This window comes from Tamandua tetradactyla, chromosome 2 (genome assembly GCF_023851605.1).
Source record: "Tamandua tetradactyla isolate mTamTet1 chromosome 2, mTamTet1.pri, whole genome shotgun sequence".
Classification (NCBI taxonomy): domain Eukaryota; kingdom Metazoa; phylum Chordata; class Mammalia; order Pilosa; family Myrmecophagidae; genus Tamandua; species Tamandua tetradactyla.
This window is the reverse complement of record NC_135328.1, coordinates 75,327,742-75,399,830: the sequence shown is the minus strand read 5'-3', so window position 1 is coordinate 75,399,830 and position 72,089 is coordinate 75,327,742. Positions and strand designations below refer to the sequence as shown.

The window sequence follows — 72,089 nt, the reverse complement described above, 5'->3', positions numbered from 1 at the left end:
TAGAGATGGATTCTCTGGAAGTATCTCCTCACGGCCAGTGTGAGGTCCTTCATTCCCAGGAGAGATCCTTCTTCTCCCATCTCCTGCAGCAAACAGGTCTCAAGGTCCTCCAGCTGGCGGTGAAGTCCTGAGAGGAGTTGTTCCAGGAGGGTCGTGTTCCAAACAGCAGAGGAGGCCTCTGTGTAGAAGAAGTTGAAGATCTGCTGGAGCATCTCATGGAGGACAGACAGGGCCTGGGCCTTCTGGACCCGGCTGGCCTCCACCATCTCCTGGGGGAATCTGAAGTCAGTCCTGTCCTTCAGGCAGGAGAGAAGGGAGATCTTCCCCATTTGTCCCAACACTGTGAGGGTCTCCTGCCATCCCATGTCCAGGCTCTGAGGCAGGTCACAGCTGAAGGAGCTGATGGGGCTGGAGAAGATCATCACCAACACCAGCAGTGAAGGGACTGAAAAAGCCATTGGTGAGTTCCAAGGAGACCCTCTTCTGGTTGAGATGGGGGACCGTGAGCTTCGAACCAGGTTCTCTGAGCACCTTCTTCCATACGTGCCACTTAAATATTGAAGACAAGCATTTTCATTTTCTGAATTTCCCCCAGATCTTGCTATTCCCCATTTTGGAATTTTCCATCTCCTCAGGGGCCTGAGAAGATATATCAGTTGAGTTCTTTCTGTATTCTTACGTTAAGAACTCAGTTTACACATTTAAAATCTTAGAATTCCCAATCCAGTGGGATACTTATAATCAGTTAATACCAATTTTTAATTGTTAGAGCTGTCTGGATCCTTTGTTCCATATGTTAAGAGCAACTTTAAAAAAATCATTTCTCGGCTTCTTTTTAAATCTGCTTCCCCACCCCCTCAGATATCCTTCATGGAAGTGTCGCTATACTCATCAGGTTTGAAAGGTATGTCCTTTATGTGCATAAATCTACTTCTGTTTTCTGTCATACCCTCAATACCAGGCACATGGTAATCTAAAACAAAAGTGCTCCATTGACTTCCTTCAACACACAGGAGCTTTCACCTGTTTCATGTTGGCATAGTTCAAAGAAGGTTGTCTCTCAGAACAAAAAGGAACTTGGTTCATATTTATCATCATTTTCTAGCTGGAATATATTTGCCCCCAATTTAAGTTGATAAGGAAAGCATACAAAGTGGAATTAAATGCGTGTGCATGTTTTTGTGTTTAAGTGTGCTTTTAGGCACAGCTGTATGGTCTGATAAGATGGGGAGAGTTGTATGATTTGATTGGATAATAGTTTCTAGTTTCAAAGACATATATTCAAGTGCATCATGATTATTATTTTTTTCAAAGCATCCTCTCATCTCATCTGTATTTCCACAAATTTCCTCTCATCTCATCTGTATTTTCACCTTTGCTATTTAGTTTAGTGTCCTTACAACACCTACAAACTTGTAGAATCATGCCTTGTAAGTGAGGAACATGTCAGCATACTTTTCCTAGAATCCTTTAGACAATCCTGTTTTTTGTGATGGTGGTTGTGGGGAGTGGAATGGTTGTGCATATGAGCCTACATTTCCTAGCTTCCCAAGTTCCTTCTGTTAATTCAAGCATCACCATATAGTTTGGAATGTATGTGAATGGCTCAGGATGGTCAGTAGTGACACACTCTTTTTTTTTTCAGGTGTACAACAACTCTCATATCTTCTTCTCTTTATAAGGGGAATAGTTTCTGCAAGAATTAAATCCATATACATTAAATGGTTTTATGATATGCAGTTTGCCAAATTTGGTTTTCTTTATTCTACTTAATTCAGATAAGTACTGAACCGCCCATGTTTGTAATGAGCCCAGACTATACCAAGATGCCCTCAAAATGAGTTATGTCTTACTATCATCAAAACATGCAAGCAGTTAGAATGTGTGCACTGGGATTTTTGTTGCTTTGTGGCAGAGACGTCCAGCTCAGTTCATTACTTTAGATTTATCAAAATGGATCACTAAGTGATCCAATTATTTTTTTACATTTTATGCATAATTTAAAAATTGTTCCCTCTTCTTTGGTATTTGACATTGCACTGATTAAATGTTTTCCTAATGTCCCTGTAATGTTTCTAATTTCACTTTGAGGTTTGTTGCAAAAAAGGGAAGAGAAAATGTAATAAACAAAAGGTAACTTATTCTCAGCATGATTTTCATGGCATCAGAATATTTGGCTCAATTTTAATATTCCTAGAAAGTAAAAGTAAGCAGTCATTGAAAAGTGGCACACATAGGCAAAAGGAAAATAAATGGTGAAAATTAAAAAGAGGAAGTGACATTTCTCAAAAACAACAATAATGACACAGCTAATGTCACCACCACAAGTCAGAGGTGTTACACAGAATGACAGGTTTCAGTGCAGCAGGTGGATGAGACTGTTGAAGCCGCAGGTGGCTCCAGAAGGAGGACACCTGGACTTTTAAAAAAGGCTGTTGCTTAAAAGACTAGTTTTTAACTTTAAAGTTCAGGGAATCTTTTTTCTTACTTAATTTCTTCCCAGTTCTTTTATCTCTCTTTTCATCCCCCTCCTCCTCCATCTGTCTCTCTCTGTGTGTTTTATTTTTCCACTAACCATAATATGCTCCAACTCCATGGATTTAGACAATCAACTGACATTAAACCGAGGGTGGCTTGTAACCTGAATGGCCATTCAAATAATTACAAGATATTTTACCTATCTCAGGAGCAAATAGATGTTATTTATTTGGAAGGGGTGTTACTTCCATACACATGTTCAAGTTCACACAAAGATGAAATTGGAACTAAATTGTGGGTTTTGTTTTGTTTTGTTTTGAGCTGAGAATTAAAGAAATGGAGGCATATCATCTTAGGGAAAGATTCATTTAGCTTCCATAGTTGACTGGGTTGCTTATCTCCATTACAGGAGTGGCTAACAGGTCCTGTGCTTACTTTTTCCTGATGTTACAAGTTCATCACAACAACCATCTTCAGGGCATCCTGACATAATGGGAACGATGGTCATTCCTGTGTAACAGGAGTGAGGTGGCAAAGGTCTCACAGCCAGGACACACTAGAGCTGTGACTTGAACCCGGGCTGCCTAGCCCCACAACCATGAGAGGCAAAGTCTCTTCTGAATCAGACATTTTCCCTGACATATGTAATATCAAACAAGTTCCTACCATCTGTTTCCCATTTGGTCCTATTCATGGGAAGCATCACTGGCTCTTTCCAGATAGACCAGAATCCATATGCATTGAATACAGGTCGTTTCACACCTATTAATTTCCAGTCTTGTCTTTCAAATAAATGATGTTAGTTCTTGGGTTCAACTGGATCTCTGAAACTCCCCTTTCCCACATGAGCTATTTTTGAAATTAATCAGAAGGTTAAAGTATCCATCTAAATTAGAATTTACTACTTTTCTTTTTAGAAGCCTCCATATTTCCATCAGAGTTCTTTAATGCTATGTTACGCACTCTTTGGAATATTTACTGCTTTTTGTACGTGCTGTGGGGCAGAGACTCCTCTGTCTGCTCCTGTGACAGACACTGCTCTAGAATCTAGGGACAGTGTTACTGCCCTCAGGGAGCTTACAGTCCAGTGAGAGGTCAGAAGTCAATCAACTACTTTGGTTGATGACTTCATTACCAGCGTGCAGAGAGCAGCTAAAGGCTTAAGGCTAAAGAGTTAAGGTGGAGGGAGGAGTCTTTTAGGGTTAAGCTATCATTTATATAACTTTTTGGTCACCTCAGTACCCTCTTTGAGTTTTTTATTTCTCCATTTGTAAAATATAAGTGACAATGATGATTATATCAAAGGGAAACTGTGAAGATTCGATGAAATTATGTTTGTGCATCACTTAGCTTAGAGCCTCTATATAATAAAATATGGCCATTAATATTAATATTATTTTAAAATTCTTTACAGATGCAATGAGGTGATACCATGAAAACCTTTGGGTAACATTACATTCCCTATAGTCTCCGTTCTCTGACATTGCCTAGAATTTTCTCCCAAGGAATGACCAAGAAGGTGTGAATAAATATGTTTTAGAGCTGTTGCAGATACTACATGGCACTTCTGCTTTGGGGTCTTCCATCTGGTACTCATGTTGATAGATGTTCTTTTTTTAATTGAATTCAGAAACACCAAAAAACCTTAGGAAGGAAACTAAAGGAGTAAAATGGAAAAACCCAGAAAATGAAAGCTTTTGTGCTATGACTTCCAAGTGTCCCCAGAACGTGCTAAGTCGAGGCTCCCTGTCCAGGCAGCTCTGCAGAGTTTTAGGCTCTGTACTGATGGCTCTGCTGAGGCTCTGCCCCTTCCCCACCTGTTGTCTGGCCTGTGTCGGGCCTGGAAGCTGTGGCCATCGGGAACCTTCACACTGGTGAGTCAGATGGAGAGAAGCTCCCTCCTGTCATGTCTGAAGGACAGGCATGATTCCGATGTCCTCAGATACTCATGAACGGGAACCAGTTTGAGAAGAAGGTGCCACTAATGTCCAGCTTGAGTTACTCCAGCAAATCTTCAACCTCTTCATCACAAGTGGTTCTTTTCTGGCCTGGGATGAGACCCTGCTGGACACATTCCTCTTTGGATCTCATCAGCACCTGATGACCTGGAGAAACATTTGGAGCAGGAAATGAAGGAAGATCAGACTCCCCTGGGAAGTGAGAGCTCTAGACTGACTGTGAGGAGGCACTTCCAGGAATCACAGTGTATCTGAAAGAGGAGCAACACAGTTCCTGCATTTGGGAGGTGGTTTGATTGAAATAAGAAGGTGGTTTCTCTTCAGTAACAAGCTCAAAAGAAACCTTCAGAAATAATGAATATGTTGATTCTCAAAACAGTTCATCTGGTCGACTGATTTGCTCTTTCCAAGACTAAGACTGCAATCTCCATCACTGTTTTTATGCCAGATTAAAAATAAATCATCACAAATATTATGGAGTCATAAAGTCCATAGCTTGGGCTCTTCATCATGGAGCTCTTCTTTCTATAGCTAAGTTATGTTTGGGGCAATAAAATTCAATACCTACTCAAATTGCCCATAATAATATGACTGGTGCTAGGTATTCTCACTTCCTCTTCATTCACGTACTGGGTTTATTTTTTGAGAAAATGCTTTGGATTATCTTTATATTAAGAAAGTGTGCGAAGCAAGAAAATAGTTTTCTTCAAATGGCATTTATTTCGCATAACTAAAGAATTTACAATACAGTCTTGTACAAAATACAATATTAAACAAATGTTAATGGACAATAAATACTTACATAATGTGAACAACATAAATATATCAATTTACACATTACAATGAAAATTATGAAGCTTTTTTATTTATAGCAAATGAAAGATGCATTCTCTGTTCTAAATGGCTTATGACTCCATAAAATCTGACATGATTTATTTTATTTTGCTTTTTGATCACAGAAATTAGTAATAAGACATCAAGTTTATTGACACTTTCAGCTTAGTGAAAATACAACTAACACAGCTCATAGAGTAAGAATAAAAATTCCATCTAGACCCTGCTTCATTTCAAATTTCCTGGATACAGACTTTATGTATTCTGTATTATGTCCTCTCTCCAAAGCTTCTACATGTCCTTGATGTCAATTAACTTGAACAGGATTCAAGAAACTGCGTGTCCATTCAATTTGGCAGGTTATTATAGTGATGTGACTTTCAGAAACATTCTTAAGCACAAGAAATAGTACTGCCTGCAGTGAGAGTCTTTGATAATCAAATAAAAGAAAAGCATTAAATATATTCTTATAACTAGGAAGGAAAAAAAATATGTACTTTTATCAGTGGACTGCTTTTAATATCAAGAAAACTTGGGGTTTTCTTTTTATAAGATTAACTTTTTTTGCATGGGCAGGTACCAGGAATCGAACCCAGGTCTCAGCCATAGCAGGCAAGCACTCTGCTTGTGGCCCACCTCAAGATGAACTTTTAATTGATACTCAGGTCATTTTGTTGTATTAAAAATCAGAGAAAAAGAAAACTTATTCAACTTAAATGGAATTTAGGGAAAAACTGCAGGATGAGTAATATGGACTAATAGCTGCACTTTTTTTGGCTAACATTAAAAAAATGCCAATTAAACTTTTTCAGTCAAATTTTATTTAAAAAAAAGCAGCAGATGAACATTACAACCCAAGAATCTTGACTAAGAAACATTGTCTCTTGACTATGAAGCACATCTGAGTATGGAATGTAAAAGGTTTTCCCAAAAAACATCAAATGTATCATCTCCAAATACCCAAATAATAAATCATTTCTGTAGATTTTTATTGAGTTGAATTATAAACAAAGATATGAAGATTTATTACTGTGGAAAACAAATCTGTAATACAGTAGTATGTATCCTGGGTATTAAGTATAACAAATTGAATCAAGTTAAGAAGTTGAAAATTTAATAAATTTTTAAATAATATTCTTATTCATAAACAACATACAAACACAAACATTCTTTACATACAAACATTCCATATATGATGTACAATCAATGGCTAACAATATCATCACTTTGTTCTATATTCATCACCATGATCATTTTTCAGGAACACCTGCATAACTCCAGAAAAAAGAAATAAAAAGAAATAAAACTCATACATACAATATTCCTCTCCCCTTCCTCTCACTGACCACTAGTATGTCCAACTGACCAATGTATTTGAACCTTTGCTCCCCCTATTATTTGTTTTTTATTCATATTTTTTACTCATCTGTCCATACTGTAGATAAAGGGAACATCAGACACAAGGTTTTCATAATCACATAGTAACATTACAAAAACTATCATTATACAATCATCTTCAAGAAACATGGCTACTGGAACACAGCTCTACAGTTTCAGGCACTTCCCTCTAGCCTCTCCTTTATACCTTAAACTATAAAGCTGATATCTATATACTGCGTAAGAATAACCTCCAGGATAACCTCTTGACTCTGTTTGAAATCTCTCAAACAGAGATTATTTTGTCTCATTTCTCTCTTCCCCCTTTCAGTCAAGAAGTTTTTCTCAATCCCTTGATGCTGAGTCCCAGCTCATTCTAGGATTTCTGGCCCACACTGCCAGGGAGGGTTACACCCATGGAAGTCATGTCCCTTGTAGAAAGGGAAGCACAGTGAGTTTGCTTGCCAGGTTGGTTGAGAGAGAGGCCACATCTCAGCAACAAAAGAGGTTCTCTGGGTGTGACTCTTAGGCTCAATTTTAAGTAGGCTTAGTCTATCCTTTGTAGGGATAAGTTTCATAGGGACAAACCCCAAGACTGAGGGCTTGCCTTATTGATTTGGTTGTCCCTGCTCCTTATGAGAATATCAGGAATTCTCCAAATGGGGAAGTTGAATTTTCCCCCTTTCTCGCCATTCCTCCAAGGGGACTTTGCAAATACTTCTTTAATTTAATAACTTTTTTGAGTGTAAAAGTCTACAAGCCACTTGACCCAAGAGCAATTGACATGTGTAACTTCTTCAATGAAACCAGATATTATGTTAAAATTCCATTTTTTAGAAGCCAGAAAAAATTATAATTCGAACACTCAGAGACCAAATAAAATTTTAAAAACTACTGTAGAAAAACATTAAAACTGTTTTCAAAGCACCATTTGTTTTCCAGATCAATTTCATCATCACAAGGGGAAAAAAAAGCATCCATGATTATCACAGATGAAAATAAAATAAATGTCATAGGAATCAGTTATTTTCCCCAATGAAGCAAAAAATCTATGCAGAAATTTGAAACTGTACTATAGCAAATTATACTTCCCAAAGTTCTGATTTAATTTTCTTTAAACCGTTTAATATCATTTTTTAAATTATTATAAAAATGTTGTTTACATGATTTTGAATCAGGTTCCAAATGTTTTATGTTTATTTTTGTATCAATATCAATATTAATATACTGGCTACTGGTCCTATTTAGAAAAAAAATCTTGGAACTCTCTTCATCATGATAGCACATTCAGCAGAAATTACTGATGTGCAAGCAAACCATAAAAAGTGCAGCTCTCCAGAAAGTACAGTTTCTTGGTTGTTTCATTGTCTGAATTTTCTTTACAATGATTCTTGATGAGAGACTCTCTCAGTCTTGTAAACATCAGTGTGCGCAGTCTCACTAGTATGTATTTCTCGGCCTTGGACAGGAAGGCTGGTTCACAGCTAGGGAAAAGCTAGAGGAGACTTAAGTTTTAATAGCTGATAAACCTTACATTCCACAGAGCAGGAAAGCACTTTTCCATTTTTGCTATAAAAGAATGTGGCAGAAATGTATGCTGAGGTAGCCCAGTCAATCCGCGTTTTTTTGTTTGTTTGTTTGTTTGTTTGTGTTTTGTAAACTGGGTCTCAGGATATTTCTGGAAGGGTGATATTTCGAAGAAATCGCATCTGGGACAGGCTTCTGTTGCACCCCCAATGCTTACCTCCTCCGGCGCTTTCCCCAGGCACTGACGCGTGTCCGCATGCTGCAGGCTGAACTTCACTGGGTCGCACTCCCACAGGTGACTGCTTTTAGGGGGTGGCATTGGAGCATCGTGCCGGACCATTAAGTTTGGAAACATCCAAGCAAAGGTCATCTGTTCTAACTTCTTGGTTGGCAGTATGAGAAAAAACCTGATAATCTCCTTCAGTCCATTTCTCTCTAGGGAACAGGATACCAGTGAAAAGTGAGCTTCCAGAGGAATCCACCCTAGGCCATGTCAGAACCCGCCGTGGACTCCACAGTATCATCACTGATCACATCAGCGACTGGACATGCGCCTGGTTTCCTGTCATGTTTGATCCTGGCTAAGAGAGGCTCCAGCCATGCCACTATCTGTTCACAAGACAATCTAAGAAGGTGACCTTCAGACACAGCAGAGCCTTTTAATCTAGTTCTGATCAACCCAGAACTTTGTTCTATTCAAATTACATGAACTGGTACTTTTAATTTCCTCACAGAACTCTCTAGAGGTCTTTTCAAAAAGTCTCTTTCACTGGCATCATCCACCAGAACAATATCTTCCAACATATGTCTCGGTGAGCAATTTATGGACAGCAATATGGACAGTTCGCAGAAGTGTGCGCCAAGCCTCACTGTGGAAAACAATCATCACACTTGTAAGAAGATTATCCCGATAAACCTTTGTTTACACCCTTCCAACCGCACATGTAGTGAAGCTCTGTTGAGGCCAATCATCTCACTCGCCAGTAAGTTGAACTGACTGATTTCAAACATCTCTTTCATATTTCCTTGATCGTCTTTAGGAATGACGGCTGACTTCCCCATTTCTCCAGGACCTTCATGCGCTTTTGTACCGCCGCTAGAACATCTCCAGCAGGAAATCCTCTTTCCCTTTCTCATCACATTTGTTGCATTCACTGAAGTAAACCAGCAGAAACAAATCCAAGAGCACCCAAATCAAGGAGGTGGCCAAGACTACCTTGAAATGTGCAAATTTTCTCACGGCACTTTAAGGCAGATGCAAAACTAAAACATATATATGTACATATCTAAATATACAAATGTCATGAAAATCATTGCAATCCAGTTTTATCAGAAAATACGTCCACAGCCTGGGTCAGTGCGTGGCGGCGGCGAGGGTGCTGGGCCCGCAGGGGCAGGGGCGGCAGGTCCCGCGGGCGCCCCCCTCCGGCCGCCTTCCGCCCCACAGCCTCCTCACCCACTGGCGGCGGCTCCTCCCGCGCGCAAAGGGGCCGACGCGGGACCCGCCCACGCCACCGCGCCAGGCCTCCGCGGGCTCGGCGCGCTCCTCGGGGCCGCAGCGCACGTCGCCGCCACCGCGTCAGCGCGGGGTCGAGCCGCAGGGCCGCCGGCGTCGTCAGCTGGGCGCCTGGGGCGAGGCGCAGCTCCCGTTCGTAGCGGCTGTGAGACCTTTGTCACCTCGCTCCCGTTACGCGGACGTGACCGTCGTTCCCGCTGCCCTGGGGTGTCCTGATGAAGGTTGTGCGATGGACTAAGAACGACACCGGGAGCAAAGTCCGCACAAAGCCTGTCAGCCACTCCCGGCGCGGAGCAAACCACCCAGCCGGCTGCGAGGCTAGATGGATGCGTCCCGAGGTCACGGGCCTCCACGCCTTTATTCTCAGTCCAATAAAACACAAGTTTTGTCACTCATTTCCTCTCTGCGTGAATTTGAATATGTGGATGGAAGCAATGTCCTGTCTAAACGTAACATCTGCTCGCTCCCGAGACACCTGACCTCTCTCACTCTTTAAATGGCCGTTCAGTGTGCAGCCAGTCTAGGCTGAGAATCAGTTGTTGTGACTAATCCGTGGGTTTGGGGCATCTCTGTGGTCAGTGGAAAAATAAAGCCTAGAGACAGACAGAGACAGAGAGAGAGAGGGAAGGAGAGGGAGAGGGTGTGGAGGGGAAGATGGAGGAGACCAGTCAGTGTACAAGCCTCTGAATATCGTCCTGTGACTAACTCTGTAGAGTTGGATCATCTTTGTGGCCAGTGGAAAAATAGAGAGAGGGAGAGAGAGAGAGAGCAACAAAGATGGAGGGGGGAGGGGGTCGATGATGTAGAGAGGGAAAGGAACTGGGAAGAAAGTAAGAAAAACAACTCCCTGATCTTTCAAAGCTGAAAACTAGCGTTTTAAGGAAAAGTATCTTTTAAGATCCAGCTGCCCTCTTTCTGGATCCATCTCTGGTTTCAACACTCTCTTTCCCCTGCTACGTTGAAACCTGTCATTGTGTATAGCACCCCAAAATTGTGGTGGTGTCATTAGCTGTGTCTTTTTTTCTTTTCAGGAGGGAAGGTATCACTTTCTCTTTTTGAGTCAGCAGCATTTACTTTCCTTTTGTCTATGTGTGTTACCTTTCCATGACTGTGTACTTTCACTTTCTAGGCATCTGAAAAGTTATACAAATCTTCTGATGTCACGAAAATCATGCAGAGAACAAGTTTGGTTTATTTTGTTTTTTCATTACATTTTCTCTTCCCTCTTTGTGAAAACGTCAAACTGAGGTTTGTCGGGTCATTAGGAAAACTTTTACTCAGTGCTAAATAATCTCCCAAAGAAGAAGGAGCAATTTTTAAATTATGTAAAATATGTGAAAGAATAAATGCATCACTTCCTCATTATTTTGATGCAGCTAGAATAATGGACTGGGCTGGACAGCGTCTCTGCCAGGAAGCAATAAAGAAATCCAGTGTACACATTCTAACCGCCTGAACAACTCAACATTATTAATCGCTGCACTTTACTCATTTTGAGGACAGGTTAATCATCTTTGTATAGTTTGGGCTCAGTGCAATGACGGGCAATTCAGTACTTATCTCAATTAAGTAAATAAAGAAAACCAAATTTGAAAAACGCATATCATTAAGCTGTTTAAGGTATATGGATTTAATTTAATTATAAAATTAATTTAATTTAATTTAATTCTGATGGTAAACTCTTCCCCTTAGGAAGACAGGAGGCTATCAAACTTAGCGTACACCTGAAAAAAGAGTATGTCACTACGGAAAACTTTGAGCCATTCATATACAGACCAAACTATATAATGATGCCTGAATTAAGATGAGGAAAATTGGGAGATTAAATAATATAGGCGCATATGCACAACAATTCCACTCCCAACCTACCATCACAAAATATAGGATTCTCTCAAGTGTTCTAGGAAAGGTACACTTGACATGTTTCTTACCTTCAAAGAATGATTCTGAGAAGTTTGTGGGGGTTATAAGAAGTCTAAACTAAATACTACCAGTCCAGGCTGTGAGGACAGGGTGTACATTAATGGAAATACAGGTGAGGTGAGGGGATTATTTGGAGAGATATAATAGTGCACTTAAATATAATATATCTCTTTAGAATTAGAAACAATTATCCAACCAACTCATATAACTCTCTCCATCCAACCAAACCGAACAAGTGTGCATACACACACAAACACACACACAAACACATTCACACACATCTAATTCCACTTTCCGTGGTTCCATTATCCTCTGAAAGTCAGGACAAAGATACCCCAATAGAAAATAGGGATAAGGACGAACCAAGTCCTCTTCTTGATCTGAGAGCTACAACCTTGCATCAACCACACCAGCATGAACAAGGTGACAGCTCCTATGGGTTGAGGAAGTCTCTACAGCCCATTTGTTTAGGGAGATACCAAATGCCTGATTGAGGATATGACGGAAAACACAAGTGGATCTATGCACATAAAGGACGTATCTTTCATACCTGATTAGTACATCAGAACTTCCATAAAGGATATTTAGAGGGTGAGGAAGAAGATTTTACAAGAAACCTGTGACTGAAATTCAAGGTTGTACTTAACATGTGGAACACAGGAACAAGACAGTTCTATCAGTTAGAAATTGATGTTTATTAAAGTGTAAGCATCTCTTTGGATTGGGAATTCTAATATTTTCATGGGGAAGCTGAACTCTCAATGTAAGAAAACAGAAAGAATTACAACTGATACTCTTCTCAGGCCTCTGAGGAGACGGGAAAGTCCAAAATGGGGAATAGAAAGGTCTGGGTGAAATTCAGAAAATGAAAATGCTTGTCTTCAGTATTTAAATGGCACACATGGAAGAAGGTCCTCAGAGAACCTGGTTCGAAGCTCACGGTTCCCCATCTCAACCAGAAGAGGGTCTCCTTGGAACTCACCAATGGCTTTTTCAGTCCCTTCACTGATGGTGTTGGTGATGATCTTCTCCAGCCCCATCAGCTCCTTCAGCTGTGACCTGCCTCAGAGCCTGGACGTGGGAAAGCAGGAGACCCTCACAGTGTTGGGACAAATGGGGAAGATCTCCGTTCTGTCCTGCCTGAAGGACAGGACTGACTTCAGATTCCCCCAGGAGATGGTGGAGGCCAGCCGGGTCCAGAAGGCCCAGGCCCTGTCTGTCGTCCACGAGATGCTCCAGCAGATCTTCAACCTCTTCCACACTGAGGCCTCCTCTGCTGTTTGGAACACGACCCTCCTGGAACAGCTCCTCTCAGGACTTCACCGCCAGCTGGAGGACCTTGAGACCTGTTTGCTGCAGGAGATGGGAGGAGAACAATCTCTCCTGGGAATGAAGGACCTCACACTGGCCGTGAGGAGATACTTCCAGAGAATCCATCTCTATCTGCAAGAGAAGAAAAACAGTAGCTGTGCCTGGGAGGTTGTCAGAGTGGAAATCAGGAGATGGCTTCTCTTCACTCATGTCTTTACAAGAAAATTCAGGAATTAGAAAGGAAACTGATTCCCAGAGATCAATGTCCAAGCTCAGACTTATGCTCCAGTCATTTCAAAGGCTATATTTATTGTTTCAGCTATAAAATAATAGGGTTCAAATTTAGCAATTTTTAACAATATTATTAAGCATATGCAAAACTAAACTTTCTCAGAAACTCAACCTGTATCTAATGACCTGTGTGAGCTTTATGTCATAAAATATTTATTTATGTAAGCATTTCAAGAAATTTGTTATTTTTTTACGGTTTTTGTATTTATATGTTCTATTTGAAATAAATATATTCATCTTTGCTTTATAATGAATACTTTACTTATTCTTTGGAAGTTTTATAAATTCTTATTAAATTTGTTTTAAGACATTTTCATTCTTTAAAACAAAAAAGAACGTTCTCTGAGGTGCTAATTCTGCAAACTAAACAGGAAATTAAGCAGTGCAGTGGACTCATCCATTCATTATTCATTCATTCATTCAATGACCTTTGAGAGAGAACCTTGAGTGAGGACTTTAATAATCAAAGGACATGGACATAAAAAAGTATGTATAAAATTCCTTACATTTGGGTTCTGGGCTACACAGGAAAAGCAAACATGCCTGAGCAGTGAGTATTGTGGCAAGAGCAAAACATTGGCTCCTGTGGAAATTCCAATGGGATCTAACAGGTTCAAACAAAATATCTGGGGATGTGTCTTTTCCCAATCCTTTACATGACATCTTTGTACATTATTGTCAAAATGGTCACGAAGAATCTAGGTAGAGCAGCCTTAGCCATTCAGGTGTAAAGAGTTTTCTTTGATATTCTAGAACAATTCCTGCTACAGACTCAGCTTTCTTGACTTGTCCATCCTTGGAACTCAGGACTGCAGATGCAGGCCACCTCTTTCCCACATGGCTAATATTCCCTTCATGGAAGAAAGATTTATTACCAGAGCAATGCAGAAGTGAAAGCACAAAGACAAAACCAATCGATGGTGAATGCATTACAATTGTTATTTGTCTGTCATATTCAAAGATTCTCATTCCCAAATACTTTTAACAATATAATGCAATTATGTCATAACCAACCAAAAGGACCCTGGTCTTTTTACTGAGAGGGGGATAACATGAGCCTCATTTGGTCTCTAAATCCAGGGCCTAGCCCAGGATTTCTTAAGGATTTTCACACACTTTGTAAATTCTGACACCATCAGGTAAAGAAAACTAGAACCACCTTCCACTTCCTAATATTCCAAAGCAAATGGAAAACAGGATAAGTGTAATGAGCCTTCACGTTTAGAAAAAGAAAGACTGATAACCACCCAAACAGGGATTTTAAGCTAGCAAATCTGTCAGCTTGCTTCACAAGGTTGGAAAAATTTATCTGCATTTTCTAATATTGGGCTTGAATTGAATAGAAGATAGCAACACAATGAATAACCTTGGATTGGTTCCTTCTTCTACATGAACTGTCCTTTTCAGATTGCATGTAAAATTTTTCTTTAATAAAAAGTGTAACATTTTATTATGTTGGCCTTATACAGTTTGAGCCCTTCTGATTGCTGTGAAGAAATAGGTTCAAACGTTGAAAGCATCACCCAGTACAAGGTAGAACTCACAGGCAGAGAGTGAGGCACACGCTGTCTCCATTCTCCTCTTCCTGTGGGCAGCAAGGACAGGTCACAGCTGGAGCAAAGTAAATCATTTCATTGGGAAGAAATCCACCCCACTCTACTATTATTCTGTTTTGAGTGACCTAATCAATCACATTAGAAATGACTTTTGTGTTCATGAGATAAAACTAGTTACTGGTGTAAAACATCTTGTGGCTGCATGTCACTTTCTTAAGGAAATTGTACACAGTGGTTAGAACACTTAGAGTCCCACTGGGCAGTCCCACTTCACAGACTTCCCACCAGATCTTGTCCTGCTGGTCTCTGCTCATCTATACTCAGATCTCTTTTCAAATATGAGAAATGATCTTTCACTCTATCTTAATTATTGATTATTTTGCCACTATCCTTATTTATTCCTCAAGAGTACCTACACTCTTCTTAGGAACTCTATTGCTTTCCATAACACCTTTTCTATCATCTTTTTCACTCTTTTTTAATTGCAATCCTTCATTTTCAAAAGTTTGTCAAGTTTGTCTTTCATATAAGGACATCATTTCTGATCTGTCATTTCTGCTCTTTTTCTCTTATATTTAGGCTCTAATCCTGTTGTTACATTCTTACTTTCATTGCTCTCTTCACTTCTTAGATCTCTACTCTTACTGCATTCTATTTTCAACTTATGAAATATCTGTATATGAAAGTAAATGGAAGCCTCACCATGCCCTGGCATGCTTTGGATTAATAAGTTAATCCTTATATTGTCTTCCTTCCGTGAGCAAACACACCCTGATTCATAATGCAATTTTATCTAAAGAGGAGAGCACGATAACTTGAAAATTTCAGCTGTGAAGGCCACGATACAGAGAAGAATGGGTAAACAATTGAGATTTGTAAAGGCAGAAGTCTTGCACATGCAGTGTTTCTAATGTAAAGTAGAATTGTAGGCAGCTTTAAGGCAAATTCTATTGCTTCAGGGGAAAGCATATCACTGAGAACGTCATCTGGGACCTCTGTGTGTGTGTGTGTGTGTGTGTGTGTGTGTGTGTTTGAGTCAATATTTGCACTCTGCATTGATGGTGACTGTGTGCTATGTGGTTGACTCAGTATGGCCGCTTACCCCCAGCCATCAGCTAAGCAACACTGCATGATCCAAAAGATCACATATTCAGCATCTAACACAGGAGTTGAGAGTCTAGAAGGAGACTTGAAATGCCAAAACTCACCCTGGACTGTCGTAATAAAATTTTTCCTTTGCTCACATCTCCACCTTCAGTCGTCATCTAGTTTTGTTATTTTTCTATATTCAATAATTCCAATTTGGGGAGAAATTCTCCTGGTAATTACTTTTTTGGGTGGACTGTATGGGGACCAAGGAGTGAGGAACTTAGGTTAAGACCAACCCCTGTGGCTAAGGAGCAAGATTCCAATTATGTGTGGTGAGAGTGGGTCCCATAGTAGAGATTTGAAGGAGACAATTTCCCAGAGGAAATTATTAAGTATATTTTCTGCTATCAAAGCATCATATATTTCTAAAATTAACCTTCTTAGTCATGATGAATTAGTCTACTAATATAATTTTGAATTATGTCACACTGGAAAGGCTACGGACTTGGGGAAATATCGTTTGGCTTTAAATGATAGTAGGCCAACTTACCAGCATCTGCAGCTTTTAAATCTTGCATATAGTAGATGCTAAATAAATGATAGTTATTATTATTTACCAGCAGGCAGTAAAGAATAAGTTGTCGTAGTCTAAAATGTGATGATTTTTATTAATGATTTATAAATGTTTTAACGAGGCTCTATTTCCTGATTTAACTTACAATGACGCGGAGTCCAAAACACAAATTTATTCTATAAATAAGTTTTCCCAATTCTTTTATACTTCTCATTTTTCTATATTATTTTAAGAAAATATCTATTGGACTGAATTTTCAATAATGCATTGTTTTTGTTCACATTTTTATATATTTCTAGAAATTATTAATGACTTTTATTTGCATTTGCATTTGAGTTCAGAATTTACTTATGAATTACATTTGTTTCCTTATATATTGACACTGTTTTTAAAATTTAACACTTTTTCATTGAATCTTATAACTATTACTCATCAAGAACTCATTGATAGTAATATTGTGACCTGTACGTCTTTCCTTCATCGTCTTCCTCTATCTCTGCAAATCATTTCCTTTAATTTTTTATTTTTTGTATTATTTGATTTTAGGCATTTGTCTCTACTGAGAACAATTACGGATTTTTAAAAAATGAATCAAGAGTTTTCCTTTTAATAGGGATGCTGTATTGGCTAGGGTTCTCTAAGAAACCCACTCAGCAGGAGATATCTGCAGATATAAAATTTATAAATGAGTTTCTCAAAATAATGGAAATGCAGAACCCAAGGTCTGCAGGGCAGGCCACAACCTGGTAGCTTCAGTGCAGGTCTGCAACGAACTCTCAGGAGAGGCTGGCGGGACAACCGTGGGGATGTAAGGTGCCAAGGTCTGCAGGGCAGGCCGTGAAGCTGGCGGCTCCCATTGAAGGTCTGGACGACTCCACAGGAGAGGCTGGCCGGCTGAGCCAGGAAGAGCGACTGCCTCTTCTGCAACCTCTTTCAAAGCGTTCCGGTGATGAGATTGAGCATCACTCGATATATATCAGACAATATGTTCTAAAATCAACTGAATTTATCTTTCTAATTTTAACTAAAAATTTCACCAATTTTAACTCATTCCATGGCTCACTCCTAGTTCCTTCTAGGACTATTACTTTTAGTCAGCCTGGTAAGTGTGGACAGCTGACATGATGTGAGTAGATGTACCTGGGAATTTAGGTTCATATATAAACAGGTGAGATGATTGAAAAAGCTAGTGGTTAGAAATTGATTCTGCTGTATTATTTTGCTCACAAAGTGATATTCATTTTGAATGTTCTTAGGATGACAGCAATTTGATGCAGTGTCCTATATTAGTGCCATATTCTTAGGAATGGTCAGAAATCTTGTGGTCAATAAGGCAGTGGTCTACTAGGATTAAATGATTTTCATATTAAAATGAAGCATACGAATGTAACACAATGTGACTGACGTGCTGGCCTAGTTTGTAAGCTGGCTCTGAATAGAGTTCCACTGTGGGATGCAAAATTTTTGGATTGATGGTAAGGCTGTTGCCATCATTACCACAACTTCTGTATGCTTTTCAGACTTCACATTTAAAACTGTAATGAGGTACATTCACACTTAAGGAAAGAACTGAAAGTTCTTCTTTTTTTGTTTGTTTTGTTCTTATTTGTAATATTTTTTATTTGTTTTTATTTATAATATTTATAATATTATTTATAATATTTTTATTATAAACAATGAACAATCATACAAACATTCTTGAGGTAAAAGTATTTTTGACATGGAATACAATCAGTGCTTCACAATATTGTCACATAGTTCTGTATTCATCACCATAATCAATATTTAAACATTTTTTGCATCTCTCCAGTAAAAGAAAAGAGAAAAAAGAAAAAACTCATACATGCCATACCCCTTACCACTTCCTTTCACTGCCCTCTAGTATTTCAATCTATTTGATTTATTTTAACCTTTGTTCCCCTTATTATTTGTTTATTTCTTAACCATATTTTTACTCATCTGTCCACACCATAGATAAAAGGAGCATCAGACACAAGATTTTCATAATCATGCAGTCACATTGAGAAAGCTCTGTAATTACACAATGTTCTTCAAGAAACATGACTACTGAAACATGACTCTACAGTTTCAGGTACTTCCCTCTAGCCACTCTAATATTCCATAAACTAAAAACAGGATACCGCTTTCCAGACGCACCAAAGACCCTACCGTGAGTCCTCCCTGCGTCGGCGCAGGCGGGAGGGATCCATCTTATTTATGAAATGCAGTTAACACATCAGCTAGACCTGTTTCCAGAATGCAGAGTAACACTTCTCTTATTTAAAGTTGTAAAAAATGCTGGAGACTTGAGAAAAAAGGCCATGGAAGGCACCATTGATGGCTCATTAATAAATCCTACAGTGATTGTGGATCCATTCCAGATATTTGTGGCAGCAAACAAAGCAGTTCATCTCTACAAACTGGGAAAAATGAAGACAAGAACTCTATCTACTGAAATTATTTTCAACCTTTCCCCAAATAACAATATTTTCGAGGCTTTGAAAAAATTTGGTATCTCAGCAAATGATACTTCAATTTTAATTGTTTATGTTGAAGAGGGAGAAATACAAATAAATCAAGAATATTTAATATCTCAGGTAGATGGTCATCAGATTTCTCTGAAAAATCTTCCTGAAATAACAAATATTACAGAAGTCAAAAAGATATATAAACTCTCCTCACAAGAAGAAAGTATTGGGACAGTATTGGATGGTATCATTTGTAGAATGTCAACAAAAGATGTTTTGTGAAATGTGAGAAATATTAACAAAATTTCAATATTAAAAAAACATTGATTTTCAAAAAAAAAAAAAAAACAGGATACCTATATAATACATAAGAATAACTTCCAGGATAACCTCTCAACTCTGTTTGATTTCTCAGCCACTGACACTTTATTTTGTCTCATTTCTCTCTTCCCCCTTTTGGTCAAGACGGTTTTCTCAATCCCTTGATGCTGAGTCACAGCTCATTCTAGGATTTCTGTCTCACATTGTTAGAGAAGTTTTACTCCTGGGATTCATGTCCCACGTAGAGAGGGGGAGGGCAGTGAGTTTGCTTGCTGTGTGGCTGAGAGAGAGAAAGATCACATCTGAGCAATAAAAGAGGTTCTCTGGGGGTGCCTCTTAGGCCTAATTTTAAGTTGGCTTAACCTATCCTTTGTGGGGATAAGTTTCATAGAGACAAACCCCAAGATAGAGGGCTCAGCCTATTGATTTGGTTGTCCCCATGAAAGGTCTACTTGAGCGCCATGTGGTCTATCCCTTTCTCTTGGCTCACCAGGACCTTTAACCAAAAGGCACATGAATTGGCTAGGTCTGAGTATAGAGTTTAGGGACAGAGCATATTTCATCCATCTATCACTGTAAGCCTTTAATGGCATTTTTCTTTTGGTGACTTGTAAGTTGCTTTAGTGACTTGCTAGAAAGAGATATACCAGAACTAGAATCACTTTTAAAAAGGAGAATTAAATGTTACAAGTATGTATTTCTGAGCAAGTGAAAGTGCCCAAAATAAGGCACCAACAAGAGGTGACCTTCACTCAAGGAAGGCCAGGGGTCTGGCACACATACATCAGCTGTGTGGCCACATGGCTGGCATCTGCTGGTGCCTTGCTCCTGTGCTCTGTTGCTTTCATTGCTGTTCCTATGGGGGTTCCTCACTTTTCTTGCTGTGCTGGTTTTCAACTCTTGGCTTCCCTTGGCCCTCTCCAGGTTCTGGCTTGCTTAACTTCTGATGGAGATGTCTGATGGGCTCCAAGCATCTCCAAACATCTGTGTCTCTCTTCTCCAAGTGTTGGTGTCTGTGTCAGCTCTGCTCTGAAGTTTCCGTAGGCTCTGTCAATTCTGAGATTTCTACAACGTGTTTCTTCTTTTAAAGAAGAAAGTAAATTAATCCAGACCCTAATGGAGTGGGTGGAGTCACATCTCCCTTTAATCAGAGGTCACTTCTACAATTGAGCGTGTCACATCTTCCTGGGTATAATCTTATCAAATTTCCAGACTGTGGTGTTGAATCAGGATAAAAAACAGCTGCCCTCACCAGACAGGATCAGGATTAAAACATGGCTTTTCAGGGCTACATAATCCTTTCAAACAGGTACATCTCCAACCCCAAACTGGATCAAGCTAAACAATGAGAACACAGGATTTTAGGCAACATTCCTTTTCTGTGCTCCATTTACCCCCCGATCTGGAGTCTTCCTTTGCGTGGTGAAACATCCCTTAGCTAAGATGTATAATCCTGGAGTTTTACTGGCATCTGCTAGATGTGGGTATAACCTGGTCTTCCAGCCGGGCATATTGAGTTCCCTGCCATGCAGCAAACTGTGAAGAGTGCAGGACATTAAAATAGGAAACAGAAAGACCATTTTGAGGTCCTCTCCATTAAAAAAATAATAATACACAAAATATAAATAAGAAAGAAATTCCCATTATAAAAGTGAAATTCATGATTGCAAATCACCATCATCTTCTTATTCTAAAGCTTACCTTATGAACCTGGATTAAATCAAGCTCAGACACAGATAATACAAGGTCACATAGAAAACTAAACAGAATAAGGTAGTACTTGCTTTAGCTGTATTTATAAAAGCAAAAATTGCTCCTGACATTTGTCATTTACTGACACAGTTCAAATTAATGTTAAATAAGGGCCCACATTTGTTTGTGAAGGTGATTTCCTCAGATTCTTGGGAATGGAAGTAGAGACCAGTGACATCCATGAAAATGGCAGAGTAAAAACACCAGAAAAATTTTCTCTCTATAAATGGAAAAAAAAAACCTGGAGAAAATTGCCAAAATTGACTTTCTCAGAAATCTGGAAATTAACCAAAGTCTTACAAAAACCTGGGAACATTTAATTCAAGTAAAGTAGCTGAATCTTAGTAAAGAAGAGCAAGTGTTGCAGCATTTAACTTTCCCTAGTCCTCTCCTGAACACACAAGCACAGTAGGAGACTTGAAGAGTAACAGACTGCATCCCAGGTACTGGAGGCAGCAGAATGGAGCTGGAATGCCTTCACACCTTCTTTCCCAATGATGGTCATTATTTGGCCTGTCAGTGCAAAGAGCTCACTGGAAAGGGGTATCTATATTTTATGTGTATCAGAGCTCGCCCAATGCTGAAATTCTCCCTGGAGAGCATTTCTCAAAAACATTTACAGGCAAAAGTTTTAATATATTGGCTACCTGAGGCAATGGGTAAGGAGAACAGTAGGGCCAAACAATAGGTGAGCCTAAAATCTTAGAAGAAAAAAGAGAGGAAGAAGATGACCAAAGGGCTTTGAAAAGCTTGGTCATATTCCTGGGAATCTAGAAGTGCCTGCACAGTTTTTGAGCTGTGCATATGCTCAGGGAAAACCTGAAAATGACCTCATCTCCCACTCTGGCTATTCTTAAGGCTGGGCGTAATCAGCAGGTGAAGACTAAGGCAAAGTTGTGAGCTTCCTGGTTGAGTATTGAGGGTGTGTCTCAACATGCACACACATGAGAGAAAGAAATACTCAGAAAGCTAGAATAGAAGGAAACTTCTCCAACACAATAAAGGGTATTTATAAAAAACAAAAACAAAGGTGAACCTATAAAAACCACTGTTAATATCATCCTTGATGGTGAAAGACTGAACAACTTTACTTTAAGACCAGGAGCAAGGCCAGGATCCACTCCTTCTCCATTGCTATTTAACAGTGGACTCGAAGTCCTAGCCAGAACAACTAGGGAAGAAATAAAAATGAAGACTTCCAACTTGACGAGAAGAAGTAAAACTATCTCCAAGTGCAGATGACATGATTATATGTATGTATATATATAGATATAGATATAGATATAGATATGTACAAAAATCTGATTAGAAGTAATCAGCATTCAAATTCAGCAAAGTGCCAGGATACAAGATAAACATGCAAAAACCTATTGTATTTCTATATGCCACTTATGAACACTTTGAAAATGGAATTAAGAAAGCAATTCCACTCACAATAGCATCTAAAAGAATATAATATTTTGGAATAAATTTAATCAACGAGGTGCAAGAACTGTATACATGAAACTATAAAACCCCGTTGAAAGAAATGAAAGAACCCTAAATAAATGGAAAGATATCCCATGTTCATGGATGGGAAGACTTAATATTGTTCAGAGCTCAGTACAACCCAAAGTGATCTAGACATTGAACGCAACCCCTATCAAAATCCCAATGGACTCTTTTGTAGAAATGGAAAAGTTAATCATAAAATTCATATGGAATTGCAAGTGATCACCAAAAATAATAAAGCTTGAAAAAGAAAACAAAGTTGAAGGACTCACATTTTCTGATTTCAGAACTTCTTAATAGCAACAGTAATAAAAAACATGATAATAGCATAAGGAGACATTTATATCAGTGGAACAGAAAAGTTGCTAAACAACTCAACAACAAAAGGATAAACAACACAATAAAAATGGGCAAAGAACTTGAATAGACATTTATCCAAAAAAGGTATACAAGTGGTCAAACAGTACACATAAAGATGCTCAACATCAGGAATCATTAGTGAAATGCAAATCAAAATTACAATGAGATACTTCTCCATACCCACCAAGTTGGCCATAAAATAATAAAATGGACAGAAAGTTACAGTGTTGACTATGATATGGAGGCATTAGAACACTTCTACAACACAGATGGAAATGTAAAATGTGTTGGCCATGGTGGAAAACATTTTGTCATTTCCTCAATAAGTAAAATGAGAATTAACAGATGAACCAGCAACTGCATTCCTGGGCATAGATCACATAGAATTGTGCCTAGGTATTTGAGAAAACCTTGAACATGATTGTTCATAGAAGCACTACTCAAAACAGTAGATACAACACTGATGTCCATCAAAAGATGAATGCATAAATAAAATGTTGTCTATCCGTGTAATGGAATATCATTCAACCATGAAAAAGGATGAAGTAAGGAAAGATGATTCAATGTGGATGAACATTGAATACATTATGCTAGGTGAGAGAATTCAGTCAATAAAAGGCTGCATACAGTGTGATTCCATTTATATGAAATACCCAAAATAGGCAAATATAAGTAGACAGATGTCAGATTAGTGGTGTTAGGATCAGGAAGTAACTGCTTATTGGAAATGGGGTTTCTCGTTCAGGTGATGAAAATACTCTAAAACTGGATAATGGTGATGGCCACACAACATTGGGATGTACCAAATGTCACTAATGGCAAATTTTCTGTTTTGCATTTTTTAAGCACACATATATAAAATCAATTAAAAATAAAACATAAAAAAAATCAACAGTTGTCATATTCACACTGTCTTCCTTTCCCTCTAATCATACAGTCAGTCTTCCATTCCCAGCCTCTTTATGTTGGGGGTGACCACGTGGATGAATGTTGGTCAGTTATTTGCGGGTGGAAGTGATGTTTGCCCTGTAGAGCCCTGGTCAGATGATCTACCCAGCACTGCAGTCACATTGGAGAGAATGTTGAGGATGGAAAAGCCATAAACTAGAAATAAACAGGTTTCCTGTATACATATACAAAACTTGAAAAGAAGAAATGTTAATTGGAAAGAATTTGTCATAAGAGATATCAAGACAAACAAACAAAGGATAAGATATAGAAGGAATGCAGTTGCTGGTTCATGTGTTAATTCTTGTTGTATTTATTGAGGAAATGACAAAATGGTTTCTGCCGTGGCCAACACATTTTACATTTCCATCAGCATTGTAGAAGTGTTCTAATGCCTCCATATCATAGTAAACACTTTGTAATTTTCTGTCCATTTTATTATTTTATGGCCATCCTGGTGGGTATGGAGAAGTATCTCATTGTAATTTTGATTTGCATTTCACTAATGATTCCTGATGTTGAGCATCTTTATGTGTGCTGGTTGACCACTTGTATGCCTTTTTGGAGAAATGTCTATTCAAGTTCTTTGCCCATTTTTATTGTGTTGTTTATCCTTTTGTTGTTGAGTTGTTTAGCAGCTTTCTGTTCCACTGATATAAATGTCCCTCCTTATGCTGTTATCATGCTTTTTATTACTGTTGCTTTTAAGAAGTTCTGAAATCAGAAAACATGAGTCCTCCAACTTTGTTTTCTTTTTCAAGCTTTATTATTTTTGGTGATCACTTGCAATTCCATATGAATTCTAGGATTTACTTTTCCATTTCTACAAAAGAGTCCATAGGATTTTGATAGGGGTTGCTTTTAATGTCTAGATCACTTTGGGTTGTATTGAGCTCTGAACAGTGTTAAGTCTTTCCATCTGTGACCATGGGATGTCTTTCTGTTCTAGTTTGCTAGCTGCTGGAATGCAATATACTGGAAATGGAATGGCTTTTAAAAAAGGGAATTTAATAAGTTGCTAGTTCACAGTTCCAAGGCCAAGAAAATGTCCCAATTAAAACAAGTATATAGAAATGTCCAATTTAAGGCATCCGGGTAAAGATACCTTGGTTCAAGAAGGCCAAAGACGTTCAACTTTTCTCTCTCAGCTGGAAGGGCACTTGGCAAACATGGCAGGGTCTGCTGGCTTTCACGTGGCTCTACCAAAAACAGACTCTCTCCAAAATGTTTCCTCTTTTAAAGGATTCCAGCAAGCAACTCCACCTTCAGTGGGTGGAGACACCTCCATGGAAATCATCTAATCAAAGTTACCACCCACAATTAGGTGGGTCACATCTTCATGGAAACAATCAAAATGCTCCCACCCAGCAATATTGAATGAGGATCAAAGGGCATGGCTTTTCTGGGATCCACCACAGATTCAGACCAGCACACTTTCCATTTATTTAGGGTTCTTTCATTTCTTTCCACAGTGTTTTATAGTTTCCAGTGTAGAGATCTTGCACCTCATTGGTAAAATTTGTTTCAAAATATTATATTATTTTAGATGCTATTGTGAGTGGAATTGCTTTCTGAATTTCATTTTAAAAGTGTTCATTAGTAGCATATAGAAATACAATAGATTTTTGTGGGTTTATCTTGTTTCCTGGCACTTTGCTGAATTTGATTACTGATTACTTCTAATCAGGTTTTTGTACATATTTTTACGACTATATATATATATTCATATATATATCATATATATAAACTGGAAAAGCAGTTTCCCAGCACATAGCATGGGATCTAATACATTTAAGGTATGGAGGCTCAGACACCAGCATTAATGGGTGTCTTTCTCAGATTCTCATCTTAGTAGAATGCCACAACTCTCAGCACATTATTGATGACATCTGACTTCCAACTTCATTGTTGGCTCCAGGAGTGGATTGGATTTTGGATTCTATTGCTGATGAGAGGCTTATAGAAAAGAGGCCAACGGGAGTCTTCCGACATACTTAATTATGCATGAGTCTGATATTTCCCCATGTTTGCATGTGGGAGAAAATCAGAGAGCATTCATTCTTGAATGCACCAACACTGACCTGAAGTATCTAGGAGATATTTTTGGAGGAGAATTACTTTAACAGATGGGACTCCCTACTAATAGTTCCTGGGTGACATCAGAGCAAAGGTGAGCTCATTTGTACTCACAGGTTGGGGTCAGTTAAGTCACCCTCATCACATTTTCATGCACTGTGATAGATTATTAAATAGAAAATTAGGTAAAAAAAATAATTATAGTATCATTGTTTCTTTAGATTGTATTCTTAAAACAATCCTGGTAGGTACATTTTTTTCTTCCGGAAAAGATGGTGGCTTAGTAAGACGTGCGGGTCTTAGTTCCTCCTCCAGAACAGCTACTAGAGAAGTAGAAATGATACAGAAGAGCTCCCGGAGCCACAACAGAGACCAAGAAGACAGTGTACCCCATTCTGGAAAGGCTGGCTGGCTGGGAGAACTCGCTCCGGTGAGATCGCCGAGGGGCGCGGGCTTCCCCGGGCCAGGGCGACAGGCGGCCGGAGTCCCTCCCTCCCTCCTTCCTGGGCCGGCTGGGAGAATTGGACAGACGGTCCCCTCAAGCCGTGGCGGCTGGCACCCCCACCCCCACGCGCGGCCCCCCGGACCAGCTGGGAGAATTGGATTGGAGATCCCCAAGCCTCGGAGAATGGCAACCGGGGTCGCTTCCAAACAAGTGGCTTCCCGGTCCGGCTGGGAATGGTGGATAGGCACTCCCCCAAGCCGCTTCGGCTGGCGACCTCCCCCTACAGCGAGAGTTTTCCAAAGCTAAAGGACCCACAGCATCTTTTACTGGTGGGACCCGCAGACAGATGAGCGCCACGCGCACCACCTACTGGGCAGGATAAGAAAAACAAAGCCCAGAGATTTCACAGAAAAAGCTTTCAACCTGCGGGGTCTTACACCCAGGGAAATCTGATTAAATGCCCAGACGCCAGCAGAAGATAATGGATCACGCTCAGAAAATTGAAAATTTGGCCCAGTCAAAGGAACAAACCAAGAGTTCAAATGAGATACAGGAGCTGAGACAACTAATGCTGAATATACGAACAGAAATGGAAAACCTCTTCAAAAACCAAATTGATAAATTGAGGGAAGACATGAAGAAGACATGGGCTGAACAAAAAGAAGAAATAGAAAAACTGAAAAAACAAATCACAGAACTTATGGAAGTGAAGGATAAAGTAGAAAAGATGGAAAAAACAATGGATACCTACAATGGTAGATTTAAAGAGGTAGAAGCTAGAATTAGTGAATTGGAGGATGGAACATCTGAAATCCAAAAAGAAACAGAAACTATAGGGAAAAGAATGGAAAAATTTGGACAGGGGATCAGGGAACTTAATGACAATATGAAGCGCACAAATATACATGTTGTGGGTGTCCCAGAAGGAGAAGAGAAGGGAAAAGGAAGAGAAAAACTAATGGAAGAAATTATCACTGAAAATTTCCCAACTCTTATGAAAGATCTAAAATTACAGATCCAAGAAGTGCAGCGCACCCCAAAGAGAATAGACCCAAATAGATGTTCTCCAAGACATTTTCTAGTTAGAATGTCAGAGGTTAAAGAGAAAGAGAGGATCTTGAAAGCAGCAAGAGAAAAACAATCTGTCGCATACAAGGGAAACCCAATAAGACTATGTGTAGATTTCTCAGCAGAAACCATGGAAGCTAGAAGACAGTGGTATGATATATTTAAATTACTAAAAGAGAAAAACTGCCAACCAAGACTCCTATATCCAGCAAAATTGTCCTTCAAAAATGAGGGAGAAATTAAAACATTCTCAGACAAAAAGTCACTGAAAGAATTTGTGACCAAGAGACCAGCTCTGCAAGAAATACTAAAGGGAGCAGTAGAGTCAGATACGAAAAGACAGAAGAGAGAGGAATGGAGAAGAGTGTAGAAAGAAGGAAAATCAGATATGATATATATAATACAAAAGGCAACATGGTAGAGGATAATATTATCCAAACAGTAATAACACTAAATGTTAATGGACTGAATTCCCCAATCAAAAGACATAGAATGGCAGAATGGATTAAAAAACAGGATCCTTCTATATGCTGTCTACAGGAAACATATCTTAGACCCAAAGATAAACATAGGTTGAAAGTGAAAGGTTGGGAAAAGATATTTCATGCAAATAACAACCAGAAAAGAGCAGGAGTAGCTTAACTAATATCCAAAATATTAGACTTCAAATGTAAAACAGTTTAAAGAGACAAAGAAGGACACTATCTACTAATAAAAGGAACAATTAAACAAGAAGACATAACAATCATAAATATTTATGCACTGAACCAGAATGCCCCAAAATACGTGAGGAATACACTGCAATTACTGAAAAGGGAAATAGACACATCTACCATAATAGTTGGAGACTTCAATTCACCATTCTCATCAATGCACAGAACATCTAGACAGAGGATCAATAAAGAAATAAAGAATCTGAATATTACTATAAATGAGATAGACTTAACAGACATTTATAGGACATTACATCCCACAACAGCAGGATACACCTTTTTCTCAAGTGCTCATGGATCATTCTCAAAAATAGACCATATGCTGGGGTACAAAGCAAGTCTTAACAAATTTAAAAAGATTGAAATCATACACAACACTTTCTCGGATCATAAAGGAATGAAGTTGGAAATCAATAATAGACGGAGTGCCAGAAAATTCACAAATACGTGGAGGCTCAACAACACACTGTTAAACAACGAGTGGGTCAAGGAAGAAATTGCAAGAGAAATTAGTAAATCTCTCGAGTCGAATGAAAATGAAAACACAACATATCAAAACCTATGGGATGCAGCAAAGGCAGTGCTAAAAGGGAAATTTATTGCCCTGAATGCCTATATCAGAAAAGAAGAAAAGGCAAAAATGCAGGAATTAACTGTCCACTTGGAAGAACTGGAGAAAGAACAGCAAACTAACCCCAAAGCAAGCAAAAGGAAAGAAATAACAAAGATTAGAGCAGAACAAAATGAATTTGAAAACATGAAAACAATAGAGAAAATCAATAAGACCAGAAGTTGGTTCTATGAGAAAATCAATAAGATTGATGGGCCCTTAGCAAGATTGACAAAAAGAAGAAGAGAGAGGATGCAAATAAATAAGATCAGAAATGGAAGAGGAGACATAACCACTGACCTCACAGAAATAAAGGAGGTAATAACAGGATACTATGAACAACTTTACGCTAATAAATACAACAATGTAGATGAAATGGAAAAGTTCCTAGAAAGGCATGAACAACCAACTTTGACTCAAGGAGAAATAGATGACCTCAACAAACCAATCACAAGTAAAGAAATTGAATCAGCCATTCAAAAGCTTCCTAAAAAGAAAAGTCCAGGACCAGACGGCTTCACATGTGAATTCTACCAAACATTCCAGAAAGAATTAGTACCAACACTGCTCAAACTCTTCAAAAAAATTGAAGTGGAGGAAAAGCTACCTAATTCATTCTATGAAGCCAACATCACTCTCATACCAAAACCAGGCAAAGATATTACAAAAAAAAAAAACTACAGACCAATCTCTCTAATGAATATAGATGCAAAAATCCTCAACAAAATTCTAGCAAATCGAATCCAGAAACACATTAAAAGAATTATACATCATGACCAAGTAGGATTCATCCCAGGTATGCAAGGATGGTTCAACATAAGAAAATCAATTAATGTAATACACCATGTCAACAAATCAAATCAGAAAAATCACATGATCATCTCAATTGATGCAGAGAAGGCATTTGACAAGATTCAACATCCTTTCCTGTTGAAAACACTTCAAAAGATAGGAATACAAGGGAACTTCCTTAAAATGATAGAGGGAATATATGAAAAACCCACAGCTAATATCATCCTCAATGGGGAAAAATTGAAAACTTTCCCCCTAAGATCAGGAGCAAGGCAAGGATGTCCATTATCACCACTATTATTCAACATCGTGTTGGAGGTTCTAGCCAGAGCAATTAGACAAGAAAAAGAAATACAAGGCATCAAAATTGGAAAGGAAGAAGTAAAACTATCACTGTTTGCAGACGATATGATACTGTATGTCGAAAACTCGGAAAAATCCACAACAAAACTACTAGAGCTAATAAATGAGTACAGCAAAGTAGCAGGTTACAAGATCAACATTCAAAAATCTGTAGCATTTCTATACACTAGTAATGAACAAGCTGAGGGGGAAATCAAGAAATGAATCCCATTTACAATTGCAACTAAAAGAATAAAATACCTAGGAATAAATTTAACTAAAGAGACAAAAAACCTATATAAAGAAAACTATAAAAAACTGTTAAAAGAAATCACAGAAGACCTAAATAGATGGAAGAGCATACCGTGTTCATGGATTGGAAGACTAAATATAGTTAAGATATCAATCCTACCTAAATTGATTTGCAGATTCAATGCAATACCAATCAAAATCCCAACAACTTACTTTTCAGAAATAGAAAAACCAATAAGCAAATTTATCTGGAAGTGTATGGTGCCCCAAATTGCTAAAAGTATCTTGAGGAAAAAAACTAAGCTGGAGGTCTCACGCTGCCAGACTTTAAGGCATATTATGAAGCCACAGTGGTCAAAACAGCATGGTATTGGCATAAAGATAGATATATCGACCAATGGAATCGAATAGAGTGCTCAGATATAGACCCTTTCATCTATGGACATTTGATCTTTGATAAGGCAGTCAAACCAACTCACCTGGGACAGAACAGTCTCTTCAATAAATGGTGCCTAGAGAACTGTATATCCATATGCAAAAGAATGAAAGAGGACCTGTATCTCACACCCTATACAAAAGTTAACTCAAAATGGATCAAAGATCTAAACATTAAGTCTAAGACCATAAAACAGTTAGAGAAAAATGTAGGGAGATATCTTATGAAACTTACAATTGGAGGCAGTTTTATGGACCTTAACCCTAAAGCAAGAGCACTGAAGAAAGAAAGAAATAAATGGGAGATCCTCAAAATTAAACACTTTTGTGCATCAAAGAACTTCATCAAGAAAGTAGAAAGACAGCCTACACAATGGGAGACAATATTTGGAAACGACATATCAGATAAAGGTGTAGTATCCAGAATTTATAGAGATTGTCCAACTCAACAACAAAAAGACAGCCAACCCAATTACAAAATGGGAAAAATACTTGAACAGATACTTCTCAGAAGAGGAAATACAAATGGCCAAAAGGCACATGAAGAGATGCTCAATGTCCCTGGCCATTAGAGAAATGCAAATCAAAACCACAATGAGATATCATCTCACACCCACCAGAATGGCCATTATCAACAAAACAGAAAATGACAAGTGCTGGAGAGGATGCAGAGAAAGAGGCACACTTATTCACTGTTTGAGGCGGTTCCTCAAAAAGCTGAATATAGAATTGCCATACGACCCAGCAATACCATTGCTGGGAATCTACTCAAAGGAATTAAGGGTAAAAACTCAAACGGACATTTGCACACCAATGTTTATAGCAGTGTTATTTACAATTGCAAAGAGATGGAAACAGCCAAAATTTCCATCAACAGACGAGTGGCTAAACAAACTGTGGTATATACATACGATGGAATATTGTGCAGCTTTAAGACAGAATAAACTTATGAAGCATGTAATAACATGGATGGACCTAGAGAACATTATGCTGAGTGAGTCTAGCCAAAAACTAAAGGACAAATACTGTATGGTCCCACTGATGTGAACTGACATTCGAGAATAAACTTGGAATATGTCATTGGTAACAGAGACCAGCAGGAGTTAGAAACAGGGTAAGAAAATGGGTAATTGGAGCTGAAGGGATACACGCTGTGCAACAGGACTAGATAGAAAAACTCAAAAATGGACAGCACAATAGTACCCAATTGTAAAGTAATCATGTTAAAACACTGAATGAAGCTGCATCTGAGCTATAGGTTTTTTTTGTTTGTTTGTCTGTTTGTTTGTTTGTTTGTGTCTTTTTTTACTATTATTATTTTTTTTATTTTTTTCTCTATATTAACATTCTATATCTTTTTCTGTTGTTTTCCTAGTTCTTTTCCTAAATCGATGCAAATGTACTAAGAAATGATGATCATGCATCTATGTGATGATGTTAAGAATTACTGATTGCATATGTAGAATGGAATGATTTCTAAATGTTGTGTTAATTTCTTTTTTTTTCTTTAATTAATAAAAAAAATTGAAAAAAAAAAAAACAATCCTGGTAGGCAGAGGATAGCCTGTATGTAGCAAGTATGTTTAGGGCTAGAAAGCCACGGTCTCATGCAGGGAAAGGAACAGAACATGGAAGAAAGTCTCATGGGTTTACCTTCAATGCAAAAAGAACACAGATTTTTAAAGGTGTGGCAGCAAGTTTGACCTGCATATTGTCAACAAAAGTGGAGATGTGTACCTCTTGGAAAGGGTGGAGCAAAATTTGAATAAAAAAGCACAGGATCCTCTTATTAGTTAGGGTTCTTTAGAGAAACAGAATCAAGAGAAAATATCCGTAAATATAAAATTCATCAGTGTCTCACATAAACATGGGAACGTAGAGTCCAAGATCCGTAGGGCAGGCTGTGAAGATGATGACTCCAATGGAGAGTCTGGATGAACTCCACAGGAGCAGCTCGCCAGCTGAAGCACAAAGAGAAGAGAGACTGTCTCTTCTGAATCCTCCTTAAAAGCATCCCATAGATTAGATTCAATGTCCCAGAAGACATTCTCCTTGACTGATTACAAATGAGATCAGCTGTGGATACAGCCAACATGATCATGATTTAATTCTATGAAATGTCCTCATAGCAATAGAGAGGCCAGCACTTGCCCAACCAGACCACCTGGCCATGTTGACATATCTACCTCACCATGACAGTCCACCACTTGTCAACCTGGCAGCTATACACATCACCTTAAACCATACCTAATTTCTAAATAGAAAACAATAAAAGATACATTCGTTTTCCTTACCTAACAATATTCAATTGTCTTTCATATAACCGGAAACACGTTAAATCTCCCCAGAAAAGGGTGCAAGTTCTTGGGTAATATTCATTCCTAAACTTGATACTTTACAACTTAAATACTATAACATGAACAAAACAGCATTACAGTCCTCATTTCTGTAACTGATAAAGCGGTCGTATCACGACCTTCTTCCACTACCAATTCCATGTTCCCTTTACCCTCAGCAAGCACTTCAGCTGGAGATGGTTCTGTGCCTGGTGGCGTGGCCCAAACCTTCATTCCTGGAGTTTTAGAGCCATTGGTAGTCTTACCTTGATTGGGTTGTTGCAGTTTCCCATTGATTTTAATCACAGGGCATGGTAGTACTAAAAGGCACCCTAGGGGATCTCCTATAATACAGGAATATGCTTCTGTACCTCCATTGTGTAGCTGCAGCCCTATTTCCCCATGATAGTCAGGGTCAATCACCCCAGCCAGTAATGTAATCCCCTTCTTGGTTTGTTGATCCAGGGGCATGAGTAACCCAAAGCACCAAATGACAGTCTTAGATTCCAGGTAGAATAAATTGCTGCCCTTTCCATGAAGGGTGTGGTCCAATGTAATCAATCTGCCACCATGTAGCTGGGTGGTCACCTCGGGGAATGGTGCCATATCAGGGAAACAGTGTTGGTCTCTGCTCTGGCAGATTCAGCACTCAGCAGTAGCTTTAGCCAGGTCAGCCTTGGTGAGTGGAAGTCGATGTTGCTGAGCCCCTGCATAACCTCCATCCCTACCACCATGACCACTTTGTTCATGAGCCCATTGGGCAATGTCAGGAGTTGCTGGGGAAAGAGGCTGATGGGTATCAGATGACAGAACAGGTCATCTTATTCACTTGATTATTAAAACCTTCCTCGGCTGAAGTCACCCTCTGGTATGCATTCACATGGGACCCAAATATCTTCATGTTTTTAGCCCACTCAGAAAAGCCTATCCACATACCTCTTCCCCAGACCTCTTTGGGCACCAATTTCCCAATTATAGTCTTTCCAAGTCCCTGACCATCCAGCCAAACCATTAGCAACAGCCTATGGGTCAGTATTCCAAGGCACCTCTGGCCAGTTCTCCTTTCAAGAAAAATGAACAAACAGGTGTGCTGCTTGAAGTTCTGCCCACTGAGAAGATTTCCCTTCACCACTGTCCTTTAAGGACACCCCAGAAAGGGGTTGGAGTGCTGCAGCTGTCCACTTTTGGGTGATACTTGCATATTGTGCTGAACCATCTGTAAACCAGGCCCAAGTTGTCTTTACCTCAGTCAATTCACCATAAGGACTCCCCAAGAGACCATAGCTCTGGTCTGGGAAAGAAAATTTATGATATGAGTGGGGGCCATGGGCATTTGGCCACTTGCTCATGGAACTTACTTGTGCCTTCAGAACCTGCTCTCACCCTATCTCATGTAGAACATTTCCATGGAGTGCTGTTGCGCATGCCCAACTTTATGGCTTGGTGGGTCAAACAACACCCAGCTCATAATAGGCAACTGACCCATGGTTAAGTGCTCAGTTTCTACTAAGGCCCAGTAGCAGGTCAAAAGTTTTTTCTCAAAAGGAGAGTAATTATCTGCAGCAGAGAGTAAGACTTTGCTCCAAAATCCTATGGGTCTGCATTGTGATTCTCCTATACGGGCCTGCCAAAGGCTCGAGACAGCATCCTTATTTGCCACTGACACTTCCATCACCATTGGACATGCTGGATCATGTGGTCCAAGTGTCAGAGCAACTTGTACGGCAGGTTGGACCTGCCACAGAGCCTCCTCTTGTTCAGGTCCTTACTCAAAATTAGCAACTTTTCTGGTCACTTGATAAATGGGCTAGAGTAGCAAACCCAAATGTGGAATATGTTGTCTCCAAAATCCAAAGAGACCAACTAGGCATTGTGCCTCTTTTTTGGTTGTAGGAGGGGCCAGATGCAGCAACTTATCCTTCACCATAGAAGGGATACCTCGCAGGCCCCACACCACTGCACTCCTAGAAATTTCAATGAGGTGGAAGGCCCCTGTATTTTTGTTGGATTTATCTCCCATCCTCTCACACACAAATGCCTTACCAATAAGTCTGGAGGAGTTGCTACTTCTTGCTCACTAGGTCCAATCAACATGATATCATCAATATAATGGACCAGTTTGGTGTCATGTGGAAGAGAGAAACATCAAGTTCCCAGCAGACAAGAGTATGACATAGGGCTGGAGAGTTGTTATACCTCTGAGGTAGGACAGTGAAAGTATATATCTGACCTTGCCAGGTGAAAGCAGACTGTCTCAGGTGGTCCTTACTGACAGCTAATGACAAAAAAGCATTTGCCAGATCAATAGCTGCAAACCAGGTACCAGGGGATGTACTGATTTGCTCAAGCAATGATACACATCTGCAACAGCAGCTGCAATTGGAGTTCCCACCTGGTTGAGCTCATGATAATCCACTCCAAGACCCATCTGTTTTCTTCACAGGCCAAATAGGAGAGCTGAATGGGGATGTGGTAGGAATCACCACCCCTGCATCTTTCAAGTCCTTGAGAGTGGCAGTAATCTCTGCAATCCCTCCAGGAAGAAGGTAGTGTTTCAGATTTACTATTTTGCTAGTTAGGGGTAGTTCTAGTGGCCTCCACTTAGCCTTTCCCACCATAATAACCTTCACTCCACAATTTAGAGAGCCAGTGCAGGAATTCCACCTGTTGCTCAGTATGTTGATTCCAATTATGCATTCTGGAACTGGGGAAATAACTGCAAAATGAGTCCAGGGACCCACTGGAATCACTGTGAGATGGACCTGAGCTAAAACTCCATTGATCACCTTAACTCCATAAGTCCCCACTCTGACTGGTGGACCAGATTGACTTTTTCGGTCCCTTGGAATTAATGTCACTTCTGAACCACCTCTAATAACCCTGAAATATCTGATCATTTCTTTTCCCCAAGGCACAGTTACCCTGGTAAAAGGCCATCTGTCTCCTTGGGGAAGGCTTGGAAGATTAACAGTATAAATTTCTGGCAATGTAACAGCGTTCTGCCCCAAAGGGACCTGGCCTCCCCTTTATTCAAGGGGCTGTGGGTCTGTAAACTGTCTAAAGTCTGGAAATTGATTTAGGGGCCATGACTCTGTGTTTTTGTAATTCAAGTTAGACTTCCGTTTACTTGACCTAGAACTCTTTTGTTTATACAGCTCAAACAAGAATTTAGTAGACTGCCCATCTATTGTTCTTCTAGGTACCCCATGATTTATTAGCCAATGCCACAAATCTCTGTGAGTCAGATTATTTTGACTCCTAATTTGAGTTTGTTGTCTATTGTAATAGCCATGTCCACCCTGATTTGGCGATTAAGTGCTGCCACCTGGCTTCTGCCAACTCGGGATCTGGTCATCCCCATTATGTTTAAGGATTCCAGCTCAGTGACGGCAGTTCCTACAGTAATATCTGACCTACAGAGAAGTGCAACTATAGAGCTCTTCAGGGATGATGGCACTAGTTTCACAAATTTATTTCTCACTGTTCTAGTAAAAGCTGCATCCTCTGGACATTCCTGGGGTGTAAGAGCCGGCTTTGCATGATAAATCCACTCTAACATTTCAATCTCTATAAGCCTCTGGATCCCTTCATCTACAGTATCCTAGGGCAGTTCTGGCATTTCAAATTTCGGAAATGTCAGTCAGCTTTTGATCCATGTTTCAGCCAACCATCCAAAGAAACTGTTAATGCCTTTTCTAATACCTCACGTTACAACATTTAACGCAGAATCTCTGCTTAGTGGGCCCATATCAATAAATTCAGCCTGATCCAGCCTTATTTCCTCCCACCATATTCCCACACTGTTAAAACCCATTGCCGCACATATTCCCTTGATTTCTGTATATATAAATTAGAAAACTCAGATAGTTCTTTTGGAGTATAACATACCTCCTCATGTGTGATACTTTGTACCTCACCTTTAGGGGCCTTTTGGGACTTTAGTCTAGTTATAGGTCTGGAAGAAATGAGGGGTGGTGGGGATGGGTCATGAAAAGAATTAGAAGTATCTTCCAAGCCATTTGCTTCAGGGCATTCATTTGCAGTTTCATCTGGTGAAACAGGATTAATCACTCTAGGGCTAATCCATTTTAGTGGAGGTTGGTTGGTCAACTCCTCAAGGCAGGCTGGAGGTGGGGCAGCTATGTCCTCAGGGCAACTATCACAGGGTTATCTAGAGAAGACTCAGCATGATGCAGTGTTTCATCCTCTCCACGGACATCATTATCAATCCATATGTCACCATCCCATTTTTCAGGATCCCACTCCTTTCCAATCAATGGCCTCACTTTAACAGCAGACACCATGCAAGATTGAGATTTCAATTTATGTTGTAAAGTTGCTACTCTAACAGTAAGCTTCTGAGTCTGATTTTCTGAGATCTCAAGTCTACAGCTACTCAAAATAAGATTTTCCTTCAGGCCACTCATAGAAGCGTTAACATCTGTCAGAAAAGCTTCACATTTGAAGCCTTAATCCCATCCCTTTCAGTCATTAATGTATACAGTGTATCTAACAACAACCAGACAGCATCTTTATACCTCCTTTTTCCACAAATCTCAGGAAAGCTGTCAAAAACATTATCCCCCAGAGCATGGTTTCATACAAGCAAAGCATCAGAAGAATCAAATGGTGATATTTGACTATCTCTTTTGCCAACTCACCCTATGGATTAGTGGTATCACTCTGATTATAGGAATCAGAGTCCTTAGTGCCTTTGAGTCCAGTCAGAGTGGATAACCAACCATGAAAATACATTTTTAAGATTCTGTTTCTTAAGACCACTCCTGGTACCAAGCTGTATTAGTTATGGTTTTCTAGAGAAACAGAATCAACAGGAAATATACATAAATATAAAATTTATTAAAGTGTTTCACATGACCATGGGGACATAGAGTCCAAAATCTGCAGGGCAGGCTGTGAAGCTGACGATTCCTATGGAGGGTCTGGGTGAACTCCACAGGAGAAGTTTGATGGCTGAAGCAGGAAGAGAACCTGTCTCTTCGAAATCCACCTTCACAAGCTACCATTGATTAGATTAAACATCACTCATTAAAGAAGATCCTCCTCTTGGTGGAATCACTTGTGGATGTAGGCGACGTGATCATGATTTATTTCTATGAAATGTCCTCATAGCAACAGAAAGGCCAGCACTTGCCCAACCAGACAAACGGATACCACCACCTGGCCAAGTTGACACGTGAACCTGACCATAACAGTTTTCTTGACTAATAAATTATAACTTTTGTCTAGATGAGAGAGTGAAATACACATAATTTTAGTGAAACTTACAGCAATTTAAGATTTAATATAAACTTCATACAAAATGAGGTGTGCCTTTCTGAAAACATAAAAGAGCTATCCTTTTAAACTTTTTAATGATCCGAATGAACAAAAAATCATTTGGATTCATGTCAGATGAACAGATTTGATTACCAAATTGTGCTAAAACATTTGGCATAAAAAATGGAGTTCTTTTGAGTAAATTGAGTTATGTTCTTAGCTGCTATGTTAGTCAGGATAACAGACTTTTTTTTTCGCAGTAATAGTTTCTAATACACAATCCCTTTTTGTAAGGGAGAAATGCTATTTGAAACTGTTACCTACCCCAGAAAAGCCAAGTTCTTTAAATCCAGTCTTGTGAGGACAGACTTACTGTTGGGTCAGACTTTTCCAGTAGGCTGTGTCCATGGACTGTGACCCGATCCGTTCAAGGTGGGTCTTAATCTGTTCACTGGGTCCTTTAAGAGGGAATATTTTGGAGCAAGCACAGAGGCTTGGATACAAAAGAGACCCTGGGAGATTACAAGAGACGAAATCCAGAGTTTGCCCTGGAGAACCTAAGAGAGGACTGACAGGTGCTTAGAGAGAGAAGCGCCCCAGAGATGCTTGGAGAAAACCCACAGGACACACAGAGGAAACCAGTCGAATCAGAAGCTGAAATCAATGAACCAGGAGCAAAGACCAGCAGAGGCCAGACAGGGCCTTCCCAGCTGAGAAAGGAGTGACATATGACGGAGACTTTCTTCAGAGCCTAAGTATCATCTTCTTGATGCCTTAATTTGGACATTTTCATGGCCTTAAACTGTACATTTAAAACCTAATAAACCCCCTTTGAAAAATCCAATCCATTTCTGATATTTTGCAAACAGAAATGGGAGGGATGTGGAGATGAGAAGGTGGCCAGCCAGAGAGGGAAGGAAATAAGGATAATTTTAGAGCTAACAGTTGTACTACAGAAGAAATACATCAAGACCACGTTACCATTATTAAATCCTTTGATCCATGAACATAGGATGACTTTTAATTGATTTCATTCATCTTTAATCTCTTTTAGCAATATTTTATAGTGTTTGAAGGACAAATCTTTCACATCTGTGATGGTTAAATTCACGAGTCACTTTGGCTACATCATGGACAAACAAGCACGGGCCTGACTGTTACTGTGAGGGCATATAAGTCATTATCAATTGATCACAACTATGGCTGATAACGTCTACAGTGAACAAAGGGGAATACCTGTGGCAATGGGAGAAGCCCATTCCAATCAGCTGAGGGCTTAACAGGAGAACTGATGATTTCAGCAATCCAAAAGGAGGCAGCTTCTCTGGAGGAATTCATCAAAGCCTTCACCAGAGTCCCAACTTGTGTCCTGCAGAAGTTGTCTATCTATGGAGTTTGGGTTGTCTATCTCCCCAGTCAAGTGAGCTTATTCGTATAATAAAACCTTTAACATTTACATAAATATATATATATATATTTATACATATATTACATAAATATATATATATATCCTGTATCTTTTATTACTGTTAAGAATTTTGACCAATATAACATCCTTGGTTAATGCATTACTAGATATTAACTCTTTATCGTGCTGTTGTAAATGGAATAGTTTTTCTTATTTCTGTTTCAAATTGCTTGTGTAGTGCAGACCAAGTTGGCTCAGCAGGCAGAGTTGGTGCCTGCTATGCTGGAGATCTACATTCGATTCCCTGAGCCTGCCCAGGCCAAAAAAAAAAAAAAAATTGCTTGTGCATAGAAAAGCAAGTAATTCTGTACAGTGATATGATATTCAACAATTTTGCTGAATTCATTTATTACCCCTAGAAACTTTCTTGTGGATTCTTTGAAATGTCCTATATTTAAGATGACATCTTTTGACAACAGAAATATTATTACTCACTTTCAGTTAATCATATTAGAATTTACCAACCCCTATCATTTTATACTGAGTGGTCACCTCCCAAAATCTGTTGAATAACAGTTTTTTTCCAAGTATCTTTTCACATCTAAACAGAATTTGACTCATAATGATGCCATACACTAATCAGAATGCAGTTTCAGATTGCATGCTGTGCTGGTTTGAAAGGATTTATGTACCCTAGGAAAACCACATTTTAATCCTAATCAATCTTGTGGGAGCAATGGTTTCTTCCAATCCCTATTTAGTACTATCGGTTGGAAACTTGATCGGGTTATCTCCACGGAGATGTGACTCAATCAACTGTGGGTGTTAAACTTGATTAGATGGAGATGTGTCTCCACCTATTCTATGTGAGTCTGGATTAATTCACTGGGATCCTAAAAAGAGGAGACATTTTTGGAGAGAATGCCTTTTGAGAACTTGGAGAAAGCCACAGCAGAGCCGAGCAGAGTCACGAGGCTGAGGGAACCACAGAATCCACCAGCCAGCGACATTTGGAGATTCTGAGGAAGCAGAGAAGGATGACGAAACACCACAGAACCACAAAGCAGGGAGTCCATCAGCCAGCAACTTTTGCAGATGAAGAAGGAAAATGCCTCCCCAGGAGCTTCATGAAGCAGGAAGCCTGGAGAGAAAGCAAGCAGACTGTTGTCATGCTCAACATGCACCCTTCCAGCCGAGAGAGAAAAACCTTAACCTCATCAACCTTCTTAAACCAAGTTTTCTTTCCCTGGGTGCCTGACATCGACATTTCTATAGACTTGCCTGAATTGGAACATTTCCACGGCCTCAAAACTGTAAATTTGCAACTTATTAAATTCCCCTTTTTAAAAGCCATTCCATTTCTGGTATATTGCATTCCAGCATGTAGCAAACCAGAACACATGCCAATGAGCCTGAGTCTAGGACGCAATCATGTGTCCTCCTTGTCTTCTTTTATCAGAGATAAAAATACACCACTAGGTGGCCTTTATTCCCCTAAGGCCAGCTGTCTAGAAGACTATACATAATGAGAAGGCACGTGTAAAGTTTTATTCAACCTTGCGTCCCTGGCACCTAACTCTACACCTAATATGTAGTTCATACAAGGAGCTCAAACACTGTTTATAGAGTCAACAATAGTAAAATGAGAAAAGTGCTCCCAATAATTTCTAGGTAAATTTTAGAGTTAAATAAATACTGAATATGAAACCAGCATAGAAAATAAAAGGACATTACAATCTAATATTTTTATTATACAGATATATCTTTCAAATTTATGCTTGAAATATTTAGAACACAGAATGAAGAAGTGAAAATATTCAGGGTCTGGACACACATGTGAGGCTTCCTCTCACTTCCTTGAATCTCCCCCACACTCTCCAGGGTCCACAGTTTAGAAGCAGAGTAAACTTCCCTTGGCTCATTCAGTTCTTCAATGGCACATGAAGTATCGCTCATGCTGCAGGCACCAAGCAGAGGACTGTGTCCAGACCTTGGGCTCTTCACCATGGAGCTCTTCTCACCACAGCTGAGTTATGTCCTGGGGAATCAGATTCAATCCCTACTCATGATGCCCATCATAGTATGACTGGTGCTGGGGATTCCCACTCCCTCTTCATTCAGGAGCTTTGCCTGGATTTATTTGTGACCAAAGGCTTTTGTCAATCTTTGTATTAAGAAAGTGTATGAAGCAAGAAAAGTGTTTTCTTCAAATGACATTTATTTCCTATAACTTAAAAATTAACAGTAGAGTCTTGTACAAAATATGATATTAAACCCATGCTTAATGGACAATAAATACTTAAATACTGTGAACAACATAAAATATCAATAATTTAAGTAGTAAATAAAAATAATAAAATTTTGTTCAGTTATAGCAAATGGAAGATGCATTTCTTTGTTCTAAATGGCTTATGACTCCATAAAATTTGCCATGATCCATTTTTAATCTGGCATAAAAATAGGGATGATGATTGCACTCTCAGTCTTGGAAAAAGCAAATGAGTTGATCAGATGAACTTTTTTGAGAATCACATGTCCATTCTTTCCGGAGGTTTCCTTTGAGGTTCTTAATGAAGAGAAAGCACCTTCTGATTTCAACCCAGACCACCTTCCAGGCACAGAACTATTGATTCCGTTTCAGATACAGCCTGATTCCTTGGAAGTGCTTCCTCACTCTCAGTCTGGAGTTCTTGTTTCCAGGGGAGACTGATCTAAATTCATTTCCTTCTCCAATCATGTCTCCAGGTCATCCAGATGCCAATGAAGTCAAAGGAGGAATATGTCCAGCAGGGTCTCATCCCAAGCGACAAAGGAACCACTTGTGATGAGGAAGTTGAAGATTTGATAACAGCTCAAGCAAGACAGTGGTGGTAGCTTCTTCGCAAACTGGTTCCCTTTCATGAGTATCTGAGGGCATCGGAATCACGCCTGTCCTTCAGACATGACAGGAGGGAGATTCTCTCCATTTGACTCACCAGTGCGAAGGTTCCCAATGGCCATGGCTTCCAGGCAGGACACAGGCCAGACAACAGGTGGGGAAGGGGAAGAGCCTCAGCAGAGCCATCAGCACAGAGCCTGGGAGGGCCCCTGGGGAGCTGGTGACTCTGCAGAGCTGCCTGAAGAGGGAGCCTCGTCTCAGCACGTGGTGGGGACACTTGGTGCTCACAGCACACAAACCTTCATTTTCTGGGTTTTCCTATTTTACCCCTTTCATTTCCCTTTCTACATTTGTGTGTGTGTATGTGAGTGTGTGTGTGTGTGTGTGTGAAGGCAATTAAGAAATGAACATTTATCGACATGAGTACCTGTCGAGAGACTCAAATCAAGAACTTCCAGTGCAGTATCCGCCACAGCTTTTGAACAGATTTTTTCTCAAGTCCTGTTTGTTCCTGGGAAGAAGAGTCTAGACAATGTCATAGAAGGGGGATTGTTGGATCTGCAATGGTACCAGAGCTTATCATGACATGCCCTCATTGCATTTGTAAAAATTTTTGACAATACTAATCTTAATGGCCATATTTTATTATATATAGGCTCTCAGCAAAGTATTTCACAAACATGCTTTCATTGAATCTTCCCGGTTTCCCTTTGAGATATAATCATCAGAGTCATTTATATTTTATAGATGGAGAAACAGAAAATTCTGAGAGGGTACTGAGCTGGACAAATGACACAATTTATTCTGTAATTGGTGGTAAACCCAACACGGTCCTCCATCCACCTTAACTCTTGAGCCTTAAGCCTTTAGCTGCTCTCTGCACACTGGTAGTGAAGTCATCACCCTAACTAGTCATTTGATTTCTGACTTCTCACTGGACTGTGAGCCCCCTGAGGGCAGTAACACTGTCCCTAGATTCTAGAGCAGCGTCTGTCACAGGGGCAGACATAGGAGTCTCTGCCCCACAGCAAGTACAAAAAGGAGTAAATATTCCAAAGAATGCATATTCTAGCATGAAAGAACTCTGTTGGAAATATGAATGATTCTGAAAACAAAGATAATAAAAACGGATATAAAATGGATACTTAAACCTGTAGTTAATTTCTGAGCATATCTCATGTGGGGAAGGGACATTCACAGATCCAGTTGAGCCCAACCACTAGCACCATTTCTTTGAAAGACAGGACTGGAAATTAGTAGGAGTTAAGTGACCTGTATTCCATCCAAAAGGACCCTGGTCTATCTGGTAAGAGGGAATGATGCTTCCAATAACTAGGAAAAATGGGAATTGGAGGGTAGATCATGTTAGTGTTTGTATATGGCAGGAAAAAATGTCTTATTCAGAGGAGACTTTGCCTCTCATGGTTGTGACCATAAACTCCTGTGCTAGGCAGCCCGGGTTCAGGTCACAGCTCTAGTGTTTCCTGGCTGTGTGCCCATTACCACTTCCCTCCTGTTGCACAGAAATGACCATCATTACCACTGCATCGGGATGCCCTGATGATGGTGGTTATGATGTACTTATAACAACATCTGGAACAAAGTAAGGACAGGACCTGTTAGCCACTCCCATAATGGAGAAAAGCAGCCCAGCAAGCTATGGAAACTAGATGGAAGTTTCCCCGCAATGATCTGTTCCATTCCTTTAATTCTAAGTGCAAAAAAAAAAGGTGAGATTTATCAATAATTTCATCTTTTGTGAACTTGAATACGTGTATGGAAGTAATGTCCTGTCTCAATGCATAACATTTATTAGCTCCTGAAATAACTAACCTCTCTCACATTAATTAAATGGCCATTCAGTGCACAAGCCAGTCTCTGTTGAATATCAGCTGGTGTGACTTGATCTGTGGAATTGGATCATATTTCTGGTCAGTGTAAAAATAAAGCAGAGAGGAGAGAGAGAGAGAGAGGAAGGGGATGAGGGAGGGAGAGAGGAAAGAAAGGAAGGAGAGCAAGAAAGATGGAGGAGGGATCATGATGATGAGAGGGAAAAGAACTGGGAAGAAAGTAAGAAAAAAATTCCCTGAGCTTTCAAACCTAAAAACCAACCTTTTAAGCAACAGCCTGTTCTAAAGGTCCAGCTGCCCTCCTTCTTGAGCTGTCTGCGGTTTCAACACTATCATCCACCTGCTGCATTGAAACCTGTCATTGTGTATAACACCCCAGAATACTGGTGGTGTCACTAGTTGTGTCATGTCGCTTTTCAGGAGGGGAGATGTCACTTCCCCTTTTTCAATTTTCAGCATTTACTTTCCTTTTGCCTATGTGTATTACTTTCCATGACTACTTACTTTTGTTTTCCACGAATATTAAAAGTGAGCTAAATAGTTGATGTCATGAAATTCACACAGAATAATTTTTTCGATACGTTTTCTTTTTTTTTTTTGCAACAAAGCTCAAAGAGAAATTGAAAACATTACGGGGGCATTAAGAATACTGTTAATTATTGCAAAAACAAGTACCAAAGAAGAGGGAACAATTTTTAAAGTATGTGAACTATGTGAAAGAACAAATGGATGACTTCGTTATTATTTTGATACAGTTAGAATAAAGGACTGAGCTGGACAGTCTCTCTGCTGCAAAGCACAAAGAAGCCCAGTGCACACATTGTAACTGCCTGAATGTCTCAATGTTATTAATCATTGCCCTGGTACTCATTTTGAGGACAAGCTAACCATCTTTGTATAATCTGGGCTAAGTGCAGTGATGCACAGTTCAGTACTCAATTAAATAGAATAAAGGAAATCAAATTTGAAAAACTGCCCATCATAAAGCTATTTAAGGCACATAGATTTAGTAATGATGGCGATAGGGATAAAGAGAGGAGGCTGTCAGATTTTTGCATACCTGAAAAAAAGACTATTCACTATTGACCACTCTGAGTCATTCATATACATACAAAACTATGTGGTGTTGCTTGAATTAAGATGAGGAAATTTAGAAGATTAAATAATATAGGCACGTATGCACACCAATTCCACGCCCCACAACCACCATCACAAAAATATAGGATTTTCTAAAGTGGTCTAGGAAAGGTATGCTGACATGTTCCTTACTTTCAGGGAATAATTCTAAGAAGCTTGTAGGTGTAAGAAAACTAAACTAAATACTGAAAGTCTAGGCTATGAGGAGGGGGTGTAATTCATTTCTGAAAATAATGAGAACTCTAGGTGAGATGAGAGGATGCTTTGAGAAAGGTAGTAAAAAAAAAAAAAGATGTGCTTGAATATGTCTCTTTGAAATAGGAAAACAATTATCCAACCAACCAATACAACTCTCCCCACTGTACCGAACTACTCAAGTGCACACACACACCCCCACACACAAGCACAAACACATGAACATACATCTAATTCCCTTTGCATGGTTTTATTAGCCACTTAAAGTCGGGGCAAAGATACCCCAGCAAGAAATAGTGATAAGAATGAGGCAAATTCTCCACTTGTTCTGAGAAATACAACCTTTCTTCAAACCTACCAGCATGAACCAGGTGAAAGCTCCTATGGGTTGAAGGAAGTCTGTGGAGCCCTTTCTTTAAGGAGATACCCGGTGCCTGGTATTGAGGACATGACAGAAAACACAAGTGGATCTATGCACATAAAGGACATATCTTTCATACTTGATTACTATAGCAACACTTCCATGAAGGATATCTAGTGGGGTAGAAAGAAAACTTAAAAAGAAGCCTAGAAATGATTTCCTCGAGGCTCTTCTTAACACATGGAAAAACAGATCCAGACAGCTCTATCAATTAGAAATTGATGTTTATTAAAATGTAAGCATCCCATTGGTGTGGGAATTCTAATATTTTAGTGTGTAAGCTGAACACTCAATGTAAAAATACAGAAAGAATTGCAACTGATACATCTTCTCAGGCCCCTGAAGAGAAGGGGATTTCCAAAATGGGGAATAGAAATGTCTGGGTGAAATTCAGAAAATGAAAATGCTTGTCTTCAGTATTTAAATGGCACACATGGAAGAAGGTCCTCAGAGAACCTTTTTCGAAGCTCACGGTCCCCCATTTCAACCAGAATAGGGTCTCCTTGGAATTCACCAATGGCTTTTTCAGTCCCTTCACTGATGGTGTTGGTGATGATCTTCTCCAGCCCCATCAGCTCCTTCAGCTGTGACCTGCCTCAGAGCCTGGACGTGGGAAAGCAGGAGACCCTCACAGTGTTGGGACAAATGGGGAAGATCTCCCTTCTCTCCTGCCTGAAGGACAGGACTGACTTCAGATTCCCCCAGGAGATGGTGGAGGCCAGCCGGGTCCAGAAGGCCCAGGCCCTGTCTGTCCTCCACGAGATGCTCCAGCAGATCTTCAACCTCTTCTACACAGAGGCCTCTTCTGCTGTTTGGAACACGACCCTCCTGGAACAGCTCCTCTCAGGACTTCACCGCCAGCTGGAGGACCTTGAGACCTGTTTGCTGCAGGAGATGGGAGGAGAAGAATCTCTCCTGGGAATGAGGGACCCCACACTGGCTGTGAGGAGATACTTCCAGAGAATCCATCTCTATCTGCAAGAGAAGAAAAACAGTCACTGTGCCTGGGAGGTTGTCAGAGTGGAAATCAGGAGATGGCTTCTCTTCATTCATGTGCTCACAAGGAAACTCAGAATGTAGGAAAGAAACTGATTCCCAAAGATGAACATCCAAACTCAGACTCAATTTTCCAGTCATTTCAAAGGCACTTTTTTTTGATTCAGCTATAAAATAACTGCATTCAAAATTAGCAAATTTTTATCAGTAGTATTATTAGGAATATCTATGTCCAAATATTTTCAGAATCTGGGGAATTGCAAATAAGCCCTGTAACTGAACTTTATTTCACAAAATATGTATTTATTTATTTCAAATATGTTTTTATTTATTTTAAAAATTTACTTATTTAAAAAATATACAATTTTTATGGTTTTTAATTTATACACTCTATTTATATAAATATGTTCACCTTTGCTTTGTAATAAATACATTACTTACTGTTTTAGAAGTTTAGTAAATTGTTATTAAATTTGTTTTAAGACATTTCTGCTCTTTAAAAATAAAGGACTTCCGAGTGCTGCTATGGTGGCTCAGTGGCAGAATTCTTGCCTGCCAAGCCTGAGATCCAGGTTAGATTCTCAGTGCCTGCCCATGCAAAAAAAATAAAAATTAAAAATGAATAAGTAAATAAAGGACTTCTCCAGTCTGCTAATTCTGCAAACTACATAAGAAACTGTGCAGTGCAGAGGATGCATCCATCTATCCATCCATCCAACTATCCATTCATTCATTCAATGACCTTTGAGAGAGAACCTTGAGAAAGAGGTGAGCGCTTGCTGACCTTCTGGAGCTTACCTAATGCAAAGGACATAGACGTAAAAATGCATTTAAAAAATTAGTTACATTTGGGATCTGGGCTACACAGGGAAAGCAAAATATCCCTTAGCAGTGAGTATAATGGCAACAGCACACCATTGGCTCTTGCGGGAATTCCAATGGGATCTCACAGCTCAAACAAAATATTGGCGATGTGTCTTTTTCCCATTCTCTAGATGAAATCTTTGTTAAGATGGTCATGAAGAACCCTAGACTCAGATCCCACTGCCTTAGCCATCTAGGTGAAAAGAGTTCTCTTTAATATTCAAAAACAATGCCTGGTAGGTGCATGGGTGGTTCAGTGGTAGAATGCTCGCCTTTCATGTAGGAGACTCGGGATCAATTTTCAGACTGTGTAGCCAAGAAAAACAATGCTAAAGATTCAGATTTCTTGATTTGTCCATTCTTGGAACCCAGAAAGATGGAGGCAGGCCACCCTTTCCCACAAAGTTAATATTTTCTTCATGGAAGAAAGATTCATTACTAGAGTAATGCAGAAGAGAAAGCACAAAGACAAAAACAATTGATGGCACATAGATTATAGCTATTATTTGTCTATGATCTACAAAGATTCTTATTCCCACATACTTATAACAATATGATGCAATTATATCATAACCAACAAAAGGACCTTGACCTTTTACTCAGAGGGGGATAACATAAGTCTCACTGGGTTCCTAAATCCAGGGCCTAGTGCAAGATTTCTTAAGGAATTTCACACACTTTGTAAATTCTGAGAACATTAGGTAAACAAAACTATAGCCGCTATCCAATTCCTAATATTCCTAAGTGGATGGAAAACAGAACAACTGTAATGGAACTTCACACTTAGAAAAAGAAAGTCTGGTAACCCCCAAAACAGCACTTTTAAGCTAGCAAATCTGTTAGCTTGCTGCACAAGGATGGAAATAATTTTTCTCTGTTTTCTAATACTGGATTTGATCGAATGTCAAGGCAGCAACACAATCAATTATCTTGGATTGGTCACCTCTTATACATGAGCTGTCCTTATCAGATTGCATGTGAAATTGTTCTTTAAAGAAAAAATGTAAGATTCACACTGCTTGAGCCCTTTTGATTGCTGTCAAGAGAAAGGATCAAATGTTGCATCACCCAGTACAAAGGAGATCTCACAGGCAGAGAGTCAGTAATGTACACACTGTCTCCATTCACCTCTTCCTGAGAATGAGGATTTTGTGTTATGAGATGAACCTAGTTACTGGAAAAAAAACATCTTGCAGCTGGATGTCAGCCTCCTAGGGGACTTGTACGCAGTGGTTAGAGCACCTAGAGTCCCGCTGGGCAGTGGAGATACTTCACAGCCTTTCCCACCAGGTCTTGTCCTGCTGGTCTCTGCTCATCCACTGACTCAGGTCTCTAATCAAATGTGAGTAATGATCCTTCACTATATCTTTGAATATTGACTCTTTTGCAACTCTTCTTTTTTATTCCTCAAGAGTACCTACAGTCTTATAAGGAACTCCATTCATTAATTTCCATTACACCTTATTTTCTATCATCCTTTTCGTCTCTTAGTAATAGCATTTCTTCATTTAGAGAAATTTGGCATTTGTCTTTTATTGGAGGACATTAGTTCTGATCTGTCATTTCTATTCTTTCTCCCTTATATTTGGGTTCTAGTTCTGCTGTTATGTTTTTAGTTTCCTTGCACTCTTCACTTCTTTGATCTCTATTGTTACCTCATTCTGTTATATTTTCAAGTTATGATGATATGTGTATATGAATGCAAATAGAAGGCTTACTATGTCCTGACATGCTTTGGATTAATCCTTTGGACAAGTTAATCCTTATACTGTCTTCATCCCATGAGCAAACGCACCCTGATTCATAATGCAATTTTACTGAGGGGCAAAATACGATAATTTCAAAATTTCAACTGTGAATACATCTATATGGAGAAGACTTGTCATACAATCTTCAATTTTCTAAGATCAGTCTTCTTACTCATGATGAATTAGTCTAAATCATAAATTTTGATTATAATTCACTTGGACTTGGGGAAATAGTATTAGGGTGTGAATGATAGTACTCTAATGTACTAGCATCTACAGTTCCTTGATCTTGCATATAGTAGGTGCTCAATAAATGATAGTCGTTATTTACTAGGCAGTTGTTGTAGTCTAATATGTGATGATTTTTGGTAACGATTTATAAGTATTTTAAAGAGCTTGTTTTTCTTGTTTTAGGTTACAGTGCCCAGAATCTTAGTCACTAATTTACTCTTTAAATAGTATTTCCCAATTATTTTTATCCTTCTTATTTTTCTATATAATTTTTAGAAAAAAACAATATCGTGCTAAAATTCAATAATGCATCATGTTTCTCTTTACATTTTATTTATTTCTAGAAATAATTGTTGAATGTCTCATTTTACTTTCATTTTAGTTCCATGACTTTTATAATTTAGTTATGGATTATATGTGTTTCCTTTATATCTTGACACGATTTTTCAAATTTAACACTTTTTCACTGAATTCTTATGACTATTACTCATTATCAAGATCTCTTTGATAGCAATATTGTGACCTCTACATCTTTCCCTCTTATAGTCTTGCTCTATCTCTATGCATTGCTTGCTTTTATTTTTTATTATTATTTTATATTATCCATTTCCCTCTACTGAGAGTAATTATGGAGTTGTTTATTAATTGAGTCAAGAGTTTTCCTTTTAATAGGGATGTTTAAACAGTTTATATTTAATCACTTATTGTATTGTTTTTGGTTCTCATTTTATTGATTTATGCTTTACTTTTATGTTACTTTTACCTGTGCTTAACACTTATCATAGCCCCTTAAATTCTACAATTGTCATTAATTTAAAGACAATATATTTCAAAAATCAACTTAAATTATCCCCTAATTTTTTAATTAAAAATATCACCAAATTTAACTCATTCCATGGCTCAATGGTAGTTCCTTTTGGAATGGTACTTTTAGTCAGCCTGGCAAGTGTGTGCAGCACACATGATATGCACAGATAAAACTGGGAACTTATGTTCATATATAAGTAGGTGAGATGACTGAATAATTTAATGAATAAACGTGATTCTTGTATTATTTTATTCACAAAATAATGTTAACTTTGAATGCTCCAGCAATGACAGTAGTTGATGCAGGATGCTGCTATATTACTGTCATTTTCTTAGAAATTGTCAGAAATCTTGTCATCAATAAGGCAGTGATCTACTAGGATTAAACAATTCTCACATTAAAATGAAGCATATGAATGTAAAGCAGTGCGATTGATATGCTGGCCTTGTTTGTAAACTGGCTCTGAATATAGTTCCACCATGGAATGTAAAACTTTTTGGTTGATGATAATAAAACTGTTGCCATCATTACTGCAACTTCTGCATGTTTTAGGATGTCACATTTGAACCTATAGTGAGGCTCGTTTACACTTAAGGAAAGAGCTGAAAGGTCTGCTTGAGTGCCGTGTGGACTGTCCCCTTCTCTTGGCTTCACCATAATCTTTAACCAAGAACCAGATGAATTGGTTGGGTTAGTGCAAAGTTTAAAGACCAGAACTTCCCTCCTCCAACCATGAGCCTTCAATGACCTTTTTCTTTTGGCAACTTGTCATCCAATCCCAGAATGGATCAAGCTAAAACAATGAGAGCACTGAGATCTCAGGCAGCATTCTTCTCTGTGTTCCATGCCCCCTCAGCTTTGGAGTCTTCCTTTGCATGGTAAAACATCCCATAACCAAAGAAGTGTAAACCTGGATTTTATTGCCATCAGCTGGATGTAGGTAAAACCTGACTTAAAGGCTGGGCAAATTGATCTCCCTGCCAAGATGTCCACCTGTGATGAGTGAATTACATGAGAAATAGGGAAAAGAAAGGACAGTCTGGAGTCCTGTGCATTAAAAAACAAATATAGAAAAAAATAATTTAAAAAAAACAAACCCATTAGAAACATGAAATTCATGTTCGTAAATCCCCAACAACTTCTTACTCTATAGCCTATCTAAATTCTTATTTAGGTTAAATATCTCAAGGACAGAAAGATACAGCACCAGATACAAAACTAACCAGAGCAAGAAGGCAGTGTTTGTTGAAGCTGTATTTGTGAAAGCAAAATTGCTCCTGACATTTGTCAGTTATTGACAATAGTTCAAATAAATGGGTCTTTAAAGAAAGACCCAATTTTGTCTGTTGAAGTTAATTTCCTCAGATCCATATGTACAGTCCAGTGACACCCATGAAAATGGCAGAGTAAACACCCATAAAAATTGTCTTTCAAAAATGCAACAAAAAAAAAGACCTGGCAATAATTGGCAGAATCCACTTTTTCAGAAATCTGGAAATTAACCAAAGACTTACAAAACCTGGGAGCATTTATTCAAGTAAAGCAACTGAATCTCAGTAAAGAACAGCAAGAGTTGTGGCATTTAACTTGTCCTAGTCCTCTCCCGTACACTCAAGCTCAGTAGGAGCCTTGAAGAGTAGCAGACTGCATCCTGGGTACTGGAGGCAGCAGAATGGAGCAGGAACGCCTTCACACCCTCTTTCCCAATGATTGATATTATTTGACCTGTCAGGTGCAAAGAGCGCACTGGAAAGGATTATCATTATTATACCTGTAAGGAGATCACCCAATACTAAAAAATTCTCCCTGAAGAGCATTTCTCAAAAACACTTACAGGCAAGTGTTTTAATGTATTGGCCACCTGAGGCAATGGGTAAAGGGAACAGTAGGGCCAAACAATATCCTAGTCTAAAAGCTGAGAAGAAAAAGCTAAGGAATAAGATATCCATAGGGGCTTTGAAGAACTCCATCATATTCCTGGGAATGTAGAAGGGCCTGCACAATTGTAGAGCTGTGCAAATGCTCAGGGAAAACTTGGAAAAGACCTAATCTCCTGCTCTGGCTGATGTTAAGGCTGGGCATAAGCAGGAAGTGAAGACTAAGGCAAAGTTGTAAGGGGCCTGGCTGAGTATTGAAGGTGTGCCCCACATGCACACACACACACACACACACACACACACACGTACATGCCTACACAGCTCCTTGAGAAAGACCAAGAGGTGCATTGTTTCCACTTATTTCAGGTGGGGATGTTTACTGGAGCACTTTATGAGGGAGCCATTTTGGAAAAAGCTTTAGTGTCACCAGAACTCACAGAATCCACACAGCCAGAGACCTTTGCAGATGAGAAGGAAGAGGCTCCCAGGGGAGCTTCTTGAAACAAGAATCTGGGAGAGAAAGCTAGCAGATTTCACCATGTCCCTTTCCAGCTGAAAGAGGTATTCTGGACCCATCAGTCTACTTGAGTCAAGGAATCTTTCCCTGGAAGTCTTAATTTGGACACTCTCATAACCTTGCCTTAATTTTCACAGTCTTACAACTGTAAACTTGCAACTTATTAAATTCCCTTTTTAAAAACTGTTCTGTTTTTGGTATATTACAATCTGCTAGCCAGCAACTGAGTGAGTTGGGGACCATAGAAGTGGGGTGTTGCTGCAGCTCACAATTACCAGAATGTTAGAACAGCTTTTTAAATGGAAAAGGGGAAGATTCTGGAGGAGTTGTCAGAAGCTTAATAGAGAAGACCTAGAATGCTTTGAAGGGACTGTTGCTAGAAATGTGGAGTCTAAAGATACATCTGATAAGGGCTTAGACAGAAATGATGAACATGTAATTGAAAACTGGAAGGAAGGCATTCTTTGTAGATGGAAAGCAGAATTTGAGAGTAATGAACTTGAATATTTAGGAGAAGAAATTTCCAATGAAAATGTGCCAAATGCAGTGGCTTCTCCTTGCAGCTTAAAGTAAAATGCGAGAGGAAAGAGGTAAGTTGAGAGGGGAAATCTTGGGTACAAAAACACCAGAAATTGTCAGTCTGGAAAATTATGGGTTTCCAGAAAAGGATACCCCAGAAAGTAGTGCCCCACATGAGGATCTGACCAAACATAGAAGCAGTCAGCCATTACAGGACAAAGGATGATTCGAGATGGAGATATCCAGAAAGAATTAACGGAAAATCCTTTTTTTCTGATGGGTATAATCTTAGCCTATTGTATAGGGAACGAACAAGAGTTTTATGGGACTTGTACAAACTAAACCACTATAAGTCTGGACTAAAGGTGAGAAGGGACAAATTGAAAGAAAAATATCTTCAGGGGCAGAACCATAGAAGCTAAGGACTGAAGTCAAGAACCCTAAGGCTAGGAGTGCAGGCCCACCAATGCATTTGGAGAGGGGAGTTTGCCCCAAAGGCAGAGGGTGGGCCTTCCTCCTCACTGTTCAGGAAGAGCTGAGCTCCAGACTTGGAGAGTTATATCTTAGCTGCTATATTAGTCAGAATAGCAGAATGTTTTTCTTAGTAATAGTTTCTAATATATTCTCCCTTTTTCTAACTGAGGTGTGCTAATTTCAAACTGTTACCCATCCAAGAAAAGCCATGTCCTTTATTCTAATCTTGGGGGTGCAGATCTATTGTTGGGTGGAACCTTGATATTAGGTTGTTTCCATGGAGATGTGATCCCACCCATTCAAAGTGGGTCTTGATCTGTTTACTGGAGTCCTTAAAGAGGGAGATATTCTGGAACAAAGCACAGAGGCTTGGAGGCAAAAAAAGCCTAGGACAATAAAAGTTGAAATCCAGAGTTTTCCCAGGAGAACCTAAAAGAGGACCCACAGATGCTTAGAGATAGAAACACCACAAAGATGCTCAGAGAAGACCCAAAGGACACACAGAGGAAATCACTGGAATCTGAAACTGAAGGCCACAAACCAGGAGCAAGGACCAGCAAATGTCAGCTACGGCCTTCCCAGCTGAGAAGGGAGTGTCATAAGCCAACAGACTTTCTTCAGGGTCCAGCTATCCACCTTTTGATGTCTTAATTTGGACAGTTTTCATGGCCTTAAACCTTAAATTTGTAACCTAATCAACACCCTTTGCAAAAGCCAATCCATTTTTGGTATTTTGCACTCTGTCAGCTTTAGCAAACCAAAACAGAGAGAGAGGTAGATGAGAAAGAGGCCAGCCAAAAAAGGGAAGGAAATAAGGATAACTCCAGGACAATCAGTGGTACTACAGAAGAAATATGTCAAGAACACATGCTACCAATATTAAATACTTTAACCAATGAACATGAGATTATTTTTTATTTAATTCTTCTTAATCTCTTTTAGCAATATTTCATAGTTTTTGAAGGACAGGTCTTTCACATCTCTGATGGATAATTTCCTGTGTCACCTTGGCTAGATCAATGTGGCAGTGGTTTGGACAAACAAGCACTGGCCTAACTGTTGCTGTGAGCATATTTGTCATTATCAGTTGATCACAACTATGGCTGATCACATCTACAATGAACAAAGAAGAGTGCCTGTGGCAATGGGAGAAGCCCATTCCAATCAGCTGAGGGGCTTATGGGAGAAACTGGTGTTTTCAGCAATCAAAAAGGAGAATTTCTACCTCTCCTTCAGCCAGCCAGCTTCTCCTGAGAAATTCATCAAAACCTTCTTCACCAGAGTCCAACTCATGTCCTGCTCTATGGAATTTTGTCTATCCCTAGTCTTGTCTATCGTTACAGTCATGGGAGGTTATTCTTACAGGAAAACCCTTAATATTTACATATGTATATATATATCCTGAAACTTCTATTTCTGTGATGAATTTAGGAGAGGCTGTTGTAAAAGGAACTGTTTCATTATTTTCATTTCAGACTGCTGGCGTACAGAAAAACAAGTAATTCTGTACAATGATCTAATAATATGCAACAATTTTGCTGAATTCATTTATCGCTGCTAGGAGCTTTCTTGTGGATTCTTTGGAATGTTCTATATCTAAGATCATGTCTTTTCACAACAGAAATAGTATTACTTTTTTCTTTCCGATTTGAAAGACCTACATCTTTCACATTTTTGCTCACATTCAGTTCATATTTTGCCTGTCTTTTCATACTGGGGATGCCGTTGTCACATCTGCTGAATGATAGTTGTTTTCCAAGTATTTTCCCATCTAAACAGAATCTGACAACATAATGATGCCACACAATATTCAGAACGCAGCTCCACACTGCATGCCAGTGAGGCTGAGTATAAGATACACTGATGTGTCCTTGTTCTCTCCATTTCTCAGGGAAGCACCACTAGCTGCCCTTTTTCTCCTTAGGCCAGCTGTCTAGAAGGGTAGACAACTAGAAAGCAGGTATAAAATTTTATTCAACTTTGTGTCCCTGGCACCTAACTCCACCCCTAGTATGTAGTATATAGAAGGAACTAAAACACTCTTTATCAGGTAAACAATAGCAAAATGATAAAAATGCCACCAAGAATTTCTAGTAAATTTGAGAGTCAAATAAACACTAAATAAGAAACCATCATAGGAAATAAAAGGACATTGCAAGCTAATTATTTTATTATATGATATAGCATTCTATTTTATGCTTGAAATATTTAGAACACAGAATGAAGAAGTGAAAATATTCAGGGTCCGGTCACACATGTGAGGCTTCCTCTCACTTCCTCGGATCTCTCCCACACTCTCCAGTGCCCACAGTTTAGAAGCAGAGTAAACTTCCCTTGGCTCACTCAGTTCTTCAATGGCACATAAAGTATCACTCATGTTGCAGGCACAAAGCAGAGGACGGGGTCCAGACCTTGGGCTCTTCTCCATGGAGCTCTTCTTTCTACAGCTCAGTTATGTCCTGGGGGGTCAGATTCAATACTTACTCATGATGCCCATCATAGTATGACTGGTGCTGAGGGTTCCCACTCCTTCTTCATTCAGGTGCTTTTCCTGTTTCTTTTTTGTGTGTGTGTGAGCAAAGCTTTGGGCAATCTTTATATTAACAAAGAGTGTGAAGCAAAAAAATTGTGTACTCAAATGGCATTTATTTCCCATAACCTAAAAATTAACAGTAGAGTCTTGTCCAAAATATAATATTAAACATACATTTACTGGATGATAAATACTTAAATTTTGTAAACAACATAAATATATCAATAAATAAAATTAAAATAATAAAATTTTGTTTAGTTATAGCAAATGGAAGATGCATTTCCTTGTTCTAAATGGCTCATGAACCCATCAAAATTGCCATGATTTATTTTTAAATCACTAAAGCAGTGATGGTGATTGCACTCTCAGGCTTGGAAAGAGCAATGTAGTTGACCAGATAAACAGTTTGGGAATCAGCAAATCCACAATTTACAGAGGTGTCCTTGGAGCTTCCTAATGAAAAAAAGCACCTTCTCATTTCAAATTGAACCACCTCCCAGGCAGAGAAACTGTATTGCTTCCTTTCAGATCCATTCTGATTCCTCAGAAGTGCCTCCTCAGAGCCAGTCTGGAGCTCTCACTTCCCAGAGGTGTCTGATCTTTCTTCATTTCCTTCTCCAATCATGTCTCCAGGTCATCCAGGTGCTGATGAAATCCAAAGAGGAATGTGTCCAGCAGGGTCTCATCCCAGGCCAGAAAAGATCCACTTGTATGAAAAGGTTGAAGCTTTGCTGGAGTAGCTCATGCAGACCAGCGGTGGCATCTTCTCAGACTGGTTCCCTACTGGGAGTACGTGAGGAGATCAGAAGTCATTCCTGTACCTCAGAACTACCTGAGAAGGAAATGCTCTCCATTTGACTCGACAGTGTGAAAGCCATAGTTTCCAGAACAGACACAGGCCAGACAACAGGTGGGGAAGGGGCAGAGCCTCAGCAGAGCCATCAGCACAGAGCCTGGGAGGGTCCCTGGGGAGCTGGTGACTCTGCAGATCTGCCTGGAGAGGGAGATTTGCCTCAGCATGTGGTGGGGACACTTGGTTCTCACAGCACAAAGCCTTCATTTTCTGGGTTTTCCTATTTTACCCTTTTACTTTCCCTTCTACCTACATGTGGGTGTTTGTGTGTGAACTCAATTAAAAAATGAACTTTTATCAACATAGGTACCTCATGGGGGATCAAAATCAAGAACTTTCAGTGCAGCATCTGCCACAGCTTTTAAATATATATTTTTTGTAACTTCTTGGTTGTTCCTAGGAAAAAGTCTAGACAACATCGTAGAAGGGAGATTCTGGGGAGTGCAATGTTACCTAGAGCTTATCATGACATCACCTCATTACATCTGTAAAGATTTCTTTTATAATACTAATATTAATGGCCATATTTTATTATATACAGATTCTCAACAAAGTATCCCACGAACTGAATTTCATTGAATCTTCACAGTTTCCGTTTCCAATATAACCATCGTAGTCATTTATATTTTATAAATGAAGAAACAGAAAATTTAGAGTGGCTACTGAGCTGGACAAAAGTCGTGATTTATTCTGTAATTGGTGGTAAACCCTACATGGTACTCCCTCTACTTTAACTCTTTAACCTTAAGCTGTTGGCTGCTCTCTGCACACTGGTAATGAAGTTATCACCTTAGCTACTCCTTTGACTTCTGCCCTCTCACTGAACTGTGAGCTCCCTGGGGGCAGTAACACTGTCCCTAGATTCTAGAGCAGTGTCTATCACAGGAGCAGACACAGGAGTCTCTGCCCCACAGCAAGTACAAAAAGGAGTAAATATTCCAAAGAGTGCGTAACCTCGCATTAAAGAACTCTGTTGGAAATATGAAGGATTCTGAAAAAAAGATAATAAGAACAAATATAAAATGGATACATTAAACTTCTTGTTAATTTCTGAAAATATTTCATGTGGGAAAGGGGAGTTTCAGAGATCCATTTGAGACCAAAAGCTAGCATCATTTCTTTGAAAGACAGACTTGGAAATCAGTAGGTGTTAAGTGAGCCCTATTCTATCCAAAAGGATTCTGGTTCATCTAGAAAGAGAGGAAGATGCTTCCAGTAAATAGAAAAATGCTAGTGTTTATATATGGCAGGGAAATGCCTTATTCAGTGGTCTTTCCCTCTTATGGTTGTGGCAGCAAACTCCTGAGCTAGGCAGCCCGGGTTCAGGTCACAGCTCTAGTTCATCCTGGCTGTGAGACCTTTGCCCCCTCGCTCCTGTTACACGGAAATGACCATCATTCCTCCTACGTCCGGATGCCCTGAAGATGGTTGTGCGATGTCCTTATAACAACATCTGGAAGAAAGTAACACAAGACCTGTTAGCCACATCCGTAATGGAGAAAAGCAGCCCAGCCGGGTATGGAAGTTAGATGAATGTTTCCCGGTGATGACCTGCCTCCATTCCTTTAATTCTCAGCTCATGAAAAAACAAAACAAAGCGAGTTTTATTAGTAATTTCATCTTTGGGTGAACTTGAATATGTGTGTGGAAGTAATGCCCAGGGTAAATGCACAACATCTACTAGCTCCTGAGATATCTGACCTCTCTCACATTAATTAAATGGCCATTCAGTGCGCAAGCCACTCTTTGTGGAATATCAGTTGGTGAGATTAAATCCGTGCGACTGGATCATCTTTGTGGTCAGTGGAAAAATAAAACAGGGAGAGAGAGAGAGGGAAGGAGAGATGGAGGGAAGGAGGGAAAGTGAGGAAGATGGAGGAGGGGGTGGTGGAAGAACAGAGGGAAAATAAATGGGAAGAAAGTTAAGTAAGAAAAAAATATTCCCTGATCCTTCAAAGGTGAAAACTAGCCTTTGAAGAAACAGTCCATTTTAAAGATCCAGCTACCCTCCTTCTGGAGCTGTCTGTGGTTTCAGCAGTCTCATCCACCTGCTGCATTGGAACCTGTTATTCTGTGTAGCGCCCCAGAATCATGGTGGTGTCATCAGCTGCGTCATGTTGTCTTTCCAGGAGGGGAGATGTCACTTCCTCTTTTTTAATTTTCAGTATTTGCTTTCCTCTTGCCTTTGTGCATTACTTTTCCATGACAGCTTCCTTTTATTTTCTAGAAATTAAAAGTGAGCCGACTACCTGATACCTCGAAAATCATTCAGAGAATATTATTTTCCCATTCCATTTTCTCTTCTCTTTTTTGCAACAAACCTCAAAATGAAATTAGAAATATTGCAGGGGCATTAGGAAACATTTAATCAGTGCAAAGACTAATACCAAAGAAGAGGGAACAATTTTTTAATTATGTAAAATATGTGAAAGAATAAATGGATTAATTTGTCATTATTTTGATGCAGCTAGTAAAATGGATTGGGCTGGACAGTGTCTCTGCCATGTGCAACAAAAGAGCACAGTGCACACATTCTAACCGCATAAGCATCTCAAGGTTATTAATTGTTGCCCTGTGCTCATTTTGAGGGCAGGTTAACCATCTTGGTATAGCCTGAGCTCAGTACAATGATGGGCAGTTCAGTACTATCTCAATTAAGTAGAATAAAGAAAATCAGATTTGGCAACCAGAGTGTCATAAAGCTATTTATAGTATATGGATTTAATAATGATAGAGAAATCTTCCCTTATGAAGAGAGGAGGCTATCAGACTTATTATACACCTGAAGAAAAGTGACACCTTATATGTCACTATTGACCACTTTGAGCCGTTCATATACATACAAACTATATGGTGATGCTTGAATTAAGAGGAGGAAACTTGGGAGATTACATAATATAGGCTCATAAGTAGAACAATTCCACTGCCCACACTTACCATCACAAAATACAGGATTGTCTCAAGGGTTCTATGAAAGGTAGGCTGACGTGTTCCTTATTTTTAGGGAATGACTGTAAAAAATTTGTTAGTGTTGTTAGAACACTAAACTAAATATTAAAAGTCTAGGCTATGAAGAGAGGGTGGGCTACATTTGTGGAATTACAAGTGAGATAAGGGATGCTTTAAGAAAGTTCACAATAATGGTGCACTTGAGTGTATCTCTGTGAAATTGGAAACAATTATTCAAGACTCTCCATCCTTCCAAACCACACAACTGTACATACACACACAGACACACTCAAACACACGCATACACAACTAATTCCCCTTTGCGTGGCTTCATTATCCACTTAAGTGGGGGCAGATACTCAGCTAGAAAATGGGTTAAGGATGAACCATGTTCTCTTGTTCTGAGATCTACAACCTTTCATCATTTATACCAGCATGAGCCAGGTGAAAGTTCCTATGGGTTGAGGGAAGTCTAAGGAGCCCTTTTGCTTTAGATTACCAAGTGCCTGGTATTGAGAATAAGACATAAAAACACAAAAAATATATCTAGGCACATAAAGGACATACCTTTCATACCTGATTAGTATTTCAACACTTCCATGAATGATATCTAGAGTGGGGAAAAAAGGATTTTAAAAAAGCATAGGAATGATTTCTTCAAAGTTCTTCTTAACATGGAAAATGGATACAGATATCTCTCTCCATTAATAATTGATGTTTATTAAAATGTAAACATTCCACTGGATTGGAAATTCTAAGATTTTAAAGTGTAAACTGAACTTTCAACGTAAAAATACAGAAAGAATTAGAACTGAAACATCTTCTCAGGCCCCTGAGGAGATGGGAAATTCCAAAATGGGGAATAGAAAGGTCTGGATGAAATTCAGAAAATGAAATTCTTGTCTTCAGTATTTAAATGGCACACATGGAAGAAAGTCCTCAGAGAACCTGGTTCAAAGCTCACGGTCCCCCATCTCAACCAGAAGAGGGTCTTCTTGGAACTCACCAATGGCTTTTTCAGTCCCTTCACTGCTGGTGTTGGTGATGATCTTCTCCAGCCCCATCAGCTCCTTCAGCTGTGACCTGCCTCAGAGCCTTGACGTGGGAAAGCAGGAGACCCTCACAGTGTTGGGACAAATGGGGACGATCTCCCTTCTCTCCTGCCTGAAGGACAGGACTGACTTCAGATTCCCCCAGGAGATGGTGGAGGCCAGCCGGGTCCAGAAGGCCCAGGCCCTGTCTGTCGTCCACGAGATGCTCCAGCAGATCTTCAACCTCTTCCACACAGAGGCCTCCTCTGCTGTTTGGAACACGACCCTCCTGGAACAACTCCTCTCAGGACTTCACCGCCAGCTGGAGGACCTTGAGACCTGTTTGCTGCAGGAGATGGGAGAAGAAGGATCTCTCCTGGGAATAAAGGTCCCCAAACTGGCTGTGAGGAGCTACTTCCAGAGAATTCATCTCTATCTGCAAGAGAAGAAACACAGTAACTGTGCCTGGGAGGTTGTCAGAGTGGAAATCAGGAGATGGCTTCTCTTCATTCATAAGCTCACAAGAAACTCAGGAATTAAGAAAGAAACTGATTCTCAGAGGTGAACATCTGTGCTCAGACTTACGTTCCAATTATTTCAAAGGCGATATTTATTGCTCCTTCTATAAAATAATTGGATTCAAAATTAGCAAGTTTTTCATCATTATTAAGCATATATAGGACCAATATTTTCAGGATCTGTCACACATACTGTATCTAGTGACCCGTAACTGAACTTAGTTTCATAAAGTATTTATTTATTTATTTATTTATTTAAGCATTTCAACAAATTTATCATGTTTATGCTTTTTCTATTTATATGTTCTGTTTTATATAAATATGTTCACCTTTGCTTTATAATGAATCTTACTGTATTAGAATATTTAATAAATTCTTATTAAATTTCTCTTAAGATGTTTCTCGTTTCTGCTCTTTTAAAAAAAAAAGTAATTTCCCTGAGGTACTAATTCTGCAAAATAAATAGGAAACGATCCAGTGCAGTGGATTCATTCATTCATTCATTCATTCATTCAATGACCTTTGAGCTAGAACCTTGAGAAAGAGGTGAGTGTTCACTGACCCACTGGTGCTTACACAAACAAAGGACGTAGATGTAAAAAAGTATTTATAAAATTCATTTCATTTGGGATCTGGGCCCTACAGGAAAAGCAAAAGACGCGTTAGCAGTGAGTCTCATGGCAAGAGCAAACCATTATTGGCTGCTGCGGGAATGCCAATGGGATCTAACAGGCTCAAACACAAACCATGAGGATGTGTCTTTTTTCCCCATCCTTTAGTACATCTTGTACATCATCGACAAGATGGTCACAAAGAATCCTAGGCTCAGATTCCACTGCCTTAGCCATCCAGGTGGAAAGAGTTCTCTTTGATATTCAAGAATGATGCCTCCTAAAGATCCAAATTTCTTGACTTGTCCATCCTTGAAACTCAGGACTATGGAGCAGGCCACCCTTTCTCACATGGTTAATATTTCCTCCATGGAAGAAAGATTTGTTACCAGAGTAATGCGGAAGAGAAAACTCAAAGGCAAAACCAAGTGATGGCACATGCATCGTAATTATTTGTCTATCATCCACAAAGATTCTTATTCCCACGTACTTGTAATAATATAATGCAATTATATCATAACCAACCAAAAGGACCCTGATGTTTTTACTCAGAGACGTCTTACTGGGTCCCTAAATCCAGGGCCCAGCTCAGGATTTCTTAAGGATTTTCACACACTTTGTAAATTCTGAGAACATCAGGTAAACAAAACTAAAACCACCTTTCAATTCCTAATATTCCAAAGTGGATTGAAAACAGGATAACTGTAATGAACCTTCACACTTACAACAAGAAAGACCAGTAACCTCCCCACCCAAACAGCACTTTTAAGCTAACAAATCTGTTAGCTTGCTGCACAAGGATGGAAAGATTTTTTCTGCATTCGTACTTGGGGTTGAATTGGATGCAAGACAGCAATACAATTAATAATCTTGGATTGATCCCTTCTTATACATGAACCGTCCCTATCAGATTACATGTAATTGTACTTTAAAGGAAAAAGTGAAATTACTTTTATTATGTTGCTCTCACACCACAGTTTGAGCCCTTTGATAGCTGTCAAGAGAAAGGTTCAAATGTTACAAGGGTCACCCAGCACAAGGTAGAACTCACAGGCAGAGAGTCAGTAAGACATACACTGTCTCCATTCTCCTCCTCCTGAGGGCAGCAAGCAAGGACAGGTCACAGCTGGAGCACAAAAGAATAATTTCCAAGGGAAGAAATCCACCCCACTCTTCTGCTCTCTCCATTTATGGGGACCTTTGGGCAGTGCCTGACCAATCCCATCAGAATGAGGACTTTTGTGTTATCATATGAACCTAGTTGCTGGGGAAAAACGTCTTGCAGCTGCAAGTCAACTTCTTAGGGGACTTGTACACAGTGGTTAGAACACCTAGAGTCCTGCTGGGCAGTGGAGATACTTCACAGCCTTTCCCACCAGGTCTTGTCCTGCTGGCCTCTGCTCATCTATTGACTCAGGTCCCTAATCAAATGTGAGAAATGATCTTTCACTACATCTTTAAATATTGATTCTTTTGCAACTATTCTTATTTATTCTTCAAGAGTACCTGAATTCTTTTTAGAAACTCAATTGATTAATTTCCATTACACCTTATTTCTATCATCCTTTCCATCATTTTAAATTGCTTTTATTCATTTACAGAATCTGTCAAGTTTGTCTTTCATAAGAAGACATCACTTCTGATCTGTAATTTCTATTCTTTCTCTCTTACATTTCAGTTCTAATTCTGCTGTTATGCTTTTAGTTTCCTTGCTATCTTCACTTCTTAGCTCTCTATTGTTACTTCTCTGTTATATTTTCAAGTTATGAAAATATGTGTGAATGAATGGAAATGGAAGGCTCACCATGCCCTGACATGTTTTGGCTTGATCCTTTGAAATACAAGTTAATTATTTTGTCTTCCTTCCCTACACAAACACACCCTGATTCATAATAGAATTTTAATGAGGGGAAAAAGCATGATAATTTCAAAATTTCAGCTGTGAAGACAATATTACAGAGAGTAATTGGTAACCAATCTCCTACTTTTTAAGATTGGTATTCTTACTCATGATAAATTAGTCTACTAATGTAAAATTTAATTATTTCACACTGAAAAGAATATGGACTTGGGAAAATATTGCTTGGCTGTGAATAATAGTACCTAGTAGCATGTAGTTTGTTGATCTTGCATATAGTAGATGCACAGTAAATGATAGCCATTATTATTTACTGGTAGGCAGTAAAGAATAAGTTGTTGTAGTCTATGTGATGACATTTGGTAATGATTTATAAATATTTTAAAGATGTTGGTTTCTTGTTTAATTTATAGGCCCCAGAATCTTACCCACTAATTTACCCTTTAAATACTATTTCCCAATTTTTTTAATTTTATTTTTATTTTTTTTACATATGCAGGCACAACAAAATGAACCCGTGTCTCTGGCATGTCAGGCAAGAACTCTGCCACTGAGCCACCATTGTCCACCCTTGCCAATTATTTTTATTCTTCTTATTTTCCATATTATTTTTAGAAAAGATAATATTGAGCTAAAATTTCAATGATACATCATGTTTCCCTTCAACTTTTTATATATTTGTAGAAATTATATGAATGTTTATTTTATTTTTATTTTAGTTCCATGACTTTTATAATTTATTATGAATTATATTTCTTTCCTTTATATATTGACCCTTTTTTAAATTTAACACTTTTCATTGACTCTTATGTCTATTAGTCATTATCAAGATTTTATTGGTAGTAATATTGTGACCTCTCAGTCTTTCCTTCTTATAGTTTTGCTCTATCTTTGTCCAACATTTGCTTTTATTTTGGGGGATTATTTCATTTTAGGCATTTCCCCCTATTGAGGGTAATTATGAAGTTTTTTTTCAAATGAATCAAGAGTTTTCCTTCTAATACAGGTGTTCAAGCAGTTTATAGTTAATATTTTAATCTTTTGTTTTTGGTTCTCATTTTATTCATTTATGCTTTACTTTTATGTTATGTTTATAAGTGTTTGACACTTGCTTCAATTCGACAATTTAAAGACAATATATTTTTAAAATCAAATTGTCTGTTCATTTTTTTAGTTAAAAATGTCACCAGTGTTAACTCATTCCATGGCTCACTGCTGGTTCCTTCTAGAATGGTACTTTTAGTCAGCCTGGCAAGTGTGTGCAGCAGACATGCTATGAACAGATATAACTGCGAATTTATGTTCATATATAAACAGTGAGAAGGTTGAAGAAGAAGTTAGTGAATATAAATTGATTTGTGTTGTACTACTTTGCTTACGAAATGATATTCATTTTGAACGCTCTTACAATGACAGTAATTTGATGCACTGTGCAATATTAGTGCCATATTCTTAGGAGTTGTCAGAAATCCTGTGGTCCATAAGGCAGTGATCTACTAGGAGTAAATAATTCTCGTATGAAATGAAGCATATGAATGTAAAGCAATGCGACTGACATGCTGGCCTAGTTTGTAAACTGCCTGTGAATACAGTTCCACTGTGGAATGCAAAACTCTTTTAGTTGATGATAAGACTGTTGCCATCATTACCACAGCTTCTGCATGTTTTAAGACTCTATGAAACTGTAGTGAGGTACATTTACACTAAGGAAAAGGCTAAAAGATCTTCTTGAGCGCCATGTGGACCATCCCTTTCTCTTGGCTCACCAGGACATTTACCAAGAAGTAGATGAATTGGTGGGTCTGAGTGTAAAGTTTAAGGACCAAAGTTGACCTCATTCATTATTGAAAGATTTTAATGCCTAACCCCTAATTTGAGGAAAGACATGACTTTATATTTAAAAAAAAAAACAACAAAAAACTCAATAAACTGCAAGGAGAGAAAACTTGAAGAGATCCAAGAGGAAACATATTATAATCAAACTCTTGAAAGACAAAGACAAAGGAAATTCTTGAAGGCAGCAGGAAGTAACTCATTACCTACAAGTGATCTTCAATAAGATTAAGAGCCAATTTCTATTCAGAAAATATGGAGAACAGAAGGGTTGGGAAGATACAGTTAAAGCACAGAAAGCAAAACAAAAAACGACTTGTCTGTTAAGAATTCCAAGCCTAGCAAAACTGTCCTTCAAAAATAAGGAGAAATTAGTACATACCAGGTAAACTAAAGCTGATGGAATGCAACACTAGTAGATCTGCCCTATGAGAAATGCAACGTGGAGTCCTTTAGGCTAAAATGAAAGCACACTAAACAGTCCCTTAAACCCATACAAAGAAAGAAAGAACACTGGTAAAGGTAATTACATAGAAAAATATTAAATCCAGTATCATTACATTTTTGGTTTGTAACTCCTATTCACATTTCCTATATGATTGAAAAGACAAATACATAAAACAATAATCATAAATCTATGTTAATGGACACACACTATATAAAATTTCTATTAATAACAATAAAGAGGGAGACAGATCTGAATAGGAGCACAATTTCCATGTTATTGAAGCTAAATTATATTAATTCAACCTAGATTGTTATAAGTTTAAAATATCCGTTGTAATCCCCAGGGCGGTCCCCAGAAAATAACTAATTATACACAGAAAACGAATTCATCGTCTGCTTCTTTCCACAGGTCACCTTGACCGAAGGGGTGGGGAAGGAGGAGCCCCAGCAGAGGTCCACGAGACTGTCCCCTCAACCTGCTCCTGAGAAAGTGGGAACAAGAGTAAAATAGAAAACATGAAAGGATAAGTCTTCAGAAAAAAATAAAAAGTGCAACCTAAAGGGAAAAGGGGAGCAAAGGGAAAAGAAGCTGAAGTGGCTGACCAAGGAACTGAAGATTTACCTGGAGAAACTAAAAATGAGGAGAGGCCAGCCTCTGACGAAGCAGGAGAGAAAGAAGCCAAGTCTGATGAATATGGTATACCACGCCTTCTCAGGGACCCTGTTTCTCCCTTCTTGTACAATCCAGAGAATGTTTTTATCAGCTATTTGTAAATGCGATTTTTTTCAGTAGCTCTATTTTAGTCAGCTATTTGTAAATGCAAATTTACAAATAGCTCCTTTTTTACGGAGCTCCTTTTTTAAAGCAGAGATTGAAATTCCAACTCATCTCATTTTTTAAAAGTAAATACCTTTTTTTTTAAGATGGCAAATCATTTGCTGGTTGTTTATATTTTGAAAGAACCACAAAAAAGTGGGATATTGACTTACGGGAGGCTTTGACTGTCTTGGATGTCAACTTAACATTCCATACGGTGGGTAGTGGCACTTTTTATACTTTATAATGCAACACATACTAAATGATGAATGATATGGAGTTGCAGCCATGCATTTAGTACATGTTGAACATTTTAAATTACTTCTGTTCCCTTGTTTGTTTCTTAAAGCTGCTCCCTAATCTTGTCAGAATTCTCCTCGTCAGAATTGTGTGCATGTTGTAACATCCTTCGTCCAGGTAGCCCAGTTTCCCTAATAGCTTTGTTGCATGTTGGGAAAGATTGGAAATGTAGGGTGATACATATGATATTAAATTGTAAAATTGTAGGACTTATACAATATAACAAATTATCAACATTTGAACATAGATGTACTTGATAATCTTCTTGGGGAAAACTTGCTTCCAAATTTCAAGCTGGGAAGTCACTGGAATAACTTTGGAAAGAACTACAACTACAAGGCTTTTTAGATTTTCAGTACATACATTAATAATTATGTACAAATTGTTCATAATGTCTGTGTGCTTATCTTCAGAAAAACTAATAATATCTCAATATGAAAGAAAAAATGTATGCAGGCAATGAAATGAAAAGTGAACCAAAACTGTACACTAGAAAAATAAATTAATCATAAAAGAAGGCAGTATTATAGGAATTAAGAAATAAAAAAGATATGACATATAGAAAACAAATGGCAATATGGAAGAGGTAAATCCTTCCTTATCAATAATTACCATCTGTGGTAGTTGGATTCAGTTGTCAACTTGGCCAGGTGAGCGTATTTAGTTTTGTTGCTGCGGACATGAGCCAATGGTACCTGTATTAGTTAGGGTTCTCTAGAGAAACAGAATCAACAGGGAACACTTGCAAATATGAAATTTATGAAAGTGTCTCACGTGACCGTAGGAATGCAGAGTCCAAAATCCACAGGGCAGGCTGCAAAGCTGATGACTCCAATGGATGGCCTGGATGAACTCCACAGGAGAGGCTCACCAGCCAAAGCAGGAATGGAACCTGTCTCCTCTGAGTCCTCCTTGAAAGGCTTCCCATGATTGAATTTAGCATCACTAATTGTAGAAGACACTCCCCTTTCGCTGATTACAAATGGAATCAGCTGTGGATGTAGCTGACGTGATCATGACCTAATCCTATGAAATGTCCTCATTGCAACAGACAGGCCAGCGCTTGCCCAATCAGATGAACAGGTACCACAACTTGGCCAAGTTGACACCTGTCCCTAACCATGACAGTCCACCCCTTGTCAACTTGGCACATATATATATATATATATATATATATATATATATATATATATATATATATATATATCACCTTAGACCATACTTAATTTCCAAATGAAAATGAATAAGCACACATTTTTTCTTTTACCTGGCAATACTCAACTATCCTGCATATAACTGGAAACACATTAAATCTCTCCAGAATAGCATGCAAATCCTTGGGCAACATTCATTCTTAAACTTGATATCTTACAACTTAAATAGTATAACACAAACAAAACAGCATTACAGTCCTCGTTTCTGTAACTGATCACGTGGTCGAAGTTCATATTTATCACTACCTTCTTCCACTACCCATTCCATGTTCCCTTTCCCCTCAGCAAGCACTTCAGTTGGCCGTGGTTCTTTGCCTGGTGGGGTGACCCAAACCTTCATTCCTGAAGTCTCAGAGTCATTAGTGGTCCTGCCTGGATTGTGTTGTTGCAGTTTTCCATTGATTTTAATCACAGGGCATGGTAGTACTAATAGACGCCCCAGGGGATCTCCTATATTCCAAGAAAACTCTTCTTTACCTCCATTATGTAGTTGCAGTCCTACTTCCTTCTGATAGTCAGGGTCAGTTACCCTAGACAATAATGTAATCCCCTTCTTGGTGTGTTGATCCAGAGGCATAAGTAGCCCAAAGTGGCCAGGTGGCAATCTTAACTTCCAGTTCAGTGGTATCACTGTTGTTTCTCCTGGAGAAAGCACACCCCGTTTTGGAACTAAAACCTGTAGACCAGCAGAACTCAGGGTAGCAGGGACAGGAAGCAAAAATTTTCCTAGTGGATCACTAGGAGTAATAGTGAGTGGCACCACACCCATTTCCACTTCTTGGTTCCTGGACCCATGGATCCTGGCTATGGGAGAAACAGCACCATACAGAGGACGCTGATTCAGAGCATACACAGCTTCCTGGAGAACATTACCCCAGCCTTTCAAGTTTTTGCCACCTAGTTGGCACCGTAATTGAGTTTTCAAAAGGCCATTCCACCGTTCTATCAATCCAACAGCTTCTGGATGATGGGGAACATGGTAAGACCAGAGAATTCCATGAGTATGTGCCCATTCCCACACTTCATTTGCTGTGAAGTGTGTTCCTTAATCCGAAGAATGCTATGTGGAATACCATGACGATGGATAAGGCATTCTGTAAGCCCACGGATAGTAGTTTTGACAGAAGCATTGTGTGCAGGGAAAGCAAACCCATATCCAGAGTATGTGTCTATTCCAGTTAGAACAAATCGCTGCCCCTTCCATGAAGGGAGTGGTCCAATGTAATCAACCTGCCACCATGTAGCTGGCTGGTCACCTTGGGGAATGGTGCCATATCGGGGGCTGAGTGTGGGTCTCTGCTGCTGGCAGATTGGGCACTCAGCAGTGGCTGTAGCCAGGTCAGCCTTGGTGAGTGGAAGTCCATGTTGCTGAGCCCATGCATAACCTCCATCCCTACCACCATGACCACTTTGTTCATGAGCCCATTGGGCAATAACAGGAGTTGCTGGGGAAAGAGGCTGACTGGTATCCATAGAATGGGTCATCTTATCCACTTGATTATTAAAATCTTCCTCTGCTGAAGTCACCCTCTGGTGTGCATTCACATGGGACCCAAATATCTTCATGTTTTTAGCCCACTCAGAAAGGTCTATCCACATACTTCTTCCCCAGACCTCTTTGTCACCAATTTTCCAATTATGGTCTTTCCAAGTCCCTGAACATCCAGCCAAACCATTAGCAACAGCCCATGAGTCAGTATACAAACGCACCTCTGGTCAGTTTTCCTTTCAAGCAAAATGAACAACCAGGTGCACTGCTCGAAGTTCTGTCCACTGGGAGGATTTCCCCTCACCACTATCCTTCAAGGACACCCCAGAAAGGGGTTGTAATGCTGCAGCTGTCCGCTTTTGGGTGGTACCTGCATATCGTGCTGAACCATCTGTAAACCAGGCCCAAGTTTTCTCTTCCTCAGTCAATTCACTGTAAGGAACACCCCAAGAGGCCATAGCTCTGGTCTGGGAAAGAGAAGGTAATGTGGCAGCAGGAGTGGAAACCATGGGCATTTGTGCCACTTCTTCACGTAACTTACTTGTGCCTTCAGGACCTGCTCTGGCTCTACCTCGTATATACCATTTCCACTTTACAATAGAGTGCTGCTGTGCACGCCCAACTTTATGGCTTGGTGGGTCAGACAACACCCAACTCATGATAGGCAACTCAGGTCTCATGGTAACTTGGTGGCCCATGGTTAAGCGTTCAGTCTCTACTAAGGCCCAGTAGCAGGCCAAAAGCTGTTTCTCAAAAGGAGAGTAGTTATCTGCAGCAGATGGTAAGGCTTTGCTCCAAAATCCTAAGGGTCTGCATTGTGATTCTCCTATGGGGCCTGCCAAAGGCTCCAGACAGCATCTCTATTTGCCACTGACACTTCCAGCACCATTGGATCTGCTGGATCATATGGCCCAAGTGGCAGAGCAGTTGCACAGCAGCCTGGACCTGTCACAGAGCCTCCTCTTGTTCAGGTCCCCACTCAAAATTAGCAGCTTTTCTGGTCACTCGATAAATGGGCCGGAGTAGCACACCCAAATGAGGAATATGTTGTCGCCAAAATCCAAAAAGACCAACTAGGCGTTGTGCCTCTTTTTTGGATGTGGGAGGGGCCAGATGCAGCAATTTATCCTTCACCTTAGAAGGGATATCTCGACATGCCCCACACCACTGGACACCTAAAATTTTACTGAGGTGGAAGGCCCCTGTATTTTTGTTGGATTTATCTCCCATCCTCTGACACGCAAATGCCTTACCAGTAAATCTAGAGTAGTTGCTACTTCTTGCTCACTAGGTCCAATCAACATGATATCATCAATATAATGGACCAGTGTGATGTCTTGTGGGAGGGAGAAACGATCAAGGTCTCTGCGAACAAGATTATGACATAGGGCTGGAGAGTTGATATACCCCTGAGGTAGGACAGTGAAAGTATATTGCTGACCTTGCCAGCTGAAAGCAAACTGTTTCTGGTGGTCCTTACTAATAGCTATTGAGAAAAAAGCATTTGCCAGATCAATAGCTGCATACCAGGTACCAGGGGATGTATTGATTTGCTCAAGCAATGATACTACATCTGGAACAGCAGCTGCA

General features: G+C 39.2%; 4 protein-coding genes and 3 pseudogenes across 4 annotated transcripts in view; 4 read left to right on the top strand and 3 right to left on the bottom strand.

The window, feature by feature from the left end:
• Window positions 1-458, bottom strand: part of LOC143656546 (interferon omega-1-like) — a 510-nt gene extending 52 nt beyond the window's left edge. The window contains exon 1 of the mRNA XM_077128600.1: window positions 1-458. This exon is cut by the window's left edge and continues 52 nt beyond it. Within this exon, the coding sequence (XP_076984715.1) occupies window positions 1-458 (458 nt within the window).
• Window positions 459-8,594: 8,136 nt separating this feature from the next.
• Window positions 8,595-12,563, bottom strand: LOC143656535 (polypeptide N-acetylgalactosaminyltransferase 1 pseudogene; annotated as a pseudogene).
• LOC143656524 (interferon omega-1-like) lies at window positions 12,438-13,161 on the top strand. The gene has a single exon (XM_077128598.1). It carries the CDS (start codon window positions 12,598-12,600, stop codon window positions 13,159-13,161), a length of 564 nt encoding a protein of 187 aa, XP_076984713.1. The 5' UTR covers window positions 12,438-12,597.
• Window positions 13,162-18,583: 5,422 nt separating this feature from the next.
• On the top strand, window positions 18,584-19,236 carry LOC143660828 (EKC/KEOPS complex subunit TPRKB pseudogene; annotated as a pseudogene).
• Window positions 19,237-42,010: 22,774 nt separating this feature from the next.
• LOC143656513 (interferon alpha-2-like) lies at window positions 42,011-46,494 on the bottom strand (annotated as a pseudogene).
• A 34-nt stretch (window positions 46,495-46,528) lies between these two features.
• Window positions 46,529-47,092, top strand: LOC143656505 (interferon omega-1-like). The gene has a single exon (XM_077128597.1). It carries the CDS (start codon window positions 46,529-46,531, stop codon window positions 47,090-47,092), a length of 564 nt encoding a protein of 187 aa, XP_076984712.1.
• Window positions 47,093-61,389: 14,297 nt separating this feature from the next.
• LOC143656494 (interferon omega-1-like) lies at window positions 61,390-61,977 on the top strand. The gene has a single exon (XM_077128596.1). The coding sequence runs from the start codon at window positions 61,390-61,392 to the stop codon at window positions 61,975-61,977; it is 588 nt and encodes a 195-aa protein (XP_076984711.1).
• Window positions 61,978-72,089: the final 10,112 nt, after the last annotated feature.

Coding starts and splice junctions, on each gene's coding strand:
- LOC143656524 (XM_077128598.1), top strand. CDS start 12,598: ATGGCTTTTTCAGTCCCTTCACTGATGGTGTTGGTGATGATCTTCTCC.
- LOC143656505 (XM_077128597.1), top strand. CDS start 46,529: ATGGCTTTTTCAGTCCCTTCACTGATGGTGTTGGTGATGATCTTCTCC.
- LOC143656494 (XM_077128596.1), top strand. CDS start 61,390: ATGGCTTTTTCAGTCCCTTCACTGCTGGTGTTGGTGATGATCTTCTCC.